Raw genomic sequence first — 69763 nt, 5'->3', positions numbered from 1 at the left:
AGAAACTTGATTTTTCGCCCGAAAACGCAAAAAAACGTAAGGGGTAACACTGTCGTTTTTTTTTCGGGTCGAAATTTTGAGTTTCGATATCTCAGCTCTGGAAGGGTCTAGAGCCTCCATTTTTGCGCTCAGGCCAAAGTCTCGCGGCCCTCTATCATAATCCAGAGTTTTGAGAAGATTGGAGAAACTTGATTTTTCGCCCGAAAACGCAAAAAAACGTAAGGGGTAACACTGTCGTTTTTTTTCGGGTCGAAATTTTGAGTTTCGATATCTCAGCTCTGGAAGGGTCTAGAGCCTCCATTTTTGCAATCAGGTCAAAGTCTCGCGGCCCTCTATCATAATCCAGAGTTTTGAGAAGATTGGAGAAACTTGATTTTTCGCCCGAAAACGCAAAAAAACGTAAGGGGTAACACTGTCGTTTTTTTTTCGGGTCGAAATTTTGAGTTTCGATATCTCAGCTCTGGAAGGGTCTAGAGCCTCCATTTTTGCGCTCAGGCCAAAGTCTCGCGGCCCTCTATCATAATCCAGAGTTTTGAGAAGATTGGAGAAACTTGATTTTTCGCCCGAAAACGCAAAAAAACGTAAGGGGCAACACTGTCGTTTTTTTTTCGGGTCGAAATTTTGAGTTTCGATATCTCAGCTCTGGAAGGGTCTAGAGCCTCCATTTTTGCGCTCAGGTCAAAGTCTCGCAGCCCTCTATCATAATCCAGAGTTTTGAGAAGATTGGAGAAACTTGATTTTTCGCCCGAAAACGCAAAAAAACGTAAGGGGTAACACTGTCGTTTTTTTTTCGGGTCGAAATTTTGAGTTTCGATATCTCAGCTCTGGAAGGGTCTAGAGCCTCCATTTTTGCGCTCAGGCCAAAGTCTCGCGGCCCTCTATCATAATCCAGAGTTTTGAGAAGATTGGAGAAACTTGATTTTTCGTCCGAAAACGCAAAAAAACGTAAGGGGTAACACTGTCGTTTTTTTTTCGGGTCGAAATTTTGAGTTTCGATATCTCAGCTCTGGAAGGGTCTAGAGCCTCCATTTTTGCGCTCAGGCCAAAGTCTCGCGGCCCTCTATCATAATCCAGAGTTTTGAGAAGATTGGAGAAACTTGATTTTTCGCCCGAAAACGCAAAAAAACGTAAGGGGTAACACTGTCGTTTTTTTTTTCGGGTCGAAATTTTGAGTTTCGATATCTCAGCTCTGGAAGGGTCTAGAGCCTCCATTTTTGCGCTCAGGGCAAAGTCTCGCGGCCCTCTATCATAATCCAGAGTTTTGAGAAGATTGGAGAAACTTGATTTTTCGCCCGAAAACGCAAAAAAACGTAAGGGGTAACACTGTCGTTTTTTTTTTCGGGTCGAAATTTTGAGTTTCGATATCTCAGCTCTGGAAGGGTCTAGAGCCTCCATTTTTGCGCTCAGGTCAAAGTCTCACGGCCCTCTATCATAATCCAGAGTTTTGAGAAGATTGGAGAAACTTGATTTTTCGCCCGAAAACGCAAAAAAAACGTAAGGGGTAACACTGTCGTTTTTTTTTCGGGTCGAAATTTTGAGTTTCGATATCTCAGCTCTGGAAGGGTCTAGAGCCTCCATTTTTGCGCTCAGGCCAAAGTCTCGCGGCCCTCTATCATAATCCAGAGTTTTGAGAAGATTGGAGAAACTTGATTTTTCGCCCGAAAACGCAAAAAAACGTAAGGGGTAAGTAACACTGTCGTTTTTTTTTCGGGTCGAAATTTTGAGTTTCGATATCTCAGCTCTGGAAGGGTCTAGAGCCTCCATTTTTGCGCTCAGGCCAAAGTCTCGCGGCCCTCTATCATAATCCAGAGTTTTGAGAAGATTGGAGAAACTTGATTTTTCGCCCGAAAACGCAAAAAAACGTAAGGGGTAACACTGTCGTTTTTTTTTCGGGTCGAAATTTTGAGTTTCGATATCTCAGCTCTGGAAGGGTCTAGAGCCTCCATTTTTGCGCTCAGGTCAAAGTCTCGCGGCCCTCTATCATAATCCAGAGTTTTGAGAAGATTGGAGAAACTTGATTTTTCGCCCGAAAATGCAAAAAAACGTAAGGGGTAACACTGTCGTTTTTTTTTCGGGTCGAAATTTTGAGTTTCGATATCTCAGCTCTGGAAGGGTCTAGAGCCTCCATTTTTGCGCTCAGGGCAAAGTCTCGCGGCCCTCTATCATAATCCAGAGTTTTGAGAAGATTGGAGAAACTTGATTTTTCGCCCGAAAACGCAAAAAAACGTAAGGGGTAACACTGTCGTTTTTTTTTCGGGTCGAAATTTTGAGTTTCGATATTTCAGCTCTGGAAGGGTCTAGAGCCTCCATTTTTGCGCTCAGGGCAAAGTCTCGCGGCCCTCTATCATAATCCAGAGTTTTGAGAAGATTGGAGAAACTTGATTTTTCGCCCGAAAACGCAAAAAAACGTAAGGGGTAACACTGTCGTTTTTTTTTCGGGTCGAAATTTTGAGTTTCGATATCTCAGCTCTGGAAGGGTCTAGAGCCTCCATTTTTGCGCTCAGGCCAAAGTCTCGCGGCTCTCTATCATAATCCAGAGTTTTGAGAAGATTGGAGAAAGTTGATTTTTCGCCCGAAAACGCAAAAAAACGTAAGGGGTAACACTGTCGTTTTTTTTTTCGGGTCGAAATTTTGAGTTTCGATATCTCAGCTCTGGAAGAGTCTAGAGCCTCGATTTTTGCGCTCAGGCCAAAGTCTCGCGGCCCTCTATCATAATCCAGAGTTTTGAGAAGTTTGGAGAAACTTGATTTTTCGCCCGAAAACGCAAAAAAACGTAAGGGGTAACACTGTCTTTTTTTTTTTTCGGGTCGAAATTTTGAGTTTCGATATCTCAGCTCTGGAAGGGTCTAGAGCCTCCATTTTTGCGCTCAGGGCAAAGTCTCGCGGCCCTCTATCATAATCCAGAGTTTTGAGAAGATTGGAGAAACTTGATTTTTCGCCCGAAAACGCAAAAAAACGTAAGGGGTAACACTGTCGTTTTTTTTCGGGTCGAAATTTTGAGTTTCAATATCTCAGCTCTGGAAGGGTCTAGAGCCTCCATTTTTGCGCTCAGGGCAAAGTCTCGCGGCCCTCTATCATAATCCAGAGTTTTGAGAAGATTGGAGAAACTTGATTTTTCGCCCGAAAACGCAAAAAAACGTAAGGGGTAACACTGTCGTTTTTTTTTTCCGGTCGAAATTTTTAGTTTCGATATCTCAGCTCTGGAAGGGTCTAGAGCCTCCATTTTTGCGCTCAGGGCAAAGTCTCGCGGCCCTCTATCATAATCCAGAGTTTTGAGAAGATTGGAGAAACTTGATTTTTCGCCCGAAAACGCAAAAAAAACGTAAGGGGTAACACTGTCGTTTTTTTTCCAGTCGAAATTTTGAGTTTCGATATCTCAGCTCTGGAAGGGTCTAGAGCCTCCATTTTTGCGCTCAGGCCAAAGTCTCGCGGCCCTCTATCATAATCCAGAGTTTTGAGAAGATTGGAGAAACTTGATTTTTCGCCCGAAAACGCAAAAAAACGTAAGGGGTAACACTGTCGTTTTTTTTTCGGGTCGAAATTTTGAGTTTCGATATCTCAGCTCTGGAAGGGTCTAGAGCCTCCATTTTTGCGCTCAGGCCAAAGTCTCGCGGCCCTCTATCATAATCCAGAGTTTTGAGAAGATTGGAGAAACTTGATTTTTCGCCCGAAAACGCAAAAAAACGTAAGGGGTAACACTGTCGTTTTTTTTTCGGGTCGAAATTTTGAGTTTCGATATCTCAGCTCTGGAAGGGTCTAGAGCCTCCATTTTTGCGCTCAGGCCAAAGTCTCGCGGCCCTCTATCATAATCCAGAGTTTTGAGAAGATTGGAGAAACTTGATTTTTCGCCCGAAAACGCAAAAAAACGTAAGGGGTAACACTGTCGTTTTTTTTTCGGGTCGAAATTTTGAGTTTCGATATCTCAGCTCTGGAAGGGTCTAGAGCCTCCATTTTTGCGCTCAGGCCAAAGTCTCGCGGCCCTCTATCATAATCCAGAGTTTTGAGAAGATTGGAGAAACTTGATTTTTCGCCCGAAAACGCAAAAAAACGTAAGGGGTAACACTGTCGTTTTTTTTTCGGGTCGAAATTTTGAGTTTCGATATCTCAGCTCTGGAAGGGTCTAGAGCCTCCATTTTTGCGCTCAGGCCAAAGTCTCGCGGCCCTCTATCATAATCCAGAGTTTTGAGAAGATTGGAGAAACTTGATTTTTCGCCCGAAAACGCAAAAAAACGTAAGGGGTAACACTGTCTTTTTTTTCCGGTCGAAATTTTGAGTTTCGATATCTCAGCTCTGGAAGGGTCTAGAGCCTCCATTTTTGCGCTCAGGCCAAAGTCTCGCAGCCCTCTATCATAATCCAGAGTTTTGAGAAGATTGGAGAAACTTGATTTTTCGCCCGAAAACGCAAAAAAACGTAAGGGGTAACACTGTCGTTTTTTTTCCGGTCGAAATTTTGAGTTTCGATATCTCAGCTCTGGAAGGGTCTAGAGCCTCCATTTTTGCGCTCAGGCCAAAGTCTCGCAGCCCTCTATCATAATCCAGAGTTTTGAGAAGATTGGAGAAACTTGATTTTTCGCCCGAAAACGCAAAAAAACGTAAGGGGTAACACTGTCGTTTTTTTTTCGGGTCGAAATTTTGAGTTTCGATATCTCAGCTCTGGAAGGGTCTAAAGCCTCCATTTTTGCACTCAGGTCTAAGTCTCCTGGCCCTCTATCAGAATCCAGAGTTTTGAGAAGATTGGGGATACTTAATTTTTCGCCCCCAAAAAAAACACGTAAGGGGTAACACTGTCGGTTTTTTTTCTGGTCAAAATTTTGAATTTCGACATTTCAGATCTGGAAGGGTCTAGAGCCTCCATTGTTGCACTCAGGTCTAAGTCTCATGGCCCTCTATCAGAATCCAGAGTTTTGAGAAGATTGGGGATACTTAATTTTTCACCCAAAAAAAAAAAACGTAAGGGGGAACACTGTCGTTTTTTTTTCTGGTCAAAATTTTAAATTTCGATATCTCAGCTCTGGAAGTGTCTAGAGCATCCATTGTTGCACTCAGGTCTAAGTATCATGGCCCCTTTATCAGAATCCAGAGTTTTGAGAAGATTGGGGATACTTAATTTTTCGCCCAAAAAAAAAAAACGTAAGGGGTAACACTGTCGGTTTTTTTTTTGGTCGAAACTTGGAGTTTCGATATCTCAGCACTGGAAGGGTCTAGAGCCTCCATTTTTGCACTCAGGTCTAAGTCTCATGGCCCTCTATCAGAATCCAGAGTTTTGAGAAGATTGGGGATACTTAATTTTTCGCCCAAAAAAAAAAAACGTAAGGGGTAACACTGTCTTTTTTTTTTTTCGGGTCGAAATTTTGAGTTTCGATATCTCAGCACTGGAAGGGTCTAGAGCCTCCATTTTTGCACTCAGGTCTAAGTCTCATGGCCCTCTATCAGAATCCAGAGTTTTGAGAAAATTGGGGATAATTAATTTTTCTCCCAAAAAAAAAAAACGTAAGGGGTAACACTGTGGGGGTTTTTTTCGGGTCAAAATTTTAAGTTTCGATATCTCAGCTCTGGAAGGGTCTAAAGCCTCCATTTTTGCACTCAGGTCTAAGTCTCCTGGCCCTCTATCAGAATCCAGAGTTTTGAGAAGATTGGGGATACTTAATTTTTCGCCCCCAAAAAAAACACGTAAGGGGTAACACTGTCGGGTTTTTTTCTGGTCAAAATTTTGAATTTCGACATCTCAGATCTGGAAGGGTCTAGAGCCTCCATTGTTGCACTCAGGTCTAAGTCTCATGGCCCTCTATCAGAATCCAGAGTTTTGAGAAGATTGGCGATACTTAATTTTTCACCCAAAAAAAAAAACGTAAGGGGTAACACTGTCGTTTTTTTTTTCTGGTCAAAATTTTAAATTTCGATATCTCAGCTCTGGAAGTGTCTAGAGCATCCATTGTTGCACTCAGGTCTAAGTATCATGGCCCCTTTATCAGAATCCAGAGTTTTGAGAAGATTGGGGATACTTAATTTTTCGCCCAAAAAAAAAAAAACGTAAGGGGTAACACTGTCGTTTTTTTTTTTTTGGTCGAAATTTGGAGTTTCGATATCTCAGCACTGGAAGGGTCTAGAGCCTCCATTTTTGCACTCAGGTCTAAGTCTCATGGCCCTCTATCAGAATCCAGAGTTTTGAGAAAATTGGGGATAATTAATTTTTCTCCCAAAAAAAAAAATCGTAAGGGGTACCACTGTCGTTTTTTTTTTCGGGTCAAAATGTAAAGTTTTGATATCTCAGCTCTGGAAGGGTCTAGAGCCTCAATTTTTGCACTCAGGTCTAAGACTCACGGCTTTCTATCAGAATCCAGAGTTTTGAGAAGATTGGGGATACTTAATTTTTCGCCCCAAAAAAAAAAACGTAAGGGGTAACACTGTCGTTTTTTTTTTCGGGTCGAAATTTTGAGTTTCGACATCTCAGCTCTGGAAGGGTCTAGAGCCTCCATTTTTGCACTCAGGTATAAGTCTCCTGGCCCTCTATCAGAATCCAGAGTTTTGAGAAGATTGGGGATACTTAATTTTTCGCCCCCCCCCCAAAAAAACGTAAGGGGTAACACTGTCGTTTTTTTTTTCTGGTCGAAATTTAGAGTTTTGATATCTCAGCTCTGGAAGGGTCTAGAGCCTCCATTTTTGTACTCAGGTCTAAGTCTCGTGGCCCTCTATCAGAATCCGGAGTTTTGAGAAGATTGGGGATACTTAATTTTTCGCCCAAAAAAAAAAACGTAAGGGGTAACATTGTCGTTTTTTTTCTGGTCGAAATTTTGAGTTTTGATATATCAGCTCTGGAAGGGTCTAGAGCCTCCATTTTTGTACTCAGGTCTAAGTCTCATGGCCCTCTATCAGAATCCAGAGTTTTTAGAAGATTGGGGATACTTAATTTTTCGCCCCAAAAAAAACACGTAAGGGGTAACACTGTCGTTTTTTTTTCTGGTCGAAATTTTGAGTTTTGATATTTCAGCTCTGGAAGGGTCTAGAGCCTCCATTTTTGTACTCAGGTCTAGGTCTCGTGGCCCTCTATCAGAATCCAGAGTTTTGAGAAGAAATGGGGATACTTAATTTTTCGCCCAAAAAAAAAACACGTAAGGGGTAACACTGTCGTTTTTTTTCTGGTCAAAATTTTAAATTTCAATATCTCAGCTCTGGAAGGGTCTAGAGCATCCATTGTTGCACTCAGGTCTAAGTCTCATGGCCCTCTATCAGAATCCAGAGTTTTGAGAAGATTGGGGATACTTAATTTTTCGCCCCCAAAAAAAACCCGCAAGGGGTAACACTGTCGTTTTTTTTTCTGGTCGAAATTTTGATTTTCGATATCTCAGCTCTGGAAGGGTCTGGAGCCTCCATTTTTACACTCAGGTTTAAGTCTCATTGCCCTCTATCAGAATCCAGAGTTTTGAGAAGATTGGAGAAACTTCATTTTTCGCCCGAAAAAAAAAAAACGAAAGGGGTACCACTGTCGTTTTTTTTTTCGGGTCAAAATTTTAAGTTTCGATATCTCAGCTCTGGAAGGGTCTAAAGCCTCCATTTTTCCTCTAAAGCCTCCATCCTGGCCCTCTATTAGAATCCAGAGTTTTTAAGAAGATTGGGGATACTTCATTTTTCGCCCCAAAAAAAAAAAACGTAAGGGGTAACACTGTCGTATTTTTTCCTGGTCTAAATTTTGTGTTTTGATATCTCAGCTCTGGAAGGGTCTAGAGCCTCCATTTTTGTACTCAGGTCTAAGTCTCGTGGCCCTCTATCAGAATCTGGAGTTTTGAGAAGATTGGGGATACTTAATTTTTCTCCCCCCCCCAAAAAAAACGTAAGGGGTAACACTGTCGTTTTTTTTTCTGGTCGAAATTTTGAATTTCGACATCTCAGAACTGGAAGGGTCTAGAGTCTCCATTGTTGCACTCAGGTCTAAGTCTCATGGCCCTCTATCAGAATCCAGAGTTTTGAGAAGATTGGGGATACTTAATTTTTCACCCAAAAAAAAAAAACGTAAGGGGTAACACTGTCGTTTTTTTTTTCCGGTCGAAATTTTGAGTTTCGATATCTCAGCTCTGGAAGGGTCTAGAGCCTCCATTTTTGCGCTCAGGTCAAAGTCTCGCGGCCCTCTATCATAATCCAGAGTTTTGAGAAGATTGGAGAAACTTGATTTTTCGCCCGAAAACACAAAAAAACGTAAGGGGTAACACTGTCGTTTTTTTTTCGGGTCGAAATTTTGAGTTTCGATATCTCAGCTCTGGAAGGGTCTAGAGCCTCCATTTTTGCGCTCAGGCCAAAGTCTCGCGGCCCTCTATCATAATCCAGAGTTTTGAGAAGATTGGAGAAACTTGATTTTTCGCCCGAAAACGCAAAAAAAACGTAAGGGGTAACACTGTCGTTTTTTTTTCGGGTCGAAATTTTGAGTTTCGATATCTCAGCTCTGGAAGGGTCTAGAGCCTCCATTTTTGCGCTCAGGCCAAAGTCTCGCGGCCCTCTATCATAATCCAGAGTTTTGAGAAGATTGGAGAAACTTGATTTTTCGCCCGAAAACGCAAAAAAACGTAAGGGGTAAGTAACACTGTCGTTTTTTTTTCGGGTCGAAATTTTGAGTTTCGATATCTCAGCTCTGGAAGGGTCTAGAGCCTCCATTTTTGCGCTCAGGCCAAAGTCTCGCGGCCCTCTATCATAATCCAGAGTTTTGAGAAGATTGGAGAAACTTGATTTTTCGCCCGAAAACGCAAAAAAACGTAAGGGGTAACACTGTCGTTTTTTTTTCGGGTCGAAATTTTGAGTTTCGATATCTCAGCTCTGGAAGGGTCTAGAGCCTCCATTTTTGCGCTCAGGTCAAAGTCTCGCGGCCCTCTATCATAATCCAGAGTTTTGAGAAGATTGGAGAAACTTGATTTTTCGCCCGAAAATGCAAAAAAACGTAAGGGGTAACACTGTCGTTTTTTTTTCGGGTCGAAATTTTGAGTTTCGATATCTCAGCTCTGGAAGGGTCTAGAGCCTCCATTTTTGCGCTCAGGGCAAAGTCTCGCGGCCCTCTATCATAATCCAGAGTTTTGAGAAGATTGGAGAAACTTGATTTTTCGCCCGAAAACGCAAAAAAACGTAAGGGGTAACACTGTCGTTTTTTTTTCGGGTCGAAATTTTGAGTTTCGATATTTCAGCTCTGGAAGGGTCTAGAGCCTCCATTTTTGCGCTCAGGGCAAAGTCTCGCGGCCCTCTATCATAATCCAGAGTTTTGAGAAGATTGGAGAAACTTGATTTTTCGCCCGAAAACGCAAAAAAACGTAAGGGGTAACACTGTCGTTTTTTTTTCGGGTCGAAATTTTGAGTTTCGATATCTCAGCTCTGGAAGGGTCTAGAGCCTCCATTTTTGCGCTCAGGCCAAAGTCTCGCGGCTCTCTATCATAATCCAGAGTTTTGAGAAGATTGGAGAAAGTTGATTTTTCGCCCGAAAACGCAAAAAAACGTAAGGGGTAACACTGTCGTTTTTTTTTTCGGGTCGAAATTTTGAGTTTCGATATCTCAGCTCTGGAAGAGTCTAGAGCCTCGATTTTTGCGCTCAGGCCAAAGTCTCGCGGCCCTCTATCATAATCCAGAGTTTTGAGAAGTTTGGAGAAACTTGATTTTTCGCCCGAAAACGCAAAAAAACGTAAGGGGTAACACTGTCTTTTTTTTTTTTCGGGTCGAAATTTTGAGTTTCGATATCTCAGCTCTGGAAGGGTCTAGAGCCTCCATTTTTGCGCTCAGGGCAAAGTCTCGCGGCCCTCTATCATAATCCAGAGTTTTGAGAAGATTGGAGAAACTTGATTTTTCGCCCGAAAACGCAAAAAAACGTAAGGGGTAACACTGTCGTTTTTTTTCGGGTCGAAATTTTGAGTTTCAATATCTCAGCTCTGGAAGGGTCTAGAGCCTCCATTTTTGCGCTCAGGGCAAAGTCTCGCGGCCCTCTATCATAATCCAGAGTTTTGAGAAGATTGGAGAAACTTGATTTTTCGCCCGAAAACGCAAAAAAACGTAAGGGGTAACACTGTCGTTTTTTTTTTCCGGTCGAAATTTTTAGTTTCGATATCTCAGCTCTGGAAGGGTCTAGAGCCTCCATTTTTGCGCTCAGGGCAAAGTCTCGCGGCCCTCTATCATAATCCAGAGTTTTGAGAAGATTGGAGAAACTTGATTTTTCGCCCGAAAACGCAAAAAAAACGTAAGGGGTAACACTGTCGTTTTTTTTCCAGTCGAAATTTTGAGTTTCGATATCTCAGCTCTGGAAGGGTCTAGAGCCTCCATTTTTGCGCTCAGGCCAAAGTCTCGCGGCCCTCTATCATAATCCAGAGTTTTGAGAAGATTGGAGAAACTTGATTTTTCGCCCGAAAACGCAAAAAAACGTAAGGGGTAACACTGTCGTTTTTTTTTCGGGTCGAAATTTTGAGTTTCGATATCTCAGCTCTGGAAGGGTCTAGAGCCTCCATTTTTGCGCTCAGGCCAAAGTCTCGCGGCCCTCTATCATAATCCAGAGTTTTGAGAAGATTGGAGAAACTTGATTTTTCGCCCGAAAACGCAAAAAAACGTAAGGGGTAACACTGTCGTTTTTTTTTCGGGTCGAAATTTTGAGTTTCGATATCTCAGCTCTGGAAGGGTCTAGAGCCTCCATTTTTGCGCTCAGGCCAAAGTCTCGCGGCCCTCTATCATAATCCAGAGTTTTGAGAAGATTGGAGAAACTTGATTTTTCGCCCGAAAACGCAAAAAAACGTAAGGGGTAACACTGTCGTTTTTTTTTCGGGTCGAAATTTTGAGTTTCGATATCTCAGCTCTGGAAGGGTCTAGAGCCTCCATTTTTGCGCTCAGGCCAAAGTCTCGCGGCCCTCTATCATAATCCAGAGTTTTGAGAAGATTGGAGAAACTTGATTTTTCGCCCGAAAACGCAAAAAAACGTAAGGGGTAACACTGTCGTTTTTTTTTCGGGTCGAAATTTTGAGTTTCGATATCTCAGCTCTGGAAGGGTCTAGAGCCTCCATTTTTGCGCTCAGGCCAAAGTCTCGCGGCCCTCTATCATAATCCAGAGTTTTGAGAAGATTGGAGAAACTTGATTTTTCGCCCGAAAACGCAAAAAAACGTAAGGGGTAACACTGTCGTTTTTTTTTCGGGTCGAAATTTTGAGTTTCGATATCTCAGCTCTGGAAGGGTCTAGAGCCTCCATTTTTGCGCTCAGGCCAAAGTCTCGCGGCCCTCTATCATAATCCAGAGTTTTGAGAAGATTGGAGAAACTTGATTTTTCGCCCGAAAACGCAAAAAAACGTAAGGGGTAACACTGTCTTTTTTTTCCGGTCGAAATTTTGAGTTTCGATATCTCAGCTCTGGAAGGGTCTAGAGCCTCCATTTTTGCGCTCAGGCCAAAGTCTCGCAGCCCTCTATCATAATCCAGAGTTTTGAGAAGATTGGAGAAACTTGATTTTTCGCCCGAAAACGCAAAAAAACGTAAGGGGTAACACTGTCGTTTTTTTTCCGGTCGAAATTTTGAGTTTCGATATCTCAGCTCTGGAAGGGTCTAGAGCCTCCATTTTTGCGCTCAGGCCAAAGTCTCGCAGCCCTCTATCATAATCCAGAGTTTTGAGAAGATTGGAGAAACTTGATTTTTCGCCCGAAAACGCAAAAAAACGTAAGGGGTAACACTGTCGTTTTTTTTTCGGGTCGAAATTTTGAGTTTCGATATCTCAGCTCTGGAAGGGTCTAAAGCCTCCATTTTTGCACTCAGGTCTAAGTCTCCTGGCCCTCTATCAGAATCCAGAGTTTTGAGAAGATTGGGGATACTTAATTTTTCGCCCCCAAAAAAAACACGTAAGGGGTAACACTGTCGGTTTTTTTTCTGGTCAAAATTTTGAATTTCGACATTTCAGATCTGGAAGGGTCTAGAGCCTCCATTGTTGCACTCAGGTCTAAGTCTCATGGCCCTCTATCAGAATCCAGAGTTTTGAGAAGATTGGGGATACTTAATTTTTCACCCAAAAAAAAAAAACGTAAGGGGGAACACTGTCGTTTTTTTTTCTGGTCAAAATTTTAAATTTCGATATCTCAGCTCTGGAAGTGTCTAGAGCATCCATTGTTGCACTCAGGTCTAAGTATCATGGCCCCTTTATCAGAATCCAGAGTTTTGAGAAGATTGGGGATACTTAATTTTTCGCCCAAAAAAAAAAAACGTAAGGGGTAACACTGTCGGTTTTTTTTTTGGTCGAAACTTGGAGTTTCGATATCTCAGCACTGGAAGGGTCTAGAGCCTCCATTTTTGCACTCAGGTCTAAGTCTCATGGCCCTCTATCAGAATCCAGAGTTTTGAGAAGATTGGGGATACTTAATTTTTCGCCCAAAAAAAAAAAACGTAAGGGGTAACACTGTCTTTTTTTTTTTTCGGGTCGAAATTTTGAGTTTCGATATCTCAGCACTGGAAGGGTCTAGAGCCTCCATTTTTGCACTCAGGTCTAAGTCTCATGGCCCTCTATCAGAATCCAGAGTTTTGAGAAAATTGGGGATAATTAATTTTTCTCCCAAAAAAAAAAAACGTAAGGGGTAACACTGTGGGGGTTTTTTTCGGGTCAAAATTTTAAGTTTCGATATCTCAGCTCTGGAAGGGTCTAAAGCCTCCATTTTTGCACTCAGGTCTAAGTCTCCTGGCCCTCTATCAGAATCCAGAGTTTTGAGAAGATTGGGGATACTTAATTTTTCGCCCCCAAAAAAAACACGTAAGGGGTAACACTGTCGGGTTTTTTTCTGGTCAAAATTTTGAATTTCGACATCTCAGATCTGGAAGGGTCTAGAGCCTCCATTGTTGCACTCAGGTCTAAGTCTCATGGCCCTCTATCAGAATCCAGAGTTTTGAGAAGATTGGCGATACTTAATTTTTCACCCAAAAAAAAAAACGTAAGGGGTAACACTGTCGTTTTTTTTTTCTGGTCAAAATTTTAAATTTCGATATCTCAGCTCTGGAAGTGTCTAGAGCATCCATTGTTGCACTCAGGTCTAAGTATCATGGCCCCTTTATCAGAATCCAGAGTTTTGAGAAGATTGGGGATACTTAATTTTTCGCCCAAAAAAAAAAAAACGTAAGGGGTAACACTGTCGTTTTTTTTTTTTTGGTCGAAATTTGGAGTTTCGATATCTCAGCACTGGAAGGGTCTAGAGCCTCCATTTTTGCACTCAGGTCTAAGTCTCATGGCCCTCTATCAGAATCCAGAGTTTTGAGAAAATTGGGGATAATTAATTTTTCTCCCAAAAAAAAAAATCGTAAGGGGTACCACTGTCGTTTTTTTTTTCGGGTCAAAATGTAAAGTTTTGATATCTCAGCTCTGGAAGGGTCTAGAGCCTCAATTTTTGCACTCAGGTCTAAGACTCACGGCTTTCTATCAGAATCCAGAGTTTTGAGAAGATTGGGGATACTTAATTTTTCGCCCCAAAAAAAAAAACGTAAGGGGTAACACTGTCGTTTTTTTTTTCGGGTCGAAATTTTGAGTTTCGACATCTCAGCTCTGGAAGGGTCTAGAGCCTCCATTTTTGCACTCAGGTATAAGTCTCCTGGCCCTCTATCAGAATCCAGAGTTTTGAGAAGATTGGGGATACTTAATTTTTCGCCCCCCCCCCAAAAAAACGTAAGGGGTAACACTGTCGTTTTTTTTTTCTGGTCGAAATTTAGAGTTTTGATATCTCAGCTCTGGAAGGGTCTAGAGCCTCCATTTTTGTACTCAGGTCTAAGTCTCGTGGCCCTCTATCAGAATCCGGAGTTTTGAGAAGATTGGGGATACTTAATTTTTCGCCCAAAAAAAAAAACGTAAGGGGTAACATTGTCGTTTTTTTTCTGGTCGAAATTTTGAGTTTTGATATATCAGCTCTGGAAGGGTCTAGAGCCTCCATTTTTGTACTCAGGTCTAAGTCTCATGGCCCTCTATCAGAATCCAGAGTTTTTAGAAGATTGGGGATACTTAATTTTTCGCCCCAAAAAAAACACGTAAGGGGTAACACTGTCGTTTTTTTTTCTGGTCGAAATTTTGAGTTTTGATATTTCAGCTCTGGAAGGGTCTAGAGCCTCCATTTTTGTACTCAGGTCTAGGTCTCGTGGCCCTCTATCAGAATCCAGAGTTTTGAGAAGAAATGGGGATACTTAATTTTTCGCCCAAAAAAAAAACACGTAAGGGGTAACACTGTCGTTTTTTTTCTGGTCAAAATTTTAAATTTCAATATCTCAGCTCTGGAAGGGTCTAGAGCATCCATTGTTGCACTCAGGTCTAAGTCTCATGGCCCTCTATCAGAATCCAGAGTTTTGAGAAGATTGGGGATACTTAATTTTTCGCCCCCAAAAAAAACCCGCAAGGGGTAACACTGTCGTTTTTTTTTCTGGTCGAAATTTTGATTTTCGATATCTCAGCTCTGGAAGGGTCTGGAGCCTCCATTTTTACACTCAGGTTTAAGTCTCATTGCCCTCTATCAGAATCCAGAGTTTTGAGAAGATTGGAGAAACTTCATTTTTCGCCCGAAAAAAAAAAAACGAAAGGGGTACCACTGTCGTTTTTTTTTTCGGGTCAAAATTTTAAGTTTCGATATCTCAGCTCTGGAAGGGTCTAAAGCCTCCATTTTTCCTCTAAAGCCTCCATCCTGGCCCTCTATTAGAATCCAGAGTTTTTAAGAAGATTGGGGATACTTCATTTTTCGCCCCAAAAAAAAAAAAACGTAAGGGGTAACACTGTCGTATTTTTTCCTGGTCTAAATTTTGTGTTTTGATATCTCAGCTCTGGAAGGGTCTAGAGCCTCCATTTTTGTACTCAGGTCTAAGTCTCGTGGCCCTCTATCAGAATCTGGAGTTTTGAGAAGATTGGGGATACTTAATTTTTCTCCCCCCCCCAAAAAAAACGTAAGGGGTAACACTGTCGTTTTTTTTTCTGGTCGAAATTTTGAATTTCGACATCTCAGAACTGGAAGGGTCTAGAGTCTCCATTGTTGCACTCAGGTCTAAGTCTCATGGCCCTCTATCAGAATCCAGAGTTTTGAGAAGATTGGGGATACTTAATTTTTCACCCAAAAAAAAAAAACGTAAGGGGTAACACTGTCGTTTTTTTTTTCGGGTCGAAATTTTGAGTTTCGATATCTCAGCACTGGAAGGGTCTAGAGCCTCCATTTTTGCACTCAGGTCTAAGTCTCATGGCCCTCTATCAGAATCCAGAGTTTTGAGAAGATTAGAGAAACTTCATTTTTCGCCCGAAAAAAAAAAACGAAAGTGGGAACGACTGTCGTTTTTTTTTCGGGTCAAAATTTTGAGTTTCGATATCTCAGCACTGGAAGGGTCTAAAGCCTCAATTTTTGCACTCAGGTCTAAGTCTCATGGCCCTCTATCAGAATCCAGAGTTTTGAGAAGATTAGAGATACTTAATTTTTCGCCCAAAAAAAAAACGACAGGGGTACCACTGTCGGTTTTTTTTTCGGGTCGAAATTTTGAGTTGCTCTGATCTTCTTGAAACTCTGAATTCTGATAGAGGGCCACGAGACTTAGACCTGAGTGCAAAAATGGAGGCTCTAGACCCTTCCAGAGCTGAGATATTGAGATCCCACGTAGCATTTATGCCATTATAAATATCTCAATATCTCAGCTCTGGAAGGGTCTAGAGCCTACATTTTTGCACTCAGGTCTAAGTCCCATGGCCCTCTATCAGAATCCAGAGTTTCAAGAAGATTGGAGAAACTTATTTTTTCGCACCAAAAAAAAAAAAAACAACAGGGGTACTACTGTCGTTTTTTTTTTCTTTTTTTTTTTTTTCAGTTCGAAATTTTGAGTTGCTCTGATCTTCTTGAAACTCTGGATTATTGGTCAAATATTTAACAATTTAATTAATGGGGTCTTAATTACAACAACAACCGTTTGCATGTTATTTCAGCCATATTGAGGTCTAGAGAGAAAGCCATTTTACCTGTACCACTTTAGCTGGAATAAAGTCCTGCTTAGATGTATTACAGTGGCTGCTTTCTGTCTAAGAAAAAGAAAGATTAAAGTATAATTTCTGCAATACTGTGTTTAATTACCCATCAAATTGGTATCAAAAATGAAGATTATGCACTGGGGAAAATATTTAGACCTACCTTGCTTAATTTGAAATGTCCTAAATACATGGAAGTGCTAAAAAATATTAAATAAATGTCATAGAAAGGATAAAATTAGTCTTACTTTCTAACACATGTTGAGACATTGTTACAACATAATTTTTTTTAATTTAATGTTCAAATAATGTTTTGGCAGATAGAACCCGATATTGTATGTTTAGAATACATTTAGGGTCCCTGTTATTTTCATGTTTGAATGAAACTTGTTCCCCATATAAATTTTCCTATATGTAATGCAACAACTTTGAAGCTCAATATCTCAAAACTGCTCAGAACGCAGATAGAACCTTATAATTCCAAGGGGACGATACATGCCATAATTCATTACTGTAAATGTACCCATGTCAGTATGATGTGTTTACGACGATTAGTCATTTACAGCTCAGCTAAATGACAAATAATTTTGAACTGAACTGATTGCCCATAAAGTGAAGATGGCAGATTTCAAATCACATATTTCTTGGTTTCGCCATCATGTGCAAGACGAGCTTTAATGCTAACCCTAAATTGGTGTTTAAAGTTTATAATGTGCTTACAGTTTTGTGGCTGATCCTAAATATCCTATTATCCTCACGTCTGGAAAAGTGTATTCTCACTTGAGCAATGAAGGGAGGAAAAGCTAGGATGAGTCATGGGGAAAGGCACTAATGAGAGAGGACTTGATGGATTCACCTTCGGGAGTATGCTTTCTCTTCACCAGGTTGCTTGAGACATTTCACATTTCCCAAGTTTGAGAGTCTGTGGAAAAAATGCACTGCATGTTAACATTCTCAAATTCATCCTGTGCTTGCTGGTTCTCAGAGCTCTGAGCCTATTATAAATATTTAAGGGAAACTGTTGACATGAAGATAACACTGACAAATTGAGTTAACATTTCAGCAATAGATTACTACTCGTGAGGGGGAAGAAAGAGTTTAAAACGCATAACAAGTCCAGGTTAGCCGCTAGATCATGCTTCGTTTACGTTTTTATCTGCTGTTTGTTATATGGGTATATTAATCATATAATATGATATCAAAGGTTTTGGAAGATATAAAATGAGAAGCAATGAGGCTGTTACACTGTTAGCACAATCACACTGGATCATCCACTCAGTGATGTTTACAGCGCTCCAGCATGAGAGAGTGAATGGAGAGTCTCCAATAAGCCATGTACTGATGTATAGATGACAACAGGTCAGCAGTTAGCTTGCTGGTGTCCTGCACCTATTTATTCTTTTTTTTTTTTTTTTTTTTTGGGGGGGGGGGGGGGGTGCACCATTGGTGGTCCTGGTTCACTTAAAGCTGAAATGCATTACACCACTAAGCATCAACTGAGGATCACCAGACGTTTAAGTCGTTCCAGAAGACAACAATCTCACACAGAAACATGACTCGTTTAGAAGATGCTCAAAATCTGCAAATTGGCTGACTTTCAGCACTACCGTCAACTACTACAGCAAAAATCTGATATAAAAAAAGAAGATAATATAGATAATTTAAGGTACATACATCTTGTCGTGCAAAAAAAAATACCCACAGACCTTAACTAAAACATTTAAATCAGATTTTCAGGGCAAGTGCCCATTTTGAATGGTATGGAAATGGTCTGTTTCATTATAAACAAAGCTTTTCTTCATGTTCCAACTCATCAAAATCTGTGAGAAAATAAAGACACATTTAAACTGCCAAAAATTGCATGACACAAAACACCATGAACTTAGTTCTTCCAAACTGTGTCACTTATACAACATTTCACAGAGCCAGTGATATGGCATATTAATGTGTGTTTATCCCTGTGATGGATGACACTGGTGTATTCCACAGGAAAGGCTGCACAGTGAGATCATTGTGAGCCGTTCTGTCGATACAGAGAGGGAATGCAGACCAGCTCAACCGCACTGCTGATGTGGAACATCAACTCACTGAAGGTGCTGAAGTAGTCTCCCAAATAATGACTGATCGTGTTACCTGCTGAAGTATCCATCCCAAACCAAATGTTGACTAGTCATGCCTAGTATGCAGAATGTTTTTTTTTTTGTATCCAATATATTGAATATTATATTAAACTTACAATTTATTATTTTTCTTTTATCACAATACCAGCACTAATTGGACAAAGGTGTGAATTGTAAATAACATTTACATTTTGATTTAACTGAATGCTGCTGTTTTTGCCACGTCCTCAAGTTCTACAATGAACATTTTTAATTTATTAAGAAATATTCCAGACATTTATTATCTAATTCAGTGTGTTTCAAAACATGTTATTTTGGAAATATTGTTTTAGCCGGAATTTCTTGGAAATCACTTTATAGTTCCCCCCAAAATTCAGTATCACTTTTCATCCTGTCCTTTGCAATATCCCTTTATAAAAGCCAGTTACTTAATTACATCATTCTCCAGGAAGTGACAACACTTTGGTGGGAAAACAACAACACAAACATCAGTGACTATTAGCTTTTTTTTTTTTTTTGGTATTATTAGCTCTTTTGTTTCACTGTAAAGCATTTCACGTGTTCGATAAAATTGTAGAAATCAGTATGATACATTTATTGATTTAGCTGACGCTTTTATCCAAAGCGACTAAATTCTTAAAATAAGTTATAATTAATAAAGTTTAAGTGCCCAAGGTTGACTACAGTCTGTTAAACCTTTTTACAGAAACATTTTTTTTAAAGACACTCAATATAATTCTGGGCTCTCTATCGACATGGTTTAAAGATAAAATTTATGTCAAACACTTGAGGAAGGACAGAAGCTTAAAATTTCCCACCATATCAAATCTGACAGCTCTGCATTTAAATCACTATTGTAGGCTTAATGTAGTGACTGCGGGTAAAATGTGAACATGGTTTTAATCAGCAACAGTCTTTCAGAGACTTTCAGTCTTTTTGAGCACTGTAAAAAATAAAACTGAATTTTTACGGTACAAAAACGGCAGCTGTGGTTGCCAGAACTTTACCGTTAAAAATGCGGGAGCAACGTTAATGGTTTTACAGACTTAGCTTAAAATTTACAGTAATAAACCAGATTTCATTTTCTGATAAGATGTTGTGGGAAAAAAAATATACTATGGAAGTCAATGAGACCAGAAACTGCATATCATTTCAGATACTCTTCAACCTACTTTCCTTTTCTGTAATTGTATTGAAAATTTATCCCAGATCTATTGCGGCAGAATTCAAAGTTTAAAAATATAACAAACTACTTAAATCAAAAAAATGTTCAGTTACAACTCATCATGTGGTGTGCTTGAGACTAGGCCAATTTTCGATTGCAAACGTTTGTTTTGGGGGCACATTGTAGTCTAAATGTTGGTTTATTCAATGGTGTGTGAGTTAGTGTGGTGAGAGGGCACTGCCAGTTCTGCCTCACCCAAACAAGTGGCAATTTGAACTGTGAATTAATTTATGTGCAATTAAATTTAAAGGGCCGAAACAAAAAAGGGAACAGACTGAGACCCCAGAGCAGTGAAAACACAGGAAAATGTGCACAAGAGGCACAAGGCTGAGAAGTGACGTCACAGGACGATTAATAGTGCATTTTATTGACGCCCCCTTTTTCCCGTAAAAACTCTGAAGACGCAGCAAATGGGAAACACTGTCACAATATCTGAAAGGTTCAGCTGATGACGGCAATGAAATTCTCATGAAGCAGCCTTTATCTTAGCTGTTAGTTTACAAACAAATGGGATTTTTTCTTTCCCTCTGGCACATAAGGAACATTTTATTCATTTTATAGTTTCTAAGAATACATACAAAATGCACTTTATAAGTTGTAAACTTTATGTAAAATACTTTATAAATATAAGTTTTAGTATATTTTGTAATTCAGTTCTTGCCATGAAAGTAGGCTTAGCTTCCGACATAACGTTCAAATCTGTAGTACACAGCAGATGAACTGACACCAATAACCTTTTCCTAATCGGCCAGGACTTTCCATTCATTTTCTCTTTTTTTTATGGGTGCTTAGCAAACTTTTGTAAAACTATCTGTACTTTCCCACTGTTAATTATGATCGATGATGGGTAGAAAAGTCTAGAAAACAATATCAAACGTTGCTGGCAAATGATCAGGTGTCCCAGTGATGTCATTGCTGTTTTTCTTTTTGAATTAATTGCATGAAAGATGTATGCTGCCATATGCCAGTTCCAGAACTTGTTGTGCAGGATCTTTTGGCATTATCCCGGCCCTCTAAACTTTACATTACAGACTCTATGGGTGTGGGCCCATCCATAAAAAAGGGGAAGAATTCAAGCTACGGGCCTGTCTGTGAGGCTAGAGCTTTCATTTGCATTTATGGTCTTATTTTACAGTTATCTAAGGATGAATTCAAAAGATTTGCGGCACTGTTTGTTTTTATTGTTCAGCATAATAGATTAAGATCTAGCAGTTTCTGGGTGAAATTAGCATTGTTTGTTGCAGCTGTTATTCATTTAACTGCAGCGCATGTAAGTGAGTCAAACAATTGCTCAATGTCTTGTCAGAAGTGGCGGCTAGTAGGATTCCAGTAATGCAGAAAAAAAGGAGAATCCCTTTTTAGCCTTTTTTTTAAAACTAAATGCCAGAGGAATCTCGTAGACGGTGGTCCTTTGCCGAACTTTTACAGTAAGACCGAGAAAGCAGCTGTCAATTTTAGCCTGTGCTCTGTGCCATGTGTCGAAGCGTGTGTTCGTGTTCTGCAGCCTGGTCAAGGTATAATAAGTAAGTCAGAAAGACAGCTGCTGACCAGATGATTGGGGCCACCTGCTTTCTTCATCATTTACACGTTCCACAAATGTACAAACAACAGCAAATTAAAGTCAGATTAGTCTAGAATCCTTGAATCTGTTTTTTCGGTTTTCTACACAGATTTTAATATCTTAGGACTAAGCGGTTTTACAATTTGGACTAGGTGGATCAATGAGGGACGTGTGGCACAAAAATTATATTTTTTGATTGCATTGCATCAATGAAGGTATTAGTAGGGGTAGTAGAATACACAGCGGGGTATCTATCTATCTATCTTTCTATCTATCTATCTATCTATCTATCTATCTATCTATCTATCTATCTATCTATCTATCTATCTATCTATCTATCTATCTATCTATCTATCAACTGTATCCATCCATCCATAACATAACATAACATAACCCTTTTCAGGTGGTCACCACAAGCCCATGTTATATATGTTATATATTTTAGTCAATAAAAGAACAATTGGAGAAGAAATGTTTTTTTTTAAACTCACATTCCTCTTGTTGCATTTCATTTTGATTTCAAATCCTTTTATCTATTTTAGTCTATAGACCTCACTGAGGGAGCAGGTTACGACCTGGTGGGAGGCAGTGGCCAATTTTAGAAGACCGAGGCGATCAGAGGGATAAATTAAGGGTAAGGATTTGGCTAATTTCTTCCCGCCTTATTGGAGACAGAAATCAAAACAAATTTGGGATAAAATCTGAGCTCCTGCTTCATTTTCCTTTGGTCCAGGTAATTACTGAATGTGCCATGGTGCTCTCATTACTAGGCAACCAATTCCAAGTCCCCCCTGCCTTGAACATTCCAGCCAAATTACACCTCCCACGTGAGCAGGCAATCAGCCGCCCAGGGCCAACCTCTCATGTTTGTAATAATATTCTAATAACCAGTTACTGGCCGTTTGGAGAGCGCCCTACTCCTACAAGTCACCATAATTAGGAATCCTAATGAGAGGAAAGCAGGACCACCACGCCATACCCCCCTTCGCTTGGCGGGAAAAGGCCACAACTCATTGCCCACAGTGTCTTCTCGTCTGAACTTCTCAATGTGTTTGTAAGTGCTCATAGAGTGGTCACGTCTCCTCTTCTCGGCTGATTTCTGTCAGTTGTGCCCCTGAGGTTACTGGAATGGAAGCAGCATTGTGAGAATTCCATTGTATGTGGTTGACATTGGCTTTTATATCCCACTCCACATTCGAATACCTGTATAAAATTACAAGATTAAGTTGTTGAAAGGAATGTAAAAGGTGTACTAAAACTATGTTTGTGGTTTGACACCATGATATTGCCACTAAATGCTTAATCTGTGTTTTTGTTTTATTATTATTCGTTGTTCTAGGTGCAACCTTGATATGTTTCTTTTTCTAGGAATGTTTAGATCATTATAAAAGCTCAAGTAACCTATAGTCAACATATCACTTGCTTGGATTGTTTTTGAGAAGAATTTGATTGTTTTTTTCTCCATCTTTGTGTTTTTGGCCCTTTCTGTGGAGATGTTGATTTAGCACTGAATTTTCTTCTCTGTTGGTTATGCTACTAATTTGTGGTGAAACGGGTAAATTCAGCCTTGTGGGAGGCCATTTTTCTCATTCCTTCCCAAAAAAACTCCTTCTCTGTTCATGTTAGATTTTACAAAAGTTATTCTGTAAGGTTACTAAAGATTCCAGTGTGCTGGTTTTGTGTCCATTATCTTTTGTGCTACTGAAAGTAAACCATGCTCAAATTTTGATGAAACTAATCACAAAAGTTCTTTATTATCAAAATTTAATATTTTAAAAGAAGCCTCATGCACACCAAGTCTTTATTTGATCAAAATAGGAACAATAGTAATATTGTGAAATATTATTACAATTTAATAACTGGTTTATATTTGGATATATTTTCAAATGTAATTTAGTCATGTGATGTCAAAGCTGAATTCTCAGCATCATAACTCCAGTCTTCAGTGTCACATGACCCTTCAGTAATCATTCTAATATGCTGATCTGGTGCTCAAGAAACATTATTTCTTATTTATTTTTTTGAGTGCGTGTGAAAAATGTGATACATTTATTTCCATTTATTAAAAGTCCATTTACTGTTACTTTAGATCAGTTTTTATGCATCCTTGCTGAATTTAAATAAATTTTGTATTCTCCCCAAAATACTACTGTGGTTAGTTAGTAGTTTAATTTGTGAGACTGTTAATAATATGTGATTTCCTTTTTGTTTATGTGCCCAATTTGTGTTTTTTTTTTTTTTTTTGGAGAAAGGGTTTGGGTCCTAGTAACCTTAGCCTTTAGATGATGTAACTTCATCATTCAATGGACTCCTTTTCTGATAAGATACTTCCCCCCACCATTTTTTTTAAACAAGCATTATATAAATATTATATGATATTATTGTAGATGTTTCATCAGTGACCTTTTTCGTTTAGTTTTTTTAGATCTAGTGAAATAGACTCAGCCTAAAATGTTACAGCTCAGTAAAGTTGCCAGTGAAGTGTTTGGGACTACACCCATTTACTAGCAGGTGCCTAAAATCAAGAATACACCCATGTAATCTCTTTAGTGTCCTTAGCTTACCCTACAACCTTTCAGCTAGAATATTTCTGATTGATTACAATACACTACAATATTTTCACTTGTTTTGGTTGCAAACTAAGATAACAGCAGAGGTGGTCAGTTAGCCGAAAACGCCCGTCATTGGCAATACATTACAATACAACAACACATCATTCTCCTTGGCCCTTCACAGTTTCCACTCCTGCATTGGTAATTGTTTATTCTATTTTGAGGGAAAAGGCTATGCTCCCTAACATGTGTCTTGAATTGATAGTTTTGCCCCATTTCCTTTTTGAGAACGAGGTCCTCCCAGAGTTGCCCTGTGGCAGTGTAGGTGGCCGAGGTTAAGCATATAGGAGGGGGTTTACTAAGTTTCTCTGTTTGCTAAATCTCAATATGAGGCCCAGGACAAGAAGAGGATCAGGTGGCTGAGAGGGTGAGGTCAATCACAAGCTATTTCAAGAAACAAAACAAAAAAAAGGAGATGCTTGCATGATGTGGGATCTGTTTTCTCCTTGAGTTCTGTTGCTTGTTAGGGGCACAGTACCAGGCAAACATCTTGATCTACACATGTACATATTAGGTGGCCTATGATGGCTGTGTACTTTATTGAAGACGTATTGTGTGGCGGTTATTGCATAATATCATTTAACGATTTTAATGTGCCTGTGATCTTGCACTAAATCACACTATATGGATACCTCAAACAGCCTGTCCCTTAAGGCGAGTGGTAAATTCTCACCTGCCATTTTAACTACGTGTGTGTTATTTCAGCAATCTGTTACTAAGAGAAAGCATAAGAAAACTTTAAACCAGACACACCCCCCCCCCCCCCCTCCGTTTACTCTCTTATTTTGAGATTCGATGAAGCAGCATTCTGCTAATGTTTCTGTGTTCCAGCCAGTCAGTGGATTTTAAGTGTCTAATTTTGCAGGTGGCGACCGTCTTCATGAATGACAAATGACCATCTTCATGAATCATCGAATATCATCATTAAAAATAGTGATTTAAATTCAGTAAGTGAAAAACAAAATGTGAAAAGAGTAGAGTATTTATAAAACAGACCTACTTCTTCCGGCAATATTCTAAAGATGGTCACATGACAATGACAACTTGGCAAATAGTACGTCCGGAATACATTTATACTACTGTACACACAATTATTCTATGTAGAACATATATTGGTTATGAAGTAATTGCTTATTGAAAAACACATAGATACTCGGAGAGTATACGATTTTGATATAGCCACTGTTGTTATAAGCGAGTCGCTGAATTATTCACCCAACCAACTCATTCAAAACTCTGATTCATTCAGGAACAAAGCAATCAATTCATGAGTCACTGAATCATTACACGATTACACATCAGTCGCACTAATTTATTCAAGAACGAACCATGTGTCTTTATGACTGAGCCATTGAATCATTAATTAAATAAACGTGTGAAAATGCACAGTTCAGCTTTGACTTTGTTTGGAACTCTCTTTCTCCCTATGCTGCTTTAATTTAATTAGCAAGAGCGTCTACTCTGCACCACAGTTCCTCATTAGAAGTTGCTGATTTTATTAATAATCAAAATGCACATGTTTTGTACTAAGGCACATCTGTCAGTGGAGTAATAGTGCTGTTTATGCTCTAGTCTTTGTTATGCCTAAAGCACCTGGCATTAAAGGGAAAATGCGTGTAAATCACTCATCATGTGAGGCCAGTTATACTGCAGTATTAACCTGTCCCACATCCCGATGTGTCTGCTCTGGAGTCCCACGCGCTCATGCGACTGAGGCAGCATACAAAACTGTACCCAACCTCATTGTGTATACAAATTAGAGGGTGTTTGTTTGCTTGTATAGACATAAAACCTGTACTTTGGTCACAGTTGGTGAAGTATAGTGGTTTTCAGTTAGAGGAGCCCATGATAGGGCTCAATAAGTCAATCTACATTAGAGGTACATTATAGGGAACCTGCTCCGAGCAGAGATGACCAGCTTCCACCAGCATTTCTGCCTGTATAATGCGAAGCAGCTGCGACTCTCCTTGCGTGATACACCGAGCCACCAATTAATGGGGGGGAGGACATGTTGACCTACAAAACAGAGGAGCACAACAAACCCTGTAACTACAAACAGGTTTGCCTTGAGAAACGGTCCTCTCCAGGGAAAGGGGCGAGAGTGAGTGAAAGAACAACTGAGGAACGGTGACCCCTGTTTCATCACAAGGGTCATGCCATGTGCACATAATCCACTTACATTTTAAAGAGGTTTTTTGTTTCTCTGCGGAGTTCTTCTTTTCACATAGTTTTGACATAGCTAATTTAACATCCCCCCTCCCCCCCTCCCTGACTGACTTGAATTTCAGTCTCACAAAGATGTCAAAAAGGTATGCGTAAAAGACATTCAATTGATAATATTGTAAGCTGCTAATGTGAGAACCAGAGCCAACACCTGAAAAGATGCATACTTGACAGAAAAAGGCATTTCTGGGGGAGAACTTAAGAATCTCTCATAGGATGAATGCCAGGTTTGGAAATAATGGAAATCTGAAAAATTCCAAGACAAATTCGGTTTTATTCATATAATTTATGCTTATCTATTTTATGCACAGTACAATGTTTCCTACATTATTTTGTTTTCCCATATCTATTATTTACTATATATATATATATATATATATATATATATATATATATATATATAGTGATAAAGAAATCATAAATTGTGATACATGATACATTCTATTAACAACTTTCAGTTGTTAATGCTGTTCAGTGAGTTGAACCTTGATTCAGTAACCGCTGTCTTTTGTTACTAATTGGTAGTTGGAATATGTTGTTTTATAGTGGAGCCCACAAGGACATCTCAATGGAAAGACATTTCAAGGGACACTGTGATGTCACATTAGCAACTCATAAAATATGAATCAGCAGAGCAAGAGTGGTGCCGCTAAAAAGAAAACACTTGGTACGCTTTGGTCAGCTTTCTGTTGCTTCTAATTTTTTGCTTTATAAATAAAGTGCCGTTAACATTGATCCTTTTTATTAGTTTATCAGTTGCCAGATTCTTATTTTGTAGAAGACATGCAGATAGTAATGCATCTGATGGACATTGTTTTATGTTTCTGTTTAATATAAAAGTTCAGTTTTCATTGAAGGTCACAAGAATAAACATAGGTTTACTTGGCATATTCCCGCTTGTAAATGACACTTTCATTTATAAGTGGGAGTTAAAACATGTCCTATTAACAAACCCTCCTCTGAAAACAAACTTAACCTGACCCGGGACATCATGCCTGAGTTCCACACCTCCTCAGCCAGTTCACAGTTCAGCTCAGCTAAATGTTGACTTCCCCTTTCACTCTGTCAGTTTCTAGTTAAACTCTTCCAGCCATGTGGATTTTTGTGGCATTGTGGGTTTACCTAGGGGATGGATACAGACCAGAAGCACCACTGTGCTGGCATTTATGATCTGGCATTAAAGGAACATCCTGGCTCTATCTTCAGCGTGTCCTGGTCTGGGAGACTCATCATCAAGAAATAAGGCTTTAGGCCGCTGATAAAGAATGGCAGTGGTTTGGTGGTCTGTCATGCTAAGTGCACACAGGATTTTGTTGTCAGATGGCTGTCAACTCTTGCCAGCTTTTTCCACAACATCTGCAGAATATTTTACTTTTCACATTTTAGAATTGAAACTTTTTTTAATGACTCATAATCTGCTATAAGTGTGAATAAAATGCCATAATGATTTTTGTGTAGTTCATTTTTTTGTATTTAGGATATAGATAATTATTCATAATAATAATGATTAGAAGTTACAATAAGTTACATAAAATTTTAAATGATAAAAAGTTATATAAATGTAATACCTTACTGTATATGTGTGTATACAGTATATAGTTGTTGTGAAATTTTGAAAAATATTTTTCATTATGTTATACGATATACAGTATGGTGCCTTGTTCACCCTAAAAACTGATTTACCCCTAAAACTTCAGTCATCAATATGTTTCAAAAACGTACATCACATACTTTAACATATAATTAATACAAGTTATTAATAATAGCTAATCCATGCATTATGTAATACTCTTCTCTCAGTGCATGAATATTGCAGTAATAGTGTGGAATTAGATGTTGTTATTGGCTGTTTTCATTTCTTTCTTTCTCATTTTGATTTCATCTCTTCAATTCCATGGAATTTAGGGAACAAGGGGTCAGGGGTTGCTGCAGTTCAGACAACCCACCGCCTGAGGACCTGTGGTGGGGTTGAGAGAAGTGCTTGTAGGCCAGCGGTATATGGGGGGGCCGACAACCCATAACCAACCAGCCATCCGCCCCCCACACACACAGGTTACAGCCGGGGCAGATGGGAAAACCGGTGAATGCTAAACATATGCCAGTCTTTATACAGCCTATTCGCTAGACATAGGATACATAGGATTTCTTAGTCTGTGGAAAGATATCATTACCGCTGAGGCCTTCATCATCCCTCAAGTGTATATTTTAGAGATTTAAGTGTTTTCTGGTGTTTTCATGTGAAAATAAGCATCTTTTCAAAACCAGTTAGTCTGTGGGCTCCCAAACTATTATTATCAACCTAGAATATTGGGAAAATGTGCCTTAACTTCAAAAACGTACTTATACATCAAACTCACTGCAGTTTCCACCTGAAATGATGTTCCCTTTAAAAAGTCTGTAGGCTATTGAATGAGCTTTTGAACAATATACAAAAATAAATACATTTCAATATTCATGCACTCATCAGACTCAGGACCACAGTCACAAGTATCTACTGCATTCTAAATGATCTTTTTAACTAAATTACCACATGAAATGTGACTTGTTTTAACCAAAGTTATCAAATGACATTTTACTACTCCAAATGAGTTCTCATCTCACTAAAATTAGTTGTAGCCTACTTTTAACAATATTCATTGTCTCAGCATAACATGAACTCACCCTTATAGTGATCAATACACAATAAAACTTACAGCAAAAATATGTGTAGCCTACGTAAGATTAGCTAGTTTAAATTCAGACGACACAGCAAACACTCGTGTATGGCGGGACTCGAACATGACGAAGCCACGAGGTCTCCGGCTGCTAACATTATGTTAACGTCATCTTCTAGCATGAAACTCTTCAACAACAAACGCATACAAAACGACTCTTTTACTCATAAAAACGAAATATAGGCCTACTATCAACATATGTTAAAGTTTACATTGCTTTGTGAGTGGCAATTACCTTAAAAAGGGAAAGAGTAGGTTGAAGAAACACACACGCAACTCTCGAAAGCGCGTTCCCCCTCCTGGACACCCAAGGCATTACCAACAAATCGACAAATAATCGACCCATCAAACAAGGATCAGCATTATCTGCATTCCACTTACTATTATTCGTTGACTAGTTTTAAACAGTAACAAAACGTAATACACATTAATATAACAGATACTGTAAATGAAACAGTACTGAAAATGGAATATTATAGCACTGTAATAGTCTTCAAAATTATTAACTTATCAAATAGATTATGATATCAAACTGAGTTATTAACTATAGGCCTACTTTCACATACCACTTGTCACAATGACACCAAAAACCTTTATTCCTTTACACACAAATTATAGGCTACTTAAAGGCACAGATTATCAATTAATAAAAAAGTATTTTCACGCAGTTCCTTGCTCAATACTACAGTATATGTCATGTTTCCAAGAGCATGGGGTGAATATATTTCCAAACTTAAACTGGACTGAAACTGAAACTTTGATTGACTGCTTTTGTTTGGTTGTGTTTACCTAAGATAATTTTTTTGCGCAACAGAATTAGGGATTTGGAATAGTTTTAATGCTGGTGGCTCATATTGAGACTCTCAAAATCTTGAAAAATCAGCTAAATTGTATGCAACAACTAAAGATTTCCATCTACTATTTCCATTTCCACATACCAATTGAAGCACTGGCATTAAAAACATCAAAACTAAAAAGAAAGAAAAATCAACCTCACTTCAACAACAACATCATCAACCGTGTCCTTAGTTTGTGCAGTTAGTTTATTTGAAGCGTGAAGGTAATTATGCCCCTTAAATGGACAAACATAAGCAAATGATGTCCTTTGAATTTCAACCTGCAGGGCCATAGTTGCAAACAACACCATGAAAAACATCCTGGAGATGTAATTCTTCCGTGACTGAAACTCACAAGGAAACTACAGAGTAAGACGCGCTTGCTAATTAAATGTCATGGCACCCAGCTCCTGTTCCTTTCAGATTGAAGGCTCGAGTCTGGTCAGATGTTCCCCCTTTCCCGTTCCCCCTGGGTTCCTCTCTTGTTTGATGTCAGACCCTCCACAGTTATTTAGCTCTTTTAAAGCAAGGTTGAGGACACTGGCTTTTAAGCCTTGCTGGCCAAGGTAAACTTAATTTGTATTGTGTACATATGGTTAAAAGTGCCTTTCTTGTAAAAACCAAGCGTGATGCCGTGGGCCAATAGAAGCGTGAGTAAATGAGAACAGCGCACTAAGACATTGTGTGATGAAGCGCCGCAGCCCTGCTGAGCCCCAGCTGGAGAGCTCTTATCAAGGCCCAAATGAGTGGAGGTGAGAAAAGACAGACCAGCAGAGCTCACAGGTCCACATTTCACAAGGAGATGAGGGAGGGGAGGCCGCCTGCAATAGAAGACACTTTTAAAGTTTGTGATTGAACAAGAGTGCTGGGGAACGTTACATTTTAAAGTAATGGGTTACAATATCGAGTAACCCCGAATCCATGTGACCAACTTGGACGTGTTGCGAAATCAACATGGAGAAAACTATCACCTTTGCAAAATTCCTAATTGGGCAGATTCCTATTTAAATGACTGGATTTTTTTCGCAATAAATTGTTGAACAACAATAAATGTAACTGCAGATTGAAAATCTTTCTCCTCCAAAATTGAAGCACTATGCTTGGCTTACAAGTGCTATTTTTGCTGTGTTTAACAGCTAAACTAGATAACATGGATCAGCGTCACAATTTTTCCTGAAATTTAATCCACCATAAGTGTTTTATGCAGGAATCACAATTGTAGAAAGTTAATTTAGACCGTAATAGTACATTTTGTGATATTATACTTTTTTTTATGTTATCTTTATTTTATGTGGCATTTGTAGTGTGCTACCCCCAAGACTGGTTGACCAAGAGCAAAAAAAATAAAATCCCCTTCCTGATGCATTAAGTCAACAAACACAGATCTTGTCAGTCTAGTGAGTCCAGGGCCAATTTTATGATCAGACATTAAAGTGGGCAATCTGATTTAAAGTTTTGATAAATATATCACATATCAGGGCAGGAAAGAGACTTACTTTATTATAATCAAGGCCTAAAGGTAATAATGCAAAACACTACATTTGTGATTGAGATACAAGTTGTTCATGATTAGTTCTGTATGCTCCACGTTTGATGTCACCTGTGTCCAAAATATGGCAGAACATTTGTTACGGTATATGTTTAATGAAAGACACATGATAAATGTGATTGGCCTAAACTGTACAGTATGGACGGCTGGAGGGTCTAAAATATTTAGGCTTAAAAGTACAGGACGACACATTGCACTGATCAATCTAAAAAATTTTAGAAAAACACTACAAATCGGAGGCATATGGGATTTGTTACCTTGGCCAGACAGTATGTTCGTTTTTAAAGTGCTTGTTGCAATGACTTGTGTCCTGCATGAGAGGCACCGTAAAAAAAAAATGGAAGAAGGATATTGGAAAGAAACCAGAGGAGAAGAGATAAGGAAATTGAACTCAATGAGAGAGACTTGAGCTGGTTTAGCGTTCTTTTCCTCAGTCTCATGTCACTTGTTTTCTTTCAAAACAAACCCATGTTGCAGGCTAGTCTTTAGGAGGGTTTTATGAAACATCCTTTTCATCAAACTGTCCTTTCTCCCATCCCACTGACGTACTGGAAAAACACAACGTTTTTACAGTAAGTTTTGATGGGTTGATTTTTCAAAATGTTGAAACAAGAGTAAGCTGTGTCATTTGGCCCACCCTTTTTAGTCTCGAGACAAGAAAGGGTAATAGCTTGCAGTTGCTCGTAAGAGATCAATACGTGCCACTTGAAATATGGCTCCCACAGAATGACCACACAAAACAAATGCTACTGCTAGTGAACAAATTAGGGAGTGACACTGTGGTTGGGAACTTTTTATACAAGGGAAACATGGCCTTTGGGGGAATTTAGTTCTAATTTAATAGATTTTTCTTCAGTAGGAGGACATAAACCTATGAGAAAAATAAAAAATGAATTATAGCATATGTAATCTTTCTCAAATATGTATGTGGTCAACCCGGTCTCATCCCAAATCGTCATATAACTGACGTTTTGGGACGTCTTTTGACCATACGTCAATATTCGCCTTTTTAGGGCCCCCTTAAACGTCGGTAGATGAGGTTATGGGATCCTAACTCTACCCCATACCTAAACTTAACCCTAAACCTAACCCGTCACCTAACTGACGTTAAAGGTAAAGCGTCAGTTGTATGACGGCCCGGGATCGCCATCTACCGACGTTTAAGGGGGCCCTAAAAAGGCGGATATTGACGTATGGTCAAAATACGTCCCAAAACGTCAGTTATATGACGATTTGGGATGAGACTGTGTTAATGTGGTTGTGTGCTCTACCAAAAGTGTGCCTCTTACTTTTATTTAGTATAGTATACGGTTAAAATAATAATAGCTACTATACTGAACAATACATGGCTGGAAAATTTCTCAATTTCTCTTTTTTACTTTGACTACTTTACTGTATAAGTAGTTTGTAGCTCGGTGAGTTGCAGTTTTAAGCTTGAAGGTAGCCTATTCTTATGAAACATTTAACACTATATGCTACTACTTTTTTAACACTACTACTACTACAAACTCTTTCCCTGCCACATTTTATTTATTTTTTTTAATTTGCCTGTCCCCGCCAGCATTTTTTAACTTTTTCACGAAAATGTCAGGGAAATATCAGAGGATGGGTACATGGTGGCCATAATGAGATGGACATGGTCAGAAACAATGCTGAGGTAGGCTGTGGCATTTAAACAATGCCCAGTTGGCACAAAGGGGCCTAAAGTGTGCCAAGAAAACATCCCCCACACCATTACACCACCACCACCAGCCTGCACACTGGTAACAAGGCATGATGGATCCATGTTCTCATTCTGTTTACGCCAAATTCTGACTCTACCATCTAAATGTCTCAACAGAAATAGAGACTCATCAGACCAGGCAACATTTTTTCCAGTCTTCAACTGTCCAATTTTAGTGAGCTCTGTTTTGGTGAGCAAGGTTTTGCGTGTTGTGGCTTCACAAATGGTTTGCTGCATACCTCAGTTTTAACGAGTGGTTATTTCAAAGTTGCTCTTCTATCAGCTTGAATCAGTCGGCCCATTCTCCTCTGACCTCTACTGTAGCATCAACAAGGCATTTTCAGCCACAGGACTGCCGCATGCTGGTTTTCTGCTTTTCACACCATTCTATGTAAACCCTAGAAATGGTTGTGAGTGAAAATCCAAGTAACTAAGCAGATTGTGACTCTGGTACCAACAACTATGCCACGCTCAAAATTGCTCCTTTCTTTCACCTTTCTTTCCCATTCTGACATTCAGTTTGGGGTTCAGGAGATTGTCTTGACCAGGACCACAGCCATAAATGCATTGAAGCAACTGCTATGTGATTGGTTGATTAGATAATTGCATTATGAGAAACTGAACAGGTGTTCTTAATAATCCTTTAGGGCTTTCTTTAAACTTTAGCACTATGCTGAAAAAGTAGCTTGTCATGGATAAAAAAACAAAACAAACAGCTAACACACTATTGAAAAATGCAGTTAAATAGAATCAACATTTTTTTGTACTGTATGGATTTTGTGTGTGTGTGTGTGTGTGTGTGTGTGTGTGTTTATATTAGGCCTTTATAAATAAAATATTACTAAATGCAATAAAAATGTTTTGGACACTCCTTTATAGCTATCTAGACTTGTGGCTGAAATTGGTGACAAAGGGCCAGGGGATGTTTATTGCTTGCATATGTGGGAAGCATGTGTTTTACATTTTCTAAAAAGGCTTTTAAAATGTGTACTTTCTGGGTAATTTTACCACTGAAGTGTCTCAGGACAAGAGGTTAAAGAAGTCTGACACAAATTTTGTATTTTTTTTGGAGGTGCAGCTGGTTGTGCGATTGCTTTATAAAATGTCACGCCGAAGTCAGCAGAAAAAAATACGATAATATTACATTAAAAGCGTCACTACATGTCATATGGGGTATGTAATGTACAAACATTCAACAGAGGGCAGACTTTATTTATACATGTGTTATCGAATGTGAAATTTGTGTATAGCCATATGAAATCGCAAAGGCAGCACCTGCTGTTTTGTTTTTCTTCTTTGAAATTTATATATATATCTATGCTTTTCTGAGCGCATGTTTGATCTTCCCACACATCAGGCATAGATGAAAAATTCACATAGCGTTCCAGCTGCATTAATGGACCTCATCGTTTCTCAGCCCTTAAAAGATGTTGCCAAATACCAGCAAAAAACACTTTTTTCATTTTTCTTTGCAGTTTTTATAATTTCAATAGGTTCAGCCTCAGCTCTTGGACATTCAACATATGGTGCAGATTTTTTTGCCGTTTGGCAGTCACGCCACCTAAAATGAAAATGAAATATTAACCCTCTAATTGCCATGCTTTAGCCGAGCTGCAGTTCGAAGGAAATCAAGCGCATAGCCCAGTTTGCTGGGCCTGCTTTATTTTTCAGTGAACACATCAGAGCGTTTGCCAGACACAATCATTAAAATGATATTTCATTTCGTAGGATTGGGATATTGCGCTGTCACGCAATACGGAACTGTGCGAGTCCAAGTGATATTGTTGAACTATCACACATTAACCCGGTAAATTGACTGTGACATTTCAAAACCGTGATTATTAGCATTTGGTGTGTATGAGGAAGGTCGAGTCTTATTCATACAGCTCTGGAAAGACTCCAGGAATAAGTTCAAATTACATGAATCTCTGTTCAATATCCGCCTCAGTGGGTAGACTGATAGAGCATCAGGATTTCTGAATAAAATTCACGGTGACAGAAGTTTTATTGTAACAGGTTGACTGGGATTCCATTTGTCCCGTGAAACATGAGCTTAAACACACTTTATCACTGAAATCCTCCATAAAAAATATTGGTGATCCCATTTTGGGGTCTAATATGCTTGTCCTAAAATACTAAATATGAGTGACTGATCCAACAAAAGTAAAGTAAATTCTTTTCCAATATTTTTTCATCACCAACAACTCCACCTATCCTCTATCCCCTAAAAAAAACATTTTGCACACCACACACTCTAGTTAATTCCTTTGAAATTCTGCCACTAGCACCACCAATAGTCGATCATGAGGGAGGACAGGTGTTGAAATGCTTCAAATGGCGTCAGTCTCTGACAAAAAAGTAAGTCTTCCACATTGTAAGAAGTAAGGTAAGACGTGTGTCTTTTTGAGAGGAACCAGACTTGTTTTTCTGTCCAATAAGCAGGTGATAAAGGGTAAGTTTCATGTCAAGGCCAGATGTCCAGCGAGATGCTAGTGTTTGGTAATGACGCAATGCAGCCTTGAAGACGAGAGCTCCCAGACCTCTCACCGCTGAGAGTCCTCCAAAGCTTGCAGGCAGAATCCCTGAGGTTTCTCATCACAGACACACACACACACCATGTGTGACAACACGCCAGCCCACCCAGATATTACCCACAGGAAAACAAAATAATGCATGTGGATGGAATGCTGTGGATGGAACGCTGAAAAAATGTGGAAATGGCAAATAGTTACGCATGGTATCAAGTTCCTTTCTCTTTTTCAGCAAAACCCAATCAAATCAAGCAAATTGCAAGGAAAATGTGTTATATTTTCACTTTCCTTGAACAAACTAAAAAAGGAAAGCGTTTGTGTCAAAACACCACAGATATGTTTGTGTTCCTTCTGTCTGTTCGGTTAAACACTTCTTGACATGTTTGATCCAATCGCATGTTTTTGGATGCCTTCAAATGGTGAAGGAGAGGAACGGGCAGGTGGGCTCAGGGTTTCTACAAACTATCACGCCTCACACGTTTTATGCATTATTCCTCACCACAAATGGAAAGGGTTCATGATCCTGACATAACTTCATCCAGCGGGTGAAGAACTTGCCATCCTTATCAAAATCAGACTTCTCCCATACTGCTTTTTTAATACAGTTCGTCTGCATCTCTGAGGCTGTTTACTGTGAAGGCCTTGATTTGGTTACTTTGTCAAGACTGATGCAAATGCTTCATTTGGGAAAGTTTTCTATGTCTGAGCGTTAAGGGGTTTCATTGCTATCAAATCAAAATGTATTTATAAAGCACAATAAAAACAACAGTAGCTGCCAACTGTGCTGTACAAAACCTTGCTAAAAAATCAATATAAACAATTTAGACTGCAATGAAATGAGAATGAGGGAACGTATCAAAACACTGAAACTTGATGGATTCTTATTAAAATATTTTTATCCGCAAGCCTATTCCACAGTTTTGGCCAAACACATGACGCACATGGCAACCTTTAGCGTCAGTTAGATGACGCTGGATAGGAGGCGCGTCTCATATTAATGCTAATTGGTGCCATGTGTGTCGGATATTGACGCCTTGGGATGAGAATTTGGATCGAAAAGATCACAGAGATATTTAGGAGCATTAAAAACAAACAGTTCAATTTTAAACTCAATTCTATAAAAGACCGGCAGCCAGTGCAAAGAGCATTATACAGGGGAGATATGATTTCCATAAGTCTGGCAGCTGCATTTTTAACCATCTGAAGATGATTTAGATTTGATAAATCAATAGCTAATCAGTGAGGTAAAGACATTTCTGTGTTCATTTTGTTAAATGTGTCATGTTATGTTTAAACACAAATTGCTTTAACATGCTCACTGTTTCTGCTTAAATGAATACATGATGTTAGCATGATCTGTATTAGCTTGGAATTTTACATTTCTGCAATATGGACATTACTTTGACACCTAAGTCTCCTGATGACAAATTACTCTTAACTGTAACGTAAATGCATTTTTTGTAACGACGCTTTGAAACGATATACAAAATAAATGTGAATTCAATTCAACTGAGAAGTTGAATGTTCTGTATTAACTGTTCTTAATGTAACCCTTTGAATCAGAATTTGCTGACTAACTTTAAGGACGGTTGGTTCCGTAAAATCTATTTAGAAATCTTGCAGTTGGTCAGCAATCCTCGAATGTCTAGTCTTAAGTCTACTGTACATACAGTAGCTGTCAATTCAAATCAGCCCAACTTTCCATAAAGACTAAACCAGAGCTGTCCGTGGTTCTGAAGCGACTGTTGATCATACAGTGGCAAAGTTTGATGACTCCCAATTCACAGGTCAATTAATAGTTCTGCTCAATTCTCTGTAGGCCACAACACTTTAGAAGAGATGAAATTGAAACACAAGATTATTTTATGTGTTTTTTGCTTTAGAACAATGTGTTTATATTGAAAGAAGATGAAATGGTCAATATGTACTTGCAACCACAAAGCCTCAGCTGCTATAAAACCTCATGTTTTTCCAAGTCTAAAGCAGATCCTCAAAACAGATCGCAGTTGTCTTTAATCAAGTTCATTTTCTGTTTTAGAAAACAATGTTATTGGATAAATGCATTAATGTGGTTGACGGACTGAATAAACACATGCAGCTTTATTAGCGGGATGTTTGCCAAAGCAAAGTTACATGAACATTACACATGCTTTAGGTTGGGCAAGAAAGGCCCGTCTGTGAAAGATCTTGAGATCTATCTTGCCATCTCAATTGGATAATTTCACGTTTTCAAATCACATTTGACAAGTACTGTTGGTCCTATCCCAGTACAGATGAAAAAAGCAAGAAAAATACTCCGCCGTTTAGGTTGTATTAACTTACATTCAAATGTAGAATATGGCTTCGTATTAATTTGTAAATTCAGTTCTCTGTTCTCCTGAAGGGTCGGAGTTGTCTGGAGTTGGCAGGCACTCGCTCTCTCTGTTTCTCTCACTCATTCGAGCTGAATTGATAAACACATGCTTCATCTCAGCCAAAGCCAAGGCAAATGTTTGACACACCTGCTGAACAGAAATTGGAAACCTCGAGAGATCATAACAGATCCAAATCTCAGTCTGAACTGGCCTTGTGTTTAACACGTGCTGTAAGTGCAGTCTGAAAAGCCACTATATTTAGCACTTTCGCTCTTTTGTGTTCGCTGACATGAGGTTAGCGTGTTTCGGAGACCTGTTGATCACTAATGATAGAAGAGGACCCCTGTTACTGGAACTCCTTGGGCTTGGCTCAATATCCCCACATCTAGATCCAAAAATATGCAGTGGTGCCGCTACCCTCGGGGCTGTTAAAATCAGCCCTGTCTATTGCTGCTCTCCAAGCAACCTTTCTGGAATGAAATATTCACAGCTGCTCCTGTGGTTTGGTCAACAAGCCACAGATTCCTTTGGGGAAAGAGTGAAGTTGTGAAGCTGTGAAGGTCACAATATATATTTCAGCTAAAACCAACAAATGGGAATTCCTTCAGCGCTGCACACTGAATATGTATGATGCATCTGAATCAGCTTCTCCCTGCGAGAGCCAAATGACTCTGTGGCTCTTTCATGAGTCAACAGGGGATTGCAGACTTATACAACAGGTATTTGTATTTATCTTCCTTGTTTACTTCTTTATTCGTGTCTAAATGTAATTTGCTTGTTGGCTTGTAGGAAAATCTATATGTAGGCTTATAATTCTGAGCATGTGTGGCCCATTTTCGTATATACTTTGATGATCATGCTCATTTACATAAATAATGAGAATGGCATTAAGTAATAACTATTTGAATTAAGTAATTGGAAAATAGAAACACGGATAAAGTGCATAATGAGTTCATTTAAATTAAAAAGACTTTGAATAGTCACTGAATTTTTAATGTAGCCTATGTTTTAAGGCCACATCAGTGCGTTCGAATAATTGACTCCTTCAACTCGGACTGCTTACGATTCACTAAAAATAACCAACTCACACTCTGCGCGTATGTTTAAAAAACTTACATAAATAGTCCTAACAATTTTTGAAATAGCCCACTTAAAGTGTTTATTACAAATAAATTACTAAATGCTTAAAACGAATACATGTAAATGAACAAAAAATTGCGTTGGAACAATCCTGTGAACCAGCAGCTTCACTTCACTTCCCGTTCGGACCAACTCATTCTGGATGTTATTTGCGATTCACCAAGAGAGGAATATCTGACTAAACGTTACATCTGGCCACGTTCTCTCACGATACAGCTTAAATTGCGGTGCCGTTGAATAACTATTTTTAGTTCGGTGCTTCGTACAAAAGTGGGAAGACGGTTCGGAATTCATACACTTAAAAAAATTCAACCGGCTTTCGGTTACAAGCCTACGGTGTAATTGCACATGAAAAGTTGTTTACGAACCACCTAGAACTTCTATACAAACACATCAATTCTCTGAATCAAACTAATGGGAAATGCATGGGAAAGTCCATGAGTCAACGTCACTGTTCCCAAGTGAACTCAAAGACGCAAGAGGGGGATATGATAAAAGGTGCAAGAAAAACCCAACGTTTTAACTTATAATTGCTGGAACTGCTCCTAAGGTTTGAGAGGGAGAGAAAGCTTTAGGCCTACAGAAGAGATAATCAGAATCAGCCCACAAACTACTGCCAATATTTACATACACGCCACATGCCCTTCGCATTGACTCTTTTGAAGTGAGCAGGCTAATAGAGCACAGTTTGATGATTGAAAGTTGTGCTTAAAGTTGAAAATGAGGCAAAAGGGCATTAAGGGTGTGTATAGATTTATGTGGTTTTCGTAAACAGCTGAAATATATGAGCAAGTACGAATGTTTTCAAGTCGGACTGTTTGGGCTCAAGTGGACTCAACATACCTTCCATGACTGATACTAGGACAGTAAGTGTGGCAGTGGCCAAGACAGTATGTGTTCTTGAATGCTTTTGGAGATGAGCTCATAGTTATCACTGAGATCTTTTTATTTCTTTTGGGAAACAATAGTGTTTTGGGGAATAATAAAAAAAAAATTAACCTGAAAGTGCAGCAAATTCAGTTTGTTTTACAGATACATTTCACATCTTAAAAGTGAATAAAAGAAGAAAATGAGCTTTTCTCAGCATCATGGACGCGACTTCTGCTTGGTAAAGAGAAATATATTTATTTATTCATGTGTAACCGATAGAATAGCTTTTTAAAAGAGGAGCATAAATGATAAAAAAATGTCCATTCCATGTTTTTTTGTCTTTGTTTTTCTTTAAATATTACATAAAATAAATAATTTATTCCAAAGCAGTCAGGTAAAGAATGGAGATATCAAATACAGTGGCTTTCGCATGTTAATAATATTAAGAGTTCTTTACGCTATGGTGCTAGCTTGACTAAATTCGGATGGTAGGAAGCGGGGTCTCCGTCTCGGCCTCTCAGTCTTGCACCTTGAGCAAGTGCTTCCAGTAAGTGTTTGCATAACTTTCAGTCCACTGAGTCACAGAGTTTGAGAGTCTGTTAGAGTGTTTCGTATGAGTTAGTACAGCATAAATAACTGCATCCAAAGGTCACACACACAAATACACACAAGCAATACACTCTGTGAAAGGTCTCTTCAGTTAATTCTGGGAGGTTGCAATGTTCGATTCCTCTCCTTCGGTTTTGGTCCAACCTTTCCTTTGCTAGAAAAGGGTTTGGCATAAAAAAATGTCCCACATGTTCTCTGGTGCCAATAACTTAAAAAAAATATGCGATAACAGTCTGACTCAGTGAAAAGGTGTTCTCTTAGTTCCTTTACATAGTGCCCTTTTCTCCAAACGGTTCCCTTTTATACTGTCGAAAAATTCCAAGTCTTTCCTCAGTGCAGTTAAATGTTCCCTTTGGTGGGGTTGTAGCTACACGATAGGAATGGGGAGAAAGTGTGTGGCTGTGTTTTTTCTCCGGGTCTTTTTGGCTCTCATCGGCCTCCCGTTGGCGCTCAAGCCCACGAACATGGGCTTCTTCTTGTTCCTCCACTCTGCCGAGGCGTAGGTGTTGTACCTGTTCTCCTCGATCCGCTCTATCAGCTTGCAGTCAACGCCAAAATCCCTCTGAAAGAAGAAGATCTGTGAGTGAGTTCTAGATATTATCTTTGGTCATGTGCTATGTTTTCAATTTGTTGAGTTATTTAAAATGTAATAATTTGATATAAATATTATTGTCCCACTGTTTGAAAAAAATATTCAAATAAAAATTGTATATCATGTATTATGTAAGGGATAATGTACATCCAGCCGGTTGTTATCCGCTTTGCGTTGGCATCTTCCTCACAATGTTGGGGGTTTATTCCGAGCAACCGGCTGGATGTGCATTATCCCGCTTATTACACGGCTTCTTGCCACATAAGTAAATAATTAGACAGCCCAAAATATTGACTTGAAATATTTTATTAGGTCTTCCGCGGAGAGAGCAGTTGCTAGTGCGGCAAGTTCAAACTAGAAGGACATCTAAGAGATACGGTAATACAGTCATACCACTTATTAGGCTACATTTCGCCACATAAATAATTATGGACATAAGATATATTAATTTAAGATGAAACTGTTTTAAAATCGTACCTGTTTGTAATCGTATAATCCAACAGTGTACAAAACAATAGTCGAAAAATGCCAGCAGCTGCGTTTGTATGAAGCAAGAGAGAGCGAGTTGACGACTGGATGGCATAATTAAATAACTGTACACAAACTTTTAATTAACAAATGCAAAATTTCCATGAAGAAAAAAACTTTCCTAGGAAGCATATAGCGCTGCTGACTTTATTCACCCGGATGAGCTTGTGTTTTCCGTTTTGATGGCGCAATTGACCAATCAGAATCAAGTATTCCACAGAGCTATGTAATAATATAATATAATATACAATATTGATGCATTAAAATGCTAAACCCTTACATATTATGATCAAGAATGGTTTTATACTTTTTTTAAAATTATTTTATATTTTATTTTAATATTGAAGTTTTCTAATAAGATCCTGTATCCGCCACCATGTTCACATTCGCTCATCAAAAAATCACCAATATTTCTGCAACTGCTTTCAAAATATAAATATATATGTATTTTATTTAACGTGTTCTATTATAGACAAAATTATCATTATATTATTATCAATATAAAATTGACATATTAAAGTTATTAGCCTGTACATAGTAATATTCAACATATTTGTAATACTTTTTCTGAAACAATTTTTATTACTTGTTTCAGAATGAAAATGTGTCATAAGATGACCTGTGTCCACCACCAATTTGACCTTTACTCATGGTAGCATCATCATGAGGATTATTTCCATTGCCCATTTTACCCTCCTTTTTCTGATCTTAAAGGGTTAGTTCACCCAAAAATGAAAATGAAGTCATTAATTACTCACCCCCGCGCTGTACCAACCCCGTAAGACCTTCGTTCATCTTCGGAACACAAATGAAGATATTTTTGATTAACTTTGAGAGGTGGATCACTGCTACATAAGGGATTGAAACTTGACGACCCAGAAAGTCAATGAAGAAAATGTGGTAACACTTTAGAATACGGTTCCTTCGTTAATGAATAACTACACAAGAACTAATGAGTAACACAATATTAACAATCTAGTAACTATTATTAACTAACAAGAAACTGATTAACGAACTAGTAAGTAATAGCGCACAGACGAAAGTGGTAGTTCACTATTAAGTAATCAATAACTACTATTTTTTTAATACTTCCCAGAGAACTACTGAAAAAGTTTATTAACAATCTAGTAACTACTATTAACTAAAAGAAATTCTTATTATTGAATTAGTAAGTAATAGCTCACAGATGAAAGTGTTAATAGATACTTCTGTGGGAATTACTAATTATTTGGATTCGTATTATAAAGTGAAGATCATTGGAAATAACTAGTAATTACTCAAGTGTTACTAAAGACATTTTCTAAAAGTTACTAAAGTTCACCAAAAATCTCAAAAATTTGCACAAATCATGACTAGATCATGTAGTAACACATGAGGAATTACTAGTTAGTTCCAATGATCTTCACTTTATAATACGAATCCAAATAATTAGTAATTCCCACAGAAGTATCTAGTAACACTTTCATCTGTGAGCTATTACTTACTAATTTGTTAATAAGAGTTTATTTTAGTTAATAGTAGTTACTAGATTATTAATAATTTTTCAGTAGTTCTCTGGGAAGTATTAAAAAATAGTAGTTATTGATTACTTAATAGTGAACTACCACTTTCGTCTGTGCGCTATTACTTACTAGTTCGTTAATCAGAGTTTCTTGTTAGTTAATAATAGTTACTAGATTGTTAATATTGTGTTACTCATTAGTTCTTGTGTAGTTATTCATTAACGAAGGAACCGTATTCTAAAGTGTTACCGAAAATGTTTAAATATTCCATGTGACTAAAGTGGCTCAAAAGCGCCGAGCAGTGATCAACCTCTCAAAGTTAATCAAAAATATCTTCATTTGTGTTCCGAAGATGAACGAAGGTCTAACGGGGTTGGTACAGCATGGGGGTGAGTAATTAATGACTGGGTGAATTAACCCTTTAAATAGAATAAGTGGTGGCGTACGTCACTATATTGATTGATACTTCCGCAGTGAGGACAACAGTCCTGAGGTGTAGGCGATTACATTTTAGGACTTTCCCCTTCCTCTCAGTTGATTTCACTTTTGGGAAAACTATTTTTCCCTGTTTCAGGTAACATTTGCCATTCACGAGAGCGGATGAATGAAAGGCCGAACTCGGAACAAAGAGGGAGCTGGGGATTGTATGGCTGGATTGTGAATGGAGGAGAGCGCATGCATGGAGCAGTATTGGAGGAGAGACTACAGTGTAAGGAAGAGGGCCATCTCAGCTTACTTTTTCAAAGATAACAGAACTCTTTTGCTCAAGCCGACTTTTGCCAGGGGATTATTTACAGGCAATGGAGTGGAACTGTCCTTTAAAACAACCCCAGGCTTTTTAAGTGCCCCGAGACATGAGAAATAGAGCAGGCTCTCTGACATCAAAGCCTCTGAGAGGGACCCGAGGGCTGACGGATCTTTCTGGAAGCTTGTAAAGAGCTGAATTTCTATAAATAGTTTAGAAATTCTGAATGTTGTTTAAAAATTCCCGATAAGAAGGACGACTTCGGTTTGGACGGGATCGTGAGACGTTATCATTATTTGTTGTGGAGTCCAGTCATTAACTATAATTAAAAGAGAAATGAAGAGAAAATGATGCTCACCGCCCCGTAGACCACCCCTTTCTTGTTAATTGCAAGGTAGTAATTGCTTTGAATCCCCTTGATGGCAACGATGCCCACATCCACAGACTTGATTTCGAGTGAACCTACAAAACAAACATAAACATATCATTTACATAATGTCCACATGAAAGAATTGCAGTTTTTAGAGTTTTGGAATTATGAGCATACTTATGGAGCATATTGTTTGAAACATGTAATTGCACAATAACATAGAAATGAGGCACATTTGTGCTTTGATAGAACACTGTAAATACTGTAGATAAAGGCATTGCAGAAAATACCTTCTTAAACAATCCACCTCATAACCCAATGTTAGAATAAAAAAATTCTCCATCTTCCCAGGCAAATAGGAGTACTTATCTTCAAAAGCTGAAAAGTCATATTTTTGCTACTTTGTTGTTCTTGTCTTCAGAGCTGAAAGGCACACTGGCAAAGCTTTGCAGCTATTAGGGATCCAAGTTGTGGTAATCATTATGGTTTTGCTTTTTAAAAGGCAATTATGTAAGCCCATAAAGCCATCATGCTTTAGATGGGATTAGTCCAAGACCAAAGCATGTCCTAGTAGCAAACAGAGCTATATGATGCTATGTTTTTGTGAATGTTGTTAAAAGCTTTTGCCTGCAGCTTCTGGCCTTTGACGGACATGAGCAGTTCAGTTTACTTTGTAATAAAGTACTGTATATTTATAGTTAGTGTACAGTTTATATTTTGTTTCTCCATTGTTAATAGGCTATTTGCAAATAGTGAGTTCCTCATTCATTGTCACTGTAATTAACACAATTATTATTGTTTACTTAGCTCATATGTAATATCACATTAACTAATTATATGTTTTTTAATGATTTGTTAACAATCTATTAACCGTAAATAGTTCTCACTTAAGATTAGGTCATGGGAAATCTGAAAATGTCATTAAGTGCTTTAAACCACCCTTTATTGGACATTAATTGCTTTAGTATTAAGTGTATTATTCCTTAAAATGTTTACAATTACTAGTTAACAATTAAGCACATATTAATGCCTTATTCTGCATGACCATATTCCCTAATCCTACTCAATACCTACATTTAACAACTACCTTACTAACTATTCATAAGCAGTAATTAGGAGTTTACAGTCATAAAAGTCATAGTTAATAGTCAGTTAATATTGAGAATTGGACCATAATCTAAAGTGTGACCAATGACCATATGTGTATATACACCATTGTGTCAGTATGTAATGTATATGCAAATGTAAATGTAAATACATGTACGCATGATAGAAAAGATATTGTACATACAAATACTCATGAGATCCTGTTATCATCAGTTGCGGTTAGGGAATATAATATATAGTCTGTACAGTATAAAAATTAGGGCCGGACAATATATAGTTTTAGCATCAATATATCACGATATATCGATATCGGCCGCCATAAATATATATCTATAGCGCTATAGTTTTCAACTTCAACTTATTTTATTTCCATAAGCTTTTTTATCTAAAATTGATATTTTATTTCAGTTGTATTTAAGTTAACCAAACAATTGTTAGTTATTTTAATTCAGGGTTTAGTGTAAAATAAACTTGCCTAAACCTGAAAAAAAAAGGAAAAACATGGTCGGTTGCTTTATACGTCAGTCAGCTGATCTATTGCAGCAAAAAGTCAAAATATGGCATGTTTCAGAACTATGTAAAACCCCCTGAGTTTTGTGACGCAGAGGGATTGAACCCACACCTGTGGATCAGGGACGCAAACGCTTCTACAACAGGAGGATTAAGTGGATCTGAAGGCAGTTCCTCCACATGGGCTCAGGTTGCAGTCACCAAGAGAAGATGTAAGGAGACCTCGTCTCCTATCCTCTCTCCTCCCTCGCCCCAGGTTCATTAACAAGAGCCACGGAATAAAAGGAGGGGGCTCAGAGATGGGATCAGACTTGGTAGGATTAAGGGGGAATAATCCATGATCAAAGAGCAACAGAGCGGACAAAAGCAATGGAACAGCTGGCCAAAAAGAAACAAGCGCATACATTTTGACGAGATATCCCAATCTATTCTACACACATACATTTATGTGTATACATGCAGACACAGTGTGAGTGATGTCATGAGCGCAAACAACATGCCATGTCTACATGTCTGCTCTTTAAAGCTTTCAATGTCAAAATAAAGCCTGAATCTTCTGGCAGAAAGCACCTGTTTGCTTTCGGCTATTTGATGTGGTTTGTCAAACCAAAACATGCTGATTTTTTTTTTATATATATCACGCGTTCCAAGAGTGTTTCCCCAGTCTGCATTGAAGCTGAAATGCAGGTCAGCAACAAAGGGCTGGATTTATGAAACCAAAACATCTCTGAGGCATCTAAGCAACAGGTCTCGCTGCATGCTTTCTTCTTCCCCACCATAAACATTTAAGATCTGCCTCTCTTTCATTTCAGATTTCTGCCAAGTACCACTTATTTAATGTGAGATTTGACCTAAAAGTACAGAGAAACGTTTTAAGGCCTGAAGTGTCTGAAGCGCAGTAAGCTCGCAAGCGCATATTATCTAATCAACATTTTTAAGTCATTACCAAGAACAACAGCTGTGCGTGCAACAAGTCGGTTACAGTTTTATTTGGCTCATTAAAGAGCGTCTGCGCAGTCATGTAAGAGTTAAAACTTAGCAAATCTCTACAGCAGGTTCTCAAACTTAATCAGATGGTGGAGCACTTTAACATTACGGCAGACCACCTAACACCCCAAGTCTGTTGGAAACTTCAAACTACTTAAACACAATTACCTACGGTTTTAAATGGAATACAAATCGTCCTTCGTGTTTAAAATAGCCTATAACTGATAACTATCAGTTACATTATAAAAGTAGCAGAAGCCCTTTACTAAAGTTTTTTTTTTACTAATGTAATAATTCATTTAGGTGTTTTTTTTGGTCAATTGTAATATATATATATTTGACTCTAGCCAGAAAACTCGCCAGCCACTTGGAATCCCTCACACAGCACAGTTTGAGAGCCGCTGCTCTACAGACAGCAATGCCTTGACTCATAAGAGCGTGATTACTATTAAACAGTTTTCCTGGCAGACCCAATGTTTTGTTACATCTATATCATGGTGCTCCGGTATTCTGACAAACACGATTTCACCGCCTGCATTATTCAAAGCGCTAGCCAAGACATTCTCTTAAAAAAATGTGCGAGAATTTTCTTTCGTGGTGCAACCTAATCCTCCAAGTATTCTTGTTTTACTCCCCATTAGGGCTCAGATTACAAAGACTTAAAAGCCTTAGCGTTTTAACAAGCCCGGCCCCACCTCACCCCACCCATACCCTGCCATGTGTCTGTGACATTACACTGCCCGTGGCCCAACGGTGGTCCAGAGAGTCCCACCCGTAGCCTAGCGTGATCTTCCCTCAGTAGACTTGGCTTCTGCCCCAGGCTCTGTAGGTGGGCGCCCCCTTCCAGCTTAACAGCGTTCAGTGTTTTCTTGGCAGAGTGACAGAACTCAGGTTATCGCATCTTGTGGTAATTACAAAAACCCTGCAGCCTCATATTTGTAGCCTCGTGCAACCTGCATCACTACCAATGCTTGCGAGGGAGTGAAAGAGACCCTCATCCACTTCAAACATGTTTGAAAACAACAATTTTTATCAGGCAGACGGACCTTTCCCTGGCAGCGTCCAGATTGGATCGTTTCCAGACGTCAAAATAAGAATCATACTTGCACTTGGGACTGCTTGTCAGCTCTCCAGACCGGTGCAAAGTCCGTATAAGTCAAGTTATATATTACACCAGGGTGCTTAATTGTCCTGGGAACCTTGGACTGCCACGCCTCTGACCAGCACGTCTTTTCAATTAACCCCCCTTCTACAGACCGTAAAGGAAAAAGGGTCCCTATTAAAAGGCATCTTTGCAGCTGACCCGTCATTGGCTTCTGATGACAGTGACTTGCACCTTTGATCTGGACTCGGGGAGATCAGTGGACGCCGGGTGTGGGGGGCCGGTCTCATTATCCTACTCTCCTGGTTCTGCTGAAATACAGTGGGACTCTGAATATGTTTGTATGCAGACCTTTTGAAGATTTTACAACCTGATCTTACGGGAAAACGTAACTATGTTACAAGGTGGCGATTTTGTATTCATTTGCATTGTGTGAATCGTACAAAAACAGACCTTTTTTTTTTTCTTAAAGGAAGCATGAAGGTCAACTCCTCAACCCACCCCTAAACAAACCGGACCCTGGGGCATAAGCAGATCGTACAAACACGTATGAATGAGTTTAGAGGTTAATTCACAAAAACATAAAATAATTACGAATTTCCATAAGATATGTTGGATTTTGTCACGTGTGCCGGATTGTATGGAGAAGTTGAACATCTTTCATGCTAATAGCCAAGCATCAGATCAGACGACGATAAACTGATGTTCTCGGTCATGTCTTTGCATTCTCTGTCATGGTGAACCTTGGATATCTGGATTTTCATTTGTTGTCAAATGAGCCTTTCTGCAGTGCACAGGATAGTTTACAGAAAGCATATGTGGACTCCGCAGACAGACTCAGAATAACACAACTTTTTGAGAGCTTAAAATCTTTTTCTGATGATTGATGATTTTTTTCCTTCATTTTTTCAGCACCTCATAAACAGGCTTCAGTTGCTATTTTTCCTACTGAAACTTGCTAATAGAGGGTCAAGCAATGCTATTGACAATCTGTTCTCCCTCTCATCCAGCAGTTACTGTAGCTTCCGAGAACTCATAGCACATAACACCATGGCACATCTGCCTCTAAATATCTCTCTTTAGGGCTCTTGATCTATATCTTGTGCTGAAAAATAATGGCCTGCTAAGCCAAGCACACACAACAAGACTGAAGGCAAAAGGAAGTCCACAGTTGTATTTTGGTTTAGACGTGTAATTGAAAATCTGTGACAGTGCGTAGAAGAACCTTTGAATCTTTAATGTGCACAGGGAAATTTCAGTCTTGTAGTGCGTGTTTGGCCTAAAGGAAAACATGACTTGCCACTGGCCTGTGACTTGATGTGTGATCCAAATACGGATGATGTGTATTTGACTATGATAACATTGTTTCCCAGGAACAAGTCTTGGTCTGAGCTTAATACACAAGAAATAGTAATGTGAAGTTATTTTATGTTACATAAAACAGTAGTTCTGCTATAAATCTGCTAATAAGTGACTCATTGAAACAGTACATAAAAAGAAAGTCAGAAAATTAGTACAATTCTTCGTTCTCTCTTCCATTTGCGTATAGGATTCATATACTCAGTGCCCCATAATGGGTTGTTTTAAGATTTATTTGAGAGGACTGGAATTAAACTGAGATAAATGATATGTATTCGAATTAATAATAATAATATATTTATTATTAATATATATTTAGTCCAAAATGTGTTTGTTTGTTTAATTAAATCAAGCATCAAACTTGATAACCAGTCTGATTTGTGATTCAGACCCATTTTGTGAACTGGATCAACTGATTCATTGAAAAGATCTGATTCAGAATATTTATTTGTATGTTTGTTTATGATTTTATGACTTTTTTTGTCCCTTTTGCCTCATTCACTTTCATTATCATTACTGAAATAAGTGATATATTGTGTGCATATGGCATATATTTTGAGTGAACAATCCGTTTAAAACAACACATATTTCAGGCGATCAGACTATATTAAGTATCGTGTTTTTGTTTGACTAACTCTCCAGGCATTTGTTAACCACCATGTAAACTGCTCAACCAATTTTTGACGACAGACAAATCTGTTCAATGTTTGCATTGCCAGGGCAATGAAAGCACTGAAACACTTTGCGCGCTCACAAGCACATGAAACCATGCATGCACCATCCCCAAACACACTCATAAGATAACAAAACACTCAGACGACCTTCTGTGGCTGCAAACAGATTCCAACCTCCTCCTGGCAGACACCCATCTTAATGGAGACCAAAGCCACTCAAACTTTCTGCTCACGTTTTTGACAAGCCAGATGCATCTCTGCTCACACTGTCCCTGGTCTCACTTGATGCCCCAACTACCACCATCTGTTCAAGCACACATCGCTTAGGAATTCCCCTCGGAGCTTGTGAGAAGATCTGTTTGAAGAAAACTTCACCCTGCTCTCAGCTATACATTTGTCCAGTATTGTAGCATGTCAAACACTTAGCAGATTAATAGGACACTGAAAGACATTGCAAAGTCCTGTTCCCTTTCCTAGCAGAAGACTCGATAAAAACAATGGGTATTTGTACAGTAGATATCTCAGTTATCAAGACTCCCTGTCATCATAAAATGATCAGTGCTCAATGATCAGTCGTACTGTACAGTGATTGTTTCCTGAAAGTCAAAAATTGTTGTCTCGGTCAGAAAAAAAAAAAAAGCAATCGGCAATCAAATCAGACCATATAGCAGAAAAGATACAGTGGTGTTTCTCCCCAGCACACCCCTTGGCACAAATGGCACTCTGCTTTAGGTAATGGGGTCAGAGGTTAGGCATACATCTGGTCTTCCACTCCTCCAGGTTGAACTTTCAGCATGGGAAAAATGGGATGCATTAACTAGATGAAGATGTTGAGCTGCTACTACAGAATTTACACATGTGCTGCGGATTTAATGGACTCATCATTTACTTTTTACTTAAGTTTACATGATAAAACTATACAATACAAATCGTGCTGGCACATAAATTTTCAATATCATGGTAAAAAAATACAGTAAAAAAATGATATTTTCATTTAAAATAACTGTTTTCTATTGTAATATAGTTTAAAAAGTACAGTAATTTATTCCTGTGATGGCGAAGTTAAATTTCCAACATCATAATTAGTCTTTGTGTCACATGATCCTTCAGAAATCATTCTACTGTAATACTGTAATATGCTGAATCGGTGCTCAAGAAACATTTCCATCAATGTTGAAAACTGTTGGGTTGCTTAATATTTTCTTTTTTCTAAAGAAATAAAAAAATCTTACTGACTCCAAATTTTTGACATTAGTATACAGTAGATGGAAGAAACAGTAGACAACTTATAAGGAAACATGTCAAAGTTATCAGCAAGTTGGATTCTTTCCGAGGGACATGGATCGTGTAGAGATGTCTTATAAAACAGCTCTCTTATTTATGAATCAGAAAGGGGAAAGCATATGAGGACATCAAGGTCAAAGAGAATGAAACACTGGTACTAACCTTTTGCACATCAGCTCAATCCTCATAAGTCACTTTTATTACTTGTGTGGTTGGGATTTCCCACGGGAGCTATAAACGGGCACTTTAACCACAGAGAGCACATACTGTACACACTTCTGAAGAGTGCCATCCATGTGGCCAGGGCTGGCAACATGTAATTTAAATTTACACATTGTATATGTTCATTTTCACAATTGAGTCTACATTTGAGCTATCAGGAGCTGACTGAGTATACCAATGTTATGGTAAACATACAGCCATACAGATTTCATATGAAAATGATCACTAACTAGTAAGGCTGCAACATTAGTCATTGTGTCGAAATGTTTTGTTTGCAACATGCTTTTTTGGAGTTGTTGAGCAGTATGACCAAATCACAGTTATTTACATTATGTGTATATTAGGGGCAATGTGTACTTTTTAATGTATTTTTAAAATCAATATTTGTATTCATAAATATGTCCTCAATGGTGTACAAATACCTCTGCCAATTATCTGACTTATCCTCATAAACGAAGAATTTATTATATTTATATACATGGGAGAGGTAGGTCCACGGAGGCTTCCATGTAGTTCCGCCATCTTGAAAAAATAAAATAAAATAATAGCAGAGAGGGACAAAAAGTACTAGGCCAATGTGTTTCCACAACTCGTTTCCGTTCAGAGCCAGCATGACATAACGGAGCAGAGCTGTGAGAGGTGCTTGTCACTGCCCCGGCAAGTTTAAAAGGCTGCATTGCAAATCCTCGTCGCCAGAAATGTCCAAAATAGACAGCCTGTTCTTATCCCAAGGCGTCATATACGACGCTTTTGCCAAAGCGTAGACATCCAACACACATGGCACCCTTTAGCGTCAATATGAGACACAGATATATATGGGGCAGGAGGCGCCTCCTAGTGGTCTAAACCTAACCCTACCCCAGACCTAAACCTACCCGTACTCTGTGCGCGTTATATTGATGCTAAAGGGTGCCATGTGCATTGGATGTCTACGCTTTGGCAAAACGTCTGTATATGATGCCTTGGGTTGAGAATGCGTTGAAATAGATCGTAAAAGGAAACGTGACCGCAGATTACAAAAAACACGAGTTAATGTCGGGATAGCTTTTTCCAGGTGGATATAGCTAATGCAGGAGAAAGATTTCAAAAGAGACGCTGAAGTTGCCTGCTCTCTTCTCGACAGGTAAGTCAATGTTACAGTCTTAATTACAAGCTTTTTTTATTGTTTGGACATTTATAGTTAAAAGTTGATGATGATATCATAACTATTACAATAGTTCATGTTTTTTCACAGTCAGTGATACAGAGTCAATATATGATACAGAGAAAACAAACTTTGCACACACACAAAAAAAACACGAACGCAGCCTAAAAAAAACGCGTACGCCTCTCTTCCAGCACCAACGTGCATAAACAATGCTTTTATCGCTTGTTTCTTCTTCTTTTTCTGTCTGTGTTTTGATCCAGAGTTTCTCTATTCCATTACACTTAACACCCCCCACCCCCACCCACTATATAATGGTGTAAATCCGGAAAACTAGAAAATTCAGTCAATGGCAGGGAAGAGTTATCTCATTAATTATGGAAAACTCTGTCAAATGACAGGGAAAGAGTTAACTAGCATCAACTAGCATGCAGTTATCTTGTTACTGTTCCTGATGAAGCATTTAACATCCCACCAGCCTCAGCGAGAGGCCCTCTGAAGTCATAAAAACAATGCAGTGCAACACTACCCAGCGGGCCAGTGTCCCTGCACTCTAGTTTCTGAGAAACACTTGGCAGAATACGCTTATTCATCTTTCTCTCTCATTAAAATGACAAAACAGCTTTTACATGAGGTAAACTGATTGAACGTAGGCGGAAAGACAGGTTATGAGCGTTAACTACCATTTAGCAAACAAGCTATTTAATCCAGTAAGAGGTTTGTTGTTCAGCCGCTTTGTATGCACGTGACTGAACCTTAACACCTGAATTAAAACTAGCAATTTATATAAATGTTCAATCATGAAGAAAAACAAGAGTACCACTCTGAGCAAAGCTAATGGAGTTTGGCCTGGAAACGCCTCATTAGACCGGCAATAATCTGTACTCTTGATTGAGCCCTATTGGATTAAACTGCCCCCAAATGAAGTGAGACATATAATGACCACTGGCCTGACCCTTGTTTGATCTGCTGCCCAAGAGCTGACACGATGATTGGAAAGACCCCTGCACTTTAGACCTTAAGATTCAACCAGTAGTTGAACTCCGATCGAACACATCCCCTCAATCAAAGCTGTCAAGGCCTAATGATCCTCATTAACAATTTCCTCCGGCCATGCCAATGCCGCCGTACAGAGGTTTAGCACTCGTGTCGATTCTGACGTTTTCTTTAGCACGAGCAGCGTGTGATAAACACAAAACAATTGCGCGGAGAAAAGAGAGGGCAAACAAGATCAAAACAGGAAAAGAAAGATTCAACCCAGGCCGGTCCTTGTGAGAGCTTTTGCGTCACAGTGAGCTTGTTGTTAGGCTCAATACACCGAGGACAGCTCCTAGTTCCAGCACGGGGTGCCATTTCCAAAAAATGTCTTGGGGGAGACACAATGTGACAAAAGTGATACTGAGCTGATGGATTCTGAAAGAAAATCAAACAATATGGGTGGGATAGGATTTCAAGCTGCACATAGACAGGTCTTTTGTGGACTTGAAAACTAAAGAAGGCTGGACTTGAGAACCTCAAACATGGACAAAGAGACTCTCTGACTGGGAGTTTGAATCTGGGAAATGTAACAATCTATCATACTTAGGCTCTCTGCAAATATTTTTCCACATCAAATATGCAAAACAAATATTGTCCCTCTCATAAAATACGGGCTTTTGATTTACTGCGAGTGTTTATGGTGGTGTAAATGTAAATTTCACATCAAGATGTGACATTTTATATGTGCATTGCTGGTAAATAGATTCTATTAATGTCGCATTAAAACTGCAGAATTTGGTAAACATCTTACATTCTGTAACTCTTACTGTATGCTCAAGCAGAAAAAAATACTGACCTTCAGTTCATTTGACTATTGCTTTCAACAGAATGCAAAGTGTGCTTTTCATAAACATTGAATGTTGAAGTATAAAATCTATACTTTTAAAACGGGTTTGACATGCACAGATATATTGTGCACAGGCTTTTCCCTCTTCGTAAAATTTAGCTCTATTCAAACACCGGGCCATCAAACACAAAGATTATTGTCGACGACATGACGTCAGACTATATACAATAACATGCCGTGCCGTTCATGGGAATATTCTTTTTGTTAACTTGAGGGAAATATTACACCGCAAAGGGACTGGTTCCTTTTAAAATGCCAGTGGCTCCAACTGGAGTAAAATCATTTGAGGATGTTTTGATGTTTCAAGTGCATGATGATACATAACATAGCAAGCCACTCATTTCTGCCCGTTTTACGGGCATTTGCGGCAACAACAATGGTCTCTGATTACAGAATAAATCAAGCAAACACGCCTGTTGTAAACGCCGCACACTAACATTGCACTGCGCCGCTGTTTTAAAGCGAGGGACACGGGGAGCACTGCTGCTACCTTGTGGGCACCAGAGGCCCTTCAAATTCAATTATAGCGTTTGCAAAAAAAAAAAACGCAGGGAAAGCAGAGGGATGTAAGAGGTCCAATCTGTTTTGGAGAAATGATCCATTCACCAACAAGTGGTTCCCCTTTGCATGCCTCCCGCTAGGCATTCCAGGCCATATCCTCACTTCAGATATATCAGCACTGAAACGAGATGTGAATCCTGACCAGTGCATCTGGCCGGAACATTATTACCAGTATGTTTCATGCCTAAGGGTCGCTGTGGGAGCTAACGAGGACAGTGCAATTTTCACATGTGGTAGGCGAGTGGTAGAAATGTTTGTACAGAGATCACTGCCATCGGTATTAATAAAATATATAATTTAAATAAATAGCTGTTAATCATATCATATAATTATAATTATGTTCAAAAAGATAATCATGTGAATGTTCAACAACACTGAACATCTAACACTGTCCAGCTTTCTGGACAAACTCTTTGATGGTAGTTGAAAGCTTTCCAAAACTCTTCAAGCTTGGGCTTGGATTTATTTAGAGACTTTCTGTGCAACACATTTAGGAGGCATTTCGGCTAATTGAAATACCCACAGCCATGTCTTGCGGAGTTCCAGCACACCCCTGTCTAAAAAAGCTAAGCAGCACGCACATGGGACCCATATGTCAAAGCTTTTTTTTTTATTAGTGGCAATGTGTGCGCAACCTACTAACAAAAACGTGCAGAGGGAGTTTTCGAAGTGTGGTGGCCAGGTGCTTCGAGCTCCTTGCCGGGTGTCTGGACATGCCACAAACAGTGAAATAAAGTTGAAATCCTTCTGATTATTTAAAGATGATTTATGACTGTACGTGATGACACGTTTAACACAGAAAATAGTATAAAACCACCTGACATGAGCGTTAACTTAATAAAAAGATAAAAAGGCATTTATTGAAGCAACAAGGGAGTTACTGGAGCACTAATAAAGGTAACTGATGTACTGCGTGATGTTCTGCATATTTTACAGAAAAAAAAAGGCTACCCTGGTATTTTCAAATTGGTTCCAGAAAACTGGTTGTGAATTTGGGCACTGAAACCTAAGGACCGACATTAGGGCTGACTACCTCTTAGCAACGCATGCGAAGCCCAGCTTCGCGCACAGCAGCTCGCGCCCACCAACATCAAGTCAGGTTTATATTATGTGCTGGATGTTTGACTCCGAAATCAAAGGAGGCAGGAAATAAGCAGTGCCATTTCCTCTATGGGACCCACATGTGAAAAGAAAGAGGAGGAAAGTTGTCATTACTCACTGTACGGATCATCCTTGCTTTTGGTGCCATTGACTTTTCCGTTCTTATCGATCCTGAGAAAGAACTTCTGGTAGGAGAAGAGTTTCCTCCTGTGCACATCCCCCATGAGGTGGTTGTAACTGCGCACATGCCGCCCCACCACGGCAGACGACGAGGAGTTGGCGCCCCTCGGGGCGCGTACGGCCCTGTGGGAGTCATGGCAGGCCACAGGCAAAGCCGAACACAGGAGCAGGAGCAGCAGCGGCAGGGAAAGGCAGGAGAGACGGAACCAGGCTGAGGCACCCTTAGTCACTTTCCATTTGCACATTGTTTTGGAGCTCGGAAGACTGGGAAGAGCCTCACAGAAAGGTACATGCTGAAGAGCTGGACGGGAGAAAGGGTGATACCAGGAGGTGCAGCCCCGTGAAACGGTTGCGTCTGCTTGTGCTGCTCAGGCTGGATCCGGTTGCCCTCGTGTCCAGAAGGAATGTGTCAACATCCATAACTCAAAACACCTCTGTGGGGAACTGCTTCACCTCCTCCTGCTCTCCCACATACAATCCACTGAAGAACCCCTGTCTGACGGGGGAAAACAAGGACAGCGAGAGACAACGAAAATGTTCTGGAGAAGAACGGCAGAACGACCCGAATGCAACAGGCCAGCGAATCTGTTCTTGATGAAACGAGAGGAATCCACAGTAGGAAAAAAAGTGTAATCCCTGCTGTGTCCAGCTCTCTCAATGTCCCTCTTATTTAGAGTGTGTTTCCTTTCTGCTCACCACTGAAGTGCTGAGAGGATCCTGAGGTGGAGCAGACTGAGCTCTGACACTCCTCTCACCTTATTTATTTGGTTCAGGGCCCCAGATGTAATCTCTTTAGCTAATAGGGAGACTGTGAAAGCAGTCAGCTTTGAAGATCCGCGTCTGCGCGTGCATGTTTTGCTTGCATGTGTGCGTCAGAATGAGAGGCGACGAGGGGCATTTTTCCTCGCCCCTCTCCTATCTGTCTCACTCTGTTTCTCCCAATTGCCTCACCCACTCTCAGTGTCTCCCTCTCTCTTACTGCCCCTCCCACCCCGTTCCCTCCCATCTGGGCTGGGAGCCCCATGCGTCGGCCCGTACAGGTCTCCTCCGGCTAACTGCTGCAGCCCCCCCGTGGCATATGTGAGCCATGTCAGAGACACCTGGAGATGATTGCTGCTTTTACCTCATTTACCGCCATCCTCATCAGTCTTCTGTCCAATGATAGAGAGAGAAAAAAAACAAGACTCGGATGTACCTGCACTGTTTGTACCTTGAATTCACTTTTGGAAACTTTTATAGTGATATAAAAGTCTTAGCCATTAAACTACACTTAAAAAAAAAGGCATTTCCTACAACAAAATGAGACATCAATGCTGTTGTGGGACAGAACTCACCCTGAATGCAATCTTTATTTCGAATCTGGTTTGTGTGTGGTTTAATTTCCTTTTCATATTCCCCGACATAATCCGTATCTCCGCTTATTCTCCTTTTGTTCGACATCCCTTGCCGTTTTTCAGTGGAAAAAACCAAGCAAGATTCAACTTCTGCCAAGCAAATATCATTTATATCATATTTGGGCACATCTTCAGTCTTAAATTCCAACCTGTAGCACAGCTGAGAGCCTAGTCAGAAAGTACTTTAACTAAATAAGGTGTGAGAAGATCTTTAAGGGATTATGTGTGTTTCTAGACATTTCTGTGAGGGGGTGTCCTGAAGGAAAAGCTTATTAATTAAAAATCTCATGTTGCATAATCATTTCACATTCATGCCAGGCTTACCCTGTGCCAAAAGATCTATTGGAGTCGCAAAGAAGCGAGGAAGTCAACCACTACCCGGGGTTGGTAAAAATGTACTCATTACGGGTGGGGGGAAGGGCTGCAAAAAAAGAGGGAAAAGAGACATGTGTTAGTACAACTAAACTGTGCCTAGTGCATTTAAAAGCATTCACAAAACAGTGTGATTTTCTGTCAATATTATGTCAAGAAGTCTAGTTATCTTCAGATACAAATCTTTCCATTGTGCTCACAGAAACAGATATAGCTTTGCCAATTTCATTCATCATTTACTTTATTGTTTTGCAAAACACATTGCCCGGCAAATCATTGTCATCATTTTCTATAGCACGAAGTTCAAAGTACTATTTCTCGCATTCTTATCTGCATATTGTCATTGAAATGGCAAAGATGTGGGGTGCTGCTTGTTCTTGAGTCTGGAGTTAAAATAAAACTGTACTGGCACTGGGTCCCTCTAGTGAGACAAACTTTAACAACAGGAAAAAACCCAAAACCCAAGACTAATCCTTTCAAAAGCTCATGTTTGAGGATAAATGGCTGTTTTCAATCGAAGGTGTCTTTCCTTTCCCCGTAACCCTCAAGAGCTCCATCTACCTATTACTTGTCTAACCCGGTGGCCGGGGTCCTCAGAAATGTTGGTCAAGCACTTAATCTCACATCTCCTTGCAAACACCTTGGTCTTATCACACACTTCCTCTGTCAGACATTTCCTGCCAACACTAAGGACAAGGAACCAATCAAAAGAATGGGAACTCAAAGAACTAATTATTACGACACACTTAATTGCTTTTTAAAGAGGAACTGAATGTTCTTTTTGTTTGTAGTGAATATCGGACCACCACAAGTGATGGAAGGTAAAAGTGCACGAAGGACACTGTGACTTTAGACTAATCCTATTATTTGCTATTGTCTATTACACCGAAATAACATTTTCATGTCTTTTCTGACACTTTTTTAAATGATTTTATTTTAAATTTAAAAGTTAAATATTTACTGGGATACATTGCCTATTTATATACAGTAAATTTATAAATAATACATTAAATCATGTTCAATAATCATGTTTATCAGTGCTTTTTACCTATTTGGAAAAAAATATATATATAGAGAAAAAATTACTTTTAATTAAACTTATATATTTAAATAACTTATATATATAAATTAAACTTATATATAAATAATGAACATTTAGAACAACAATTACAAGTACAGTTAAAAAGTTTTTGTACGATTACTTTTGCATTTTGTCTGTTTTAGTGCATTTTCACAGTTATTCCATGAATATTTCACCTATTTTAAAATTCTGCTGACCAACTTTCCTTTTTCTTGTCCTCTTTAAAAATAATCATTATCATATTAAAGTACTCTGGGGTACAGACTGCCATTTACGCAGATAACCTATCTATGGAGGGATTTGTGAAAGGAGCGAATATGAGACAGCCAGAGATTTTTTCCCAGCCAGCCTCTGCCACTGAATGTCCTGCAGTGTTTCTCATTGTTTGCTGCCTCATAAGAGATAGCCAAGAGAGCCTGAGAAAACTAAAAAACAGCACTATTTAACGGAATTCAATCTGTCCCAATAGATTTGAATCGCTAACTTACATGTCTGAGTGTAGATTCTATCTGGCTAATGAGGGGCCTGAATCCTTCTCTGTTACTTCAAAGGGGGTGAAATTCTACCTTTCTTGTAGCGAGGACCTTTGCCTGGGCTCTCTCTCTCTCAGGTGCGTCACTGTGCAAGCTAAAAGAGAGGGTTTCAGGCAGCGAACTTCCAAAGGACTGTTTGTTCCTAAGTTCTATGTTGAAAGCTAAATATGGGTAAATATACTGACCAGTTTCAAAGCCTACATTTATCTTGCTCTCATTTAATCCAAGATTTTCTTAATGATTAATTTGCAAGCCAACCACAATATTTAAGAGGAAACTCCAATACCGTTCCTGCATTTCTATGCAGGAATGGCACTGGGCCCCTAAGCTTAGTACCAATAAGCTAAATAGATTTTAACCAGTGTGCACTACAAAAATTCACTATTTGTGCAACACAGTTCATGCAATTCACATCTACCACAAGTAACGCTACAATGTGAACTGTTTGACACCTCTGACAACCTTCAATTTGAGGTTAATTTGCACCAATTTCCTAGCCGTATCCCACTTTTTTAAAACAAAAAGCAGCAAGACATGCATCTTTTGTGTGCTATGCCACAGAATCCATATAAAAAATGTGCAGCAGATTTGATTAAACTAGTGACTCTGTGAGAGTTATTATTCTTAACAGTATGCATTTGGTTTTCCAAACCAGAAAATACCTAGGTCAGTGGCCGTTAAAGTTGCTGCAAAGGCTGTAACAGGGTGGATCAAGACAAACCCTTAATTGTCATTGTGCTTATATGTGTGTGACATTGACCTCTGGGCATTTGAACCTGTGACCTGTCACAATCTCCAAGCTCATTCAATAGCACTAAGTGATCAGCACCTCCAAGACAAAGACGCAGCTGCCTGCCGTTGAAATATGCATTAGTTAAGTATTCACTCATGGTAAATAATACATTGGTTAGATTAGTTCTAGTTTCAGGGAAAGCGAAGCTAAATGAATAAATGATAACACAATCTAACTGGATCTGTCAAGCGGCAGCTCATGGGTGTAAGTTCTTCAACGCGGAACAATGCAATGATTAAGAAAATGACGCACTGAGAAAAAAAAAAGTGAATGAACAACATTTCAAAATTAGGGTCCCACTTTATATTAAGTGGCTTTAAGTACTATGCACTTACATTGAAATTAACAATTTGATACAATGGACTTATTGTGTACATACATGTTTTCACATTGTACTTATATTTTGAAATGTAATTACAGCTGTAATTAATTTATGTAATTACATTTGTAATTACACTGTTACCCCTTCTCTTACACCTAAACCCACCCTTAAACCAACCCATGCCACTACACCTGACCCTAACCTTACATGTAGAAGATCTCAATAGCAGCTAAAGTGTTTTACAATACAACCTGAACACAGTAAGTACATTGTACTTATTTTTCGATGCAAGTACATAGTACTTCAAGCCACTTAATATAAAGTGGGACCGAAATTAGTACAGAAAAGAAACAGGTCAAAAGTTTTGTTCTACTAGCTCAGTGAGATCATACAAAACATATTTCCAAAAAGTGTAAACAATTACTAAATTAGTCAATAAAGACTGAAATGATCATCTTTTTTGAACAAACAACCAAAAAAGTCAACTCTCATAATGCCCCCAAGGTTTATTTTTTATTTATTTATTTATTTTTCATTCAGAAATGAATCTTTTAGTTGGTCTCAGGTGTCAGCAGGGCGTTTTATCAGGTGTTTTAACTCTCAGTGAAAGATATGAAGTGTAAGGAGAGGAAGTGAGGAAATGAGGCCCAGGTGGCTTTTGGGAGGAGACTGGAGACAAAAATATTCCCAGGCCCTTCAAAAGACAAAGCAATCCCCCTCCATCAAACCTAACAGAGACTGAAAAACTCAGCAGTGTATAAGTGAATTTAGATAGGTTATCTACTTTTTATAGTCTTGCAAAGTCTATAGCACGTAGAGCCAATGAATAAGTTAAAACTGATATTTATAAATTTCTGTTAGGAGTTCTAGGAGGACGGTAAGAAAACTACAGTCATCCAGAGGTCACAAAAAGTAGAGCCATTATGACACGGCTGGCTAATCGACAGGATGACACCAGAAGTACCTTTGCCCTCCCTAAGCAGGAGGTGGAGGTTGAATGTCACACTTGAACTGGAGTCAGTGTGTGCAGGATCACTCTATCAATGACTGCCTCAGGTTACTGAGCGTTGCTACAGACAGAAACATATGTTCTACCCCTTGTACTAAACCAAACACCAAAAAACGTAAGTTTAACTTGTGCATCAGGTGTTGAAAATGACAATGAAAAATAAGAATAGAATTAATACTAAAAATTTGGATACGTAAAAATACGTATCAAGTAAAACATTGTATTTGTATTATATTATTATTATTTTTTTTATTTAAATATAATATTATATTTATATTATTATTAATATTGTTTTAAATTAAATTATTACATTAAAATAAATTAATAGGGACCAGAACAGATGCAAGAGACACTGTTGGTCAATTTGCTTTCACATAATGATAAGAAAATAAAGCAATTGAGGTGTAAATGTAATAAAGTTTACAGTGCAGTTCTTTTTCCCGTTCAGCTTGTTAATCTAAATCTGTAAATGTCCAAAATATAAACAATGTACAGATGAGCTTAACGAGGGTGAGGGTTCCCTCTTTTTCCTAAAACAAATAATTCACAGAAGCTTGATTAAACCACTTCAAACATCATAATAAATTTACTCTGTATAATCAACTATCTTTTCTCATTTTTCAGCTACTATTGCTTAATTGTTAAAAAACTGCATTTGAAATGCCAATGAGTTTAATTTTCAGGGTCATGGCCGGGTTTGATGCCCAAGTAGCACACAGTTAAATGCCTACCTTGAATGCACTATAAAATTACCACATGCATAAGCGTGCATTTTAATCTTAACATTTTCAAGCAGTAACAGGTGCCATAACACTGCATGACCAACATGACATCATGACTTTTTCAAGTCAAGTGGCGTGTTATCTATACGCATTTTGAGCTATTTGCGTGTATGCGTGTAAATGTCCGAGCGAAACGAAGCAAAATGTAGATCTACATCTGGGGAGCGATATTTTTTTCTAGGATGGTAGGGGAAGACTCATAAATGGTATTAACCTCAGAGACGGGTATAGGTTTAAGGATGGGGTTGGGGTAGGTCATATATTTATATATACAGTAATGTAACGTTAAGTCAACGGTGTACATAAACACACTGAAAAGTGATCATGCGTGTTGATAGCATGCCAAAAATGGAAATACGAATTGGCGTTTCATACATACACCATTTCATGAGATTAGTCTGGCATGACCTGAAACATTATGATCACCTGAGTCTCTCAGAAAAGCACCTGCTGAAACCACATACATACGAAATATCAGACATTCCACTGTTTTCATACCAGACGAGTCCAACAAACATAATCTGTCCAGTGCACATATTGATATATTCATATATATATGTATAATATATATATATATTCTGTTTTCCCCCCTTAATATATCAAAGTGTGCCTTCCATCTGTTGCACCAATTTGAACTCTCAACCCCCTCTTGATCAGCAATTACATTGCAATGAAGAGAACAGACCACATGTCTCCCAGTGGTTTCTTTGTCCAATGAGGCAAAAAGACATAGAAAGATGCTCTGGAACATTGTAATCATGCAGACAGCACAACAGAGGGAAAACGTGTGTCCAGTTTACCCTGCGGCCAAAGTGAAACACAATACTCTGTATATTCTGTTACAACGGCATTCTTTTTTCAATTACTCTCAAATGCTGATGAGTCCAGGTGACCGTGGTTCGGAGTGTGTGTACCTGTGGCTTTATTGTTAACTAAAAATATTATATAACTTAAAAACAAAAATTAGAAATGTTGCCTTATTGGCAAATAACTGAAAAATAGGTTTAAGGTGAAGTACTAACATGACTAAAACTGGAATAAATAATAAGTTAAATATAAACAAAAAAATAAAACTAAAAGAATGATTTTTATGTAAAGCACACCGGTGATTTTTTGCCAAGAAAGGATGTAACGCTTACTTTATAATCAACCATAACAGTGAACTTTCAATGACCTTATTTGTTGACATGATGCCCATGAATTGCAGAGCTTGAGCAAACATATCTATATGTGATCAGATGCTTACTTAACTGCTATTTTCTCACATTTTTGTGGTGTGTTTATTTTGGTATTGAGAGGAAAGCGTGCAGGCGGTGCAGCACAGATTTACTTATTCATAAATGTCGCCCTCGTGGATGGCGTACTGTTTGTTATCAGTAAATCGCAAAAAAAGTATTTCCAACTTCTTTTTACTTCTAAGCAAAGAACTAAAAATAACTATGGCGTGAGTATTGAATCATGTACAGTCTCTTGTACATTACGGGTGCATGAGTGCAAGGAAAAGCAATAAGTTGCTGGCTGCAATTCACTTAATGGCCACCGGTGTCACTAATAACAAGGGTTTCTGAATTCTACATTTAGCCACATAAAGTGTTACCCAAAATTCTGTCATTTTGAATTTTCTACAAAACATTCAATCTGTTCCTCAAATTTGAATGACATTTGTGTAAAAATATAGTGCAGTATGCTATAAACGTATCCTTAAAACTAAGAAGCTGAAATAAAGGAAGTAGAAATTTACCATCAAAACAACTGCAGCATTGAAATGTGGCTTCACATTTTTCCAATCTGCTTGGACCTTAATGATTATCGCTTGCAGCTATATTTTGATATTGATTTAGACCATACCACACATATTATCCACTAAATATATCTTCTCGTGATGAGCGAGATAAGAAGAGGACAAGTTCTCCATATGGCGCAAATATCCTTTGATGGTCATACGTATGCCACATGTCACTCTTCTATGGAATGAACCAACTGACATAAGCCATGCAGGGCTGAAGCTGAGAGGGGAACACGGGCCGGTTCTATGAAACCATAATGAGCGTGAAGGAGACATCAACACGTGTTAATTACTAAAGCAAGTTCCTCATCTGTAATGTGGGAAGGGGGTTGATCCTGCCAAGCCACCAAAAAACAATACGACCAAGCCATAAATTTGATAAACTCCTAATTAATTTTGCATTATAACTTCCTCATGGCTCTAATTATGCAATGAGTCAAGTACATCTGATATCAGATGTTCATGATGCTACGCATCTATTGATTTCGATGAGTGATTGTGACAAAGCTGAAATCAAACACTTGAGTCAAGAGGCATCCAGCAGTTTTCTCAAACATAAAAAACGTTCCTAACGGAGAAATCCTTGACATGCACACACTCACTATTTAGCTAATAAACTGTAATTAACCTGTTTGCTCATGTCTTGGTTTGGTCCGTCTTAGTCATATGTTCTCATCCATGTATACAGTCTGAAATGAGCCTTTACTGGTCACCAGACTCAAAGCACGTCTTGACTCTTAAAGAATGTGAACAAAGATGAAAGCAGCAGTAAAGTTTTATGATTCTCACCAAGTGCAGCACCATTCCAACACCATGTGACTCTTACAGCTAATCCCTTACGCATAAATTTCAGATTTATACTTGGGGTATAACAAGCTATAAAAACATAAGTGAAATTAAATTACAAATAATACTCCAAAATGGAGTACTCACGCTTCAAGTTGTTCCAAACTTGTACGACTTTGTTCTATCAAGAAACACAAAAGAGGACATTCTGTCTGTTCATTGTAATTGCAAATTCTTTAAAATTTCTAATCTTTCAAGTTTGCACTGACATGACAGTGACAGAACTGTCCTTTTTGAGTGAACTCTCCCTTTAATGAGTTATGCACTGTTACGACAATCCTGTCCCAGATTCAGCAGAAGTGAAGGAAATCATCTTGGGCATGTTTCCTGGCTATGGTCACACCATTAATTTCAAAGTATTGCTCTGGATTCCTCTCATGCCTGCTGTGTTTCTTTTACAGTGCATTCAGGAGATTTGCTTTTGTCTGGAATAATAAAACATATAGCAAAAACTCTCCATAAGCATTTTTCACAGTAGTTGGATCACAAAGTTCGCCTTCACATGCAGACTAATAATGACAAATATTTGTAATAATAAAATATGTGGAAACATAAATAAAAAACATAAAATCAGTAGAAAATAGTGATAAACTGTGAAAAAATAGATCAAGAACTGTACAAGATAATCACAATCTATCTATCTATCTATCTATCTATCTATCTATCTATCTATCTATCTATCTATCTATCTATCAAAGAGCACTAAAATATTTAGGTTATAGGATTCTGTTCACTAGAAAGTTCAGAAGTAAATGGCTTCAACTGGAAATAAATAAATCAATCAAATATAAATTCATGTCCTAGTTACACGTAATGTTGTCACATTTTCCTGGTTTAGCAAACATTACATCGAAAAAAGAAAAAAAAAAATATAATATGTATTATTTGTGAACTGATGTTCAGTTGTTCTTTTTAATAGTCAACTAATTTTTTTGGGATCATCAGTCATGCTTGGTTAACACTGGTCATAAACACGAAGATGTACCTTTAATTTCACCGGGCTGGTAGCTCACTACAAAAACAGCCCGATCTCATGAAAGTTCGTATCTATAGTACGAATGTCATTTCTCATGCCATTTATACGCCAAAAATAGTTTTTGCGTGTGTATGGTATACGCATTTTCGCGTGCATATGATACACACTTTATGGCGTATAATAAGTCCGAATTGAAATAAGTCAGACTGATTTGCGAATCAAGCAAAAAAAAAAACAAAAAAAAAAAAACGAAGTGGGATTTATCACGTGAACCAATCATGGCATATAATAACCAATCAGAGCATGATGGAGTGCTCTCACTTTTCTTTATCCAACAAGCCAGAAAGACTTCCCCCCATTCATGTTCAATTTCCCCCCCTGCTGTATTTGTACCTGCGGTCCCGATAAAAATGAAACATTTTAAAGACAACAAATGTTCAAGCCCTTGGAGTACATGATCTAAAGCCATGGGAAAGGAACTGACAGTACACCAGAGAAGGTCTGATGTTATGACAAAATACATTACAGCACTTGTAAGAATCAGTAATCATAACCAGGGCCAGAGCTGGTTTCAGACATAAAAGTGGCGAGAGTGCCAGCTGCTTTTACCTACACAGAATCTGTGAAGCAGAGACCTCTATTTCTGGAAGAAAATAGCATTCTGGCTGTTGATAGAGGGGCTGCTGGACTGTTTCAGACAGACAGGACTGTTACTCATCCAGACAGCCCTCTACTCCTCTAGCACTGTGAACATTACTCTAAAGAGGCTCCCTGAATCTCGTCCCACCCCAATGTTGACATTCTCTGCCTGGTACTGTCAAAGAAGAGCCTATAGCATAACCAGCCGCTCATATGCTGAAGTGTAATGAAACACGGTCTATGAGAACTTCATGAGAGCATCAGGAGATAGAAGCTGTAGATAGATTTCCACAAACTGAAAGGTTCCTCTGTGACTCCCTTTCCTAACCCTCACCCTCCTCACCATGAATTTGTTTTGTCACTTTACAATGCTTAGGGTTTATGGGTCCTGTGACCTCAGGCCATCAATTCGACAAATCCCCACAGATTCTCTGGTGGCCGACCACCCTGGTGTCATTATCATTTATTCATATTTTTTAATGTTTGTTAATAAAAATATAATTGTGTATTGTTTGTTCAAGTTAGTACACTGTGAATTAACTCAAGAGACAACTTTTGATTTTAATTAATGTAGGCCTAATAGTAAATGTTGAAATTAACATTAAGATTAATAAATACTGCAGAATTGTTGTTGCTATCTAATGTAGTTTACTAATGATAGATAATGAATTACTGTTAACATGTTAAAAATAATACATCTTTTTTCTTAAGTGAAAAAGTAGACATAATAGAATATAAATATTATATGAAAAATGTTATTAACTATATAAATAAATGAGAAAAATTAGAAATGAAAAAGTTTAGTACATTAAAAAAAATTACTCAAACTAAAACCGCAATAGACAAAGAAGAAAATATTAGACCTATGTATAGTCATTTATAACATTTCTCACAAACAAAATGACTGTTTTGTTTAAAGCGTAGCATTTGTGAAATATTTGTTTTGTTTTGTTTTTTGCTTCATTTGGTTCAACATATATATATATATATATATATATACTCACTCTATACTCAATATACAATATCTTGATGTTGAACCAAATGAAGCAAAAAAAAAAACAAATATAAAAAAATATAAAAAATATAAAAAAAAAAAACAATATATATATATATATATATATATGTGTGTGTGTATGCACAAAGACATTTCGCAAAAAAAATAAGAAATCTGTCATCAAGTTGAGTCCAAAAATGTCTTCCTTCCACCAAGATTTTCAGTGAACAACTTTAATTTCAATCTGTTTATTTGGTATAACATGAGGGTGTGTTAATAATTAAAGAATCCTATTTTTTGGGTGAAGTTAACAAGGGGAATTTCGACATGTGGAATCTAACAGTTGCTTCAAATTAAACTAAATGTCACACATCACTCATGTGATGTTGATTTCTCACGCAATAAATAGGTTGTCCCCGTAAAAGTAAGGTTCTTCTAAATGCTGTGAGACACACAAACAAGAAACCGGCAAACTCAAACCCTCTCAGTGAAGAACAAACCAAGATTACTGTCATTTTGAAACAAGTATTTGGTTGGACACCTGATTGTGGGTAATTTCATGATAAAGTGTCCAACCACTACAACCAGCTGATAAAACAGTTTAATGTGATGATGACAGTAATATGATTTTCAAACCCCTGGACAGAGCTGAAAATGACCAATAGTCCAAAAGCATGAAAAGAGTGATGAACTGCCTGATTATCTTCTTAAGAACAGACAGGCCGTTCACTAAAGGAAATTGGAACAAGATGAACAAAGCATTGCATACTTACTGAGTGGAAAGACATTGAGCGTTGCCATCGGCATGAATATTTTAGAGCCATAAAGGTTGGATTTCATCAGTCTGGATGTGCAGTCAGAAAACATTACCTGAGCACAGCCTGTAAGTCAGATCATTCCATTAAATAACAGCTACAAACCCAGCAAGCAGTGGACATTTGCATTAATGTATGATGTATCAGCATTACTGTCAATTAGGTTTGTCATGCTCTGTATTTTAAAAATGTTTATTTTTTTAGAAACATTAAGAAAACAGTATATACTGTAAAAAAAATAATTTAAAGAATGGCAGCTGTGGTTGTCAGAAATCTCTAAATAACAGGTTGGCCATATTTCAGGCATTATGGGATAGTTAAATAACCTATATAATGTAACTAACCTAAGCCATAAAACAAATATGCGGTAAAAGAAGGACACGTTTTTCAAAACTAGCCTTTCCTTGACCTATGACTAGAGAAACGTAAATAGTTTGTGTTAGCCACACAATTACTAAATACCACCAGGGCAATCCACAATGACCTAATAAACATGAACTAAACAACATAAAATGTAACATACACCACCACAATATATGCATAACTGATGAAATAAATGTATTTAAATATTGAAATGTGGGATGTCCTGTTTTCACTGTAAGTGATGAGGGAAAATACATTTACAAGACGCATAATTTTAGATATAATGGGGGGGGGGGGGGGGTTCAATCTAAAAATGGCCAAAGTTTAAAAAAAAAGATATATATATATTTTGGACGAATAACGGAGAATATCTGTACCGAAAATTTTGTTTTGTTTTTCTCCATCGTGGATCTAATGACGTAGACGACAGTGGAACTCCTTATATGAGCATTTCTCTCGCCAAAGCGTGCCCGCACACACGTCGACCAGAGAATAACTTACACATACATCTGTACATGAGATTGCGTGAGAAGAACAGCAGAACAGGTGGGCATGCCAACACTGTCAAATAATTGACTTGTACTACTCCATCGTGACACCTTAAGCAGCTGCCTCATTCCATCATTATAAGCTGCATTGAGTTTCTGCTCTTTCTTTTCTGCCGCCACAAATGGGCAGTATACATCGGAGTGCAATATGCCCTAAAAGGTGCAATCTTTACAGATCCAGAGCGCATACAAATTTTGCAAATCAATAAATTAGCTTGTGCACATATCATACGACACTGTCTATAAATATCCCTATCATCAGACAGATTCTCAGTTATATAATATCCCAAATATTTAGCTTCATCACATACCTTAAAGTCAATACCAGACAGAGAAAATTGAGGAAATAACTGTCTCCTGTCCTCCTTATTCTTAACAATCATAAATTACTCTTCTTTGGATTATATTTAATGTCAAAATCTGAACCATACTGAGAACAGACCCTCAATAACTGTTGAAGGCCAGTAATATATGGACTGAAGATAACCAAATCATCTGCATAAAGTGATTGATGATAGTGTTAATTACCGACCATTCAACCAGTTCCACAGCTGTTTAGCAATTTCGATAAATCAGGGGGGCAGAATGCTTCCCTGTCTGACTCCATTGCATACATTAAATGGAGCAGACACAAAATTCCCTC

General features: G+C 38.5%; 1 protein-coding gene and 1 long non-coding RNA gene across 2 annotated transcripts; both read right to left on the bottom strand.

Moving 5' to 3' along the window:
* Positions 1 to 39615: 39615 nt before the first annotated feature.
* fgf10a (fibroblast growth factor 10a) lies at positions 39616 to 56836 on the bottom strand. Its single transcript, XM_039687929.2, has 3 exons — positions 55806 to 56836; positions 43740 to 43843; positions 39616 to 40576 (listed from the first exon to the last, which is right to left on the bottom strand). The coding sequence occupies exons 1-3, from the start codon at positions 56110 to 56112 to the stop codon at positions 40382 to 40384; spliced, it is 606 nt and encodes a 201-aa protein (XP_039543863.2). The 5' UTR covers positions 56113 to 56836; the 3' UTR covers positions 39616 to 40381.
* A 48-nt stretch (positions 56837 to 56884) lies between these two features.
* Positions 56885 to 69544, bottom strand: LOC148970804 (uncharacterized). The gene is made up of 5 exons (XR_016147740.1): positions 69432 to 69544; positions 68168 to 68275; positions 57586 to 57682; positions 57202 to 57351; positions 56885 to 57018 (listed from the first exon to the last, which is right to left on the bottom strand). It is a non-coding gene; the product is annotated as an uncharacterized LOC148970804 (long non-coding RNA).
* Positions 69545 to 69763: the final 219 nt, after the last annotated feature.

The sequence above is a fragment of the Pimephales promelas genome, chromosome 19 (genome assembly GCF_988280905.1).
Source record: "Pimephales promelas chromosome 19, fPimPro1.hap1.1, whole genome shotgun sequence".
In the NCBI taxonomy this organism is placed as follows: Eukaryota; Metazoa; Chordata; class Actinopteri; order Cypriniformes; family Leuciscidae; genus Pimephales; species Pimephales promelas.
The sequence above is the reverse complement of the archived record's forward strand: the minus strand, read 5'-3'. Positions and strand labels throughout refer to the sequence as shown.

What these genes read in the sequence shown, in the direction of transcription:
- fgf10a (XM_039687929.2), bottom strand. Translation starts at nt 56,112, where the DNA reads ATGTGCAAATGGAAAGTGACTAAGGGTGCCTCAGCCTGGTTCCGTCTC. An exon ending in AAGCAAGGATGATCCGTACA is followed by an intron (nt 43,844 to 55,805) that starts GTGAGTAATGAC and finishes TTTGTTTTGTAG; the next exon opens with GTTCACTCGAAATCAAGTCT. An exon ending in AAGGGGTGGTCTACGGGGCG is followed by an intron (nt 40,577 to 43,739) that starts GTGAGCATCATT and finishes TTCTTCTTTCAG; the next exon opens with AGGGATTTTGGCGTTGACTG.